Source organism: Ursus arctos, unplaced genomic scaffold, assembly GCF_023065955.2.
Source record: "Ursus arctos isolate Adak ecotype North America unplaced genomic scaffold, UrsArc2.0 scaffold_21, whole genome shotgun sequence".
Lineage (NCBI taxonomy): Eukaryota > Metazoa > Chordata > Mammalia > Carnivora > Ursidae > Ursus > Ursus arctos.
In genome coordinates, this window is record NW_026622886.1 from 10,040,388 (window position 1) to 10,112,476 (window position 72,089).

Here is a 72,089-nt window from a genome sequence, read left to right on the forward strand (position 1 = left end):
ATTTTATTATATTCCTATTTTCTATATTTCACTGGTTTTGAGCAATTTCATTATGATGTGTCTTGATCTATTCTTTTTATTATTTCTTATATTTAATGGAACTTGGGTCTGTGGGTTTATAATTTTCATCAAATTTAGAGCTTTTAGGATCTTTTTTTTTTCAAATATGAATGTATTTTTGTCCTAACTTCCCTCCACCCAGCCTCCTTCAGGTCTTCAGTCATATGTATATTAGAACACTTGAAGTTATTGGTTTGTTTGTTTGTTTTTAAAGATTTTATTTATTTATTTGACAGAGAGAGAGACAGCCAGCGAGAGAGGGAACACAAGTGGGGGAGTGGGAGAGGAAGAAGCAGGCTCCCAGTGGAGCAGGGAGTCTGATGCGGGGCTCGATCCCAGAACCCTGGGATCATGCCCTGAGCCGAAGGCAGATGCTTAATGGTTGAGCCACCCAGGAGCCCCTTGAAGTTATTTGTTAACTCTAGGACCAATGTCAGTTTCAAGTTGGCATCAATTGATTGATCATTCTCCTCATTATACATCAAATTTTTCTGCCTCTTCATGCCTACTAATCTTTGATTGAATGCCAGACATTGTTACTTTTACCTTCTTGATTGCTGGATATTTTTGTATTCTTATGAATATTCTTGAGCTTTTGTCTGGGACACAGTTAAGTTACTTGAAAATAGTCTTGTCCTTTCAGATGCTCCTTTTAAGCTTATTAGGTGGGAGCAGGATGACGTTTAGTCTAGGGCTAACTATGTTATCTCCTCCCCCTGAGGCAAGACCCTTCTAAACACTCCACCTAATTCCCTGTGATTTATGAAGTTTTCCAGTTTGACTCTTGGGAATAGACACTCTTCCCTGCTTTGTGTGAATGCTTTATGCTGTTCCCTCTAATCCTTTCGGGTGGTTCTTTTCCTGGCCTCATATAGTTTTCCCACATGCCTATACTGATCAGGTGTCTGCTGAATACTTAGGAGAGCCGTCTGCAGAACTCCGGAGTTCTCTTTCCTCTCCAGGACTCTGTCCCTGTTCTGGTCTCCTCGGTCTCCCTGGATTCTTAGCCCCGTGTCTTCGACTCAGGAAATTCACTGGGCACTGCCTGGGTTTCCCCTCCCTGCCCCAAGGCCTGGAAGTTCTTTTAAGACAATAAGCTAAGAAAATCATTGGCTCACCTTCTTTGTGTTCTATCTAGTCTTCCTTGCTTAATGCCCATTGTCTTGAAAAGCATTATTTGATATATTTTGTCTGGTGGTCTTGGTTGTTTCTGATAGAGGGATGAGTCAGTTCCTGTTACTCCATCTTGACTGGAACTGAAAGTCCTCCATCATGGAGTTGTAAAGCCAGAAAAAAGTTAGATCATTTAGGACAATTCTTTTTATGGATGCGCACGAGGCTGAACAGATTCCTGTGGTTGAGATTAGAAAGAGCTCTGAACTTGGTGGATGCTGTGTTATAGTCTTGGTTCTGTTATTAACTTGTTGTGTGCTCTTGAGTAATTTGCTCAAGAAAGAAAGGGTTTGTTTCTGCCACTTCTCCTGTTTGTCCTCCATCCCCTTCTCAGAAGTAACTGAAAACAGTTTTACCGAAGACTATTGACTTTAGTGCATCAGCAGTTAGTTCCTTCTAGGTCAGAGCTCAAAACTGATTAGACACAGGAGGCTGGCTCTACAAAGCTACTTCACTAAGGAATGAAAGTTGACATGGGGCGCCTGGATGGCTCAGTGGGTTAAGTGTCTGACTCTTGATTTCAGCTCAGGTCATGGTCGTAGGGCCATGAGATCAAGCCCCACATAGGGCTCTGCGCTGGGCATGAAGCCTGCTTAAGATCCTCTCTCTCTCTCTTTCCCTTTGCCTCTCCCCATCCCCGCATGTGCATTCTTTCTCTCTCTAAAAAAGAAGAAGAGGAAAGAAAGAAAAGAAATTTGACAGAAGGAAATAAATCATCATTCAGTGTGACTACAGAATGCAGAGCTGATAGCCCCCTAGACCTCACTTGATGGCTTAACAAAGCAGTGAAATACACAATATTGATTAAAATTTTCTACCCAAATGGTTAGTAATCTAAGCTCTCTGAAAGTATGCTTAAATTGAAACTCACAGATATCAGAAAAGTTGGTTCATAGGGCATCGCTGTTTGCGTATGTGGAGCCATGATACTCGATAGCAGCCCCTCAGGGGTGTCCCCTAAATAACCCCCCACACACCTTTGCTTAGTTACTCCCTGACACATCGCGCTGTTTGCTTTCTTGAGAGCATTTGTCACAATCTGAAATTACTCGTTTACCTCTTTCTTCTTGCAGTCTATCCCCAGCCCTTACCCCCACCACTGGGGGGCGAGCTCTGTGAGGGCCAGAGGCTCCCTCACTGCTGGATTTAGTGCTTCACACAGGACCTGTCACAAAGTAGGGCCTCACTGAGGATTCTTTGAATCATTGGATAGAAGGACAAAGCTCCTGTAGGAATTCAGTACAGCTAGGATGGAGCAGGACAGCAGGAAACTGAACTTGGGTTCAGAAACTTTCAACCCAAGATCAGTGCGGACATGAGCTATGTTCATTCATGTAAAAAGTATTTACAGCGGACTGACTCTGTTGGAAGCTCTGGGCCGTATGCCAGGCCTTGGACAAGTCGCTTAAACTGCCTGGGCCTTATTTTCTCCCCCTGCAAATGGACACATTGAGCTCTACCTCACAAGAGAGTAATGTAGGTAAAATGACTCCGCACACTGCAGTGGTCTACATAAATGTATGATATTCTTGACTATTTTGATATAGCTTTATTTTGAATTTCTAATCCATCTAGAAGGGTCTTCATGATCTCAGTCTGGGAAGACTTCAATGGTTTCTATATTTATTATAAAAGTCTCTTTCCTGATATAAGCAACTATAGTGATTTTCCTTTATCTTATTTTCTTTTCTTTGGTGGGAGCACCCTAAACCTTTTGGATTTTCTCAGGGAGTGATGAGTTGTCTTCATCCTCTCTTGACACCTCTCTCCGAGATATATGTGTGTAGGAGGCTTGCTTGGAAGTTGGCCACAGGGGAGGAGAAGAGGAAAAAGGAAAATTTGGTGTTTGCACGTTGCCTTGGTTACAGGTATCACCTCCCTTCTGATGAGGGCCTGCCCTCCCAGAAAGCCTGGTTTTAATTTCCCCTTTGAAATGGGGACTGGACCTTGTTGCCAATTTAGATTTCACTGGTCAGCTGTTTGGCAGATTCTGGCCCCCTGAGGCTATTTCTTTTGCTCAGGCTACCCACTGGCCTTTTTGCAGCCATGTCTCGTTGGTCCAACAGTTCTGATTTGGGTTGGATGAATGGCCTTAATACTGCTGCTCCCTAATTACCTTAAAAGAACCACTCTAGCCACGATTGTGGGGTGGGGCAGGGTGTCACCCCAGGGGAAAAAAAGGTGATGAAAACATAGAATGAAACACTCTATGTTTTGATAAATGCATTGCATGGTTGGGATGTCCCTAATGTTCTTACAAGTGGAAGGTGAGCTGGTGTGGGGAAAAGAGTGAGGGTATAGGTGTGGGAGTTGCTGAGAGCTGGGGTGACATTAGGGTGACACAGTTTGGTTGGTTGTATGCATCTGCCAGATGGAGTTTGCTGCCCAGGTTCCATCCTTGGAAGTGCTGGGGAGATACTTATGGGGAAACACCAAGGGAAGGTGGTGAGGGTCAGGTTGAGTTGGCAGAGAGGGACCTGGAAGGATGTAAATATGCAATCATCAAACTAAAGAGGAGAGATAAAAGCAGAAGCCAGGAGGTAGGCCAAGACACCAACACCAGGGAAAAAGTGAAACACATGGTGAACTGGTGGGACTTACGAATATAGCTGCGGGGAGGGAATGAGGGGTTGGTGACGAAAAGGGGGAGAAAGGGATTTCAAAAAAGATTTAAGGGTAAGATGTAGGAGGGAAGAGCGTGCTGTTCAAGTATCTGAATTCTCAGATGCTGGATATCTGCTAGAGCGTTTCTTGGATGGAATCCCAGGGGAATTTTTCCTAGGTGTACCGGGAGTGGGGACCTGGCTTCCTCATTCTGAGAAGTCAGGCCAAACCATGCTGTTGTGAAGGTGATGTTAACACATGTGACAACGCCTTGCTAACTGTAAAGCAGTTTGAATGTTAGTGATTATTGATGTTTACTCTATGATAATAACAAACATGTGTATTGTTTCCCCTTCCCAGGCCCCTGGGAGGACCCTCTCTTGCCAGCTGACCTCAGTCAAGTCCATCTCCACCCATCAGAGAGGTTCTCGTGGTGGAACCTACAAGGAGAAAGAGTCAGCCCCTTCAGCCCTCTCCCAGTGGTCCTCCTTGCCCTCACGCAGAATTGGAAGAGACTGGGAAGGAGTGGCCTTTTTTAAGCCAAGAAACTGTCCTCTTGAGCCCTTCCTCCAGAGCAGTGGGGCTCTTCTCATCCTACATGCACATAACCAAAAAGGGGCCTTTGAAGGCGTCTTCCAAGAACAAAACGATTTCCTGGAAAATGACTTGTTATCTTCCCAATTAGAAATACAGGCATTTGGCAACTCAATAGCAGCCTCCCTTGCTAAAATGAAAATCATAAAGTTCTCCACCCTGATCCACATGCAACGTGCCAGGCACTATTATCAGTGATAATTAGGTGAATACATTCAGTCCCAGAGCAGTTGAGTAACTTGTCCAAGGTCCTACAGCTCGTACAAGGCAGAGCTAGGTTTGGAAGTCAAGCTCTGGACTGCAGACCCCACGTGGTTTCTTTGCCTCTAGAATGTCATACTACCTTTGGGATATTGTCTGCATGACCCCCAAATACTCATCCTATTTCTGGAAGAAAAGTATGTCTTTTGTGAACCATGCTCTTTAGTATTGAAAGCATTTTAAGTCTGGGGCATATTGTGAACAGTGTTTAACATTCTCAAGCTTGAGAACTGGCCATCTTGGCCTGCTCCCTTTGATGGTGAGTTAAACATCAAGGCTATGATAATAGACTCTGCATGTCTTAATAGAGAATAAAAGCTGGGCATTTTGCACGTGCACAGGAAATTCTTTTAAAATAACCAAATTTCAGGAGTTTATTTTTTATTCTTAAAATATGAGGTTGATTTATCTTCAGAAGTTCCTCCCCAGAACTCTTCTTAAACAGTGTATTTTTCAGATGGCTGTAATGTGAATGTCTGTTCAGCTAACATGAGTAAGACACAAAACCCATCCTCTTCTTTCCCCTGCATCATTGGAGAAGTCTCTTATATGGAAGACCAGTTCTTCTGCCCTGTCCATTCTGTGCTTGTCTCCCCACCTTCTACTGGTCTTTTCTTTACTCCTTACCTATTCATTCAGAATGAATGTCAGAACAGTTCACTCCTTCCCTGTTTTAGTTTGTCTTCATTCATCAAATGTTCGCGGAGCCCTTACGGAATGCCAGGAGCTGTTCTAGGTGCTGGGAATACATCAGTGAATAAGGCAAAAATTCCAGCCTTAGCGGGTAAGACAGAAAATGATAAATTAAGCATAACAAATAAAGGGAAAGAAACAAAGACCGTAAGGAAATAAAGCAGAGGGAAGCAGGATCAGAGTGCAAGGGCTGAGGATGGGGTAGGGAAGAGCCTTTCCAATTTTAAAATAGGGTGGTCACATTAGACCACATTAAGTCTCATTTGAGCTCAAAACCCTCCCGTGGCATCCCATCGCACCTAGAGGAAAAGCCAGAGGCCTTACAATTGCCTGTAAGATTCTACAGGTCTAGACTTCCCCCAATTTCCCTGGCCTCCTCTCCTTTACTGTCCCCTTAGATCAGTGGTCCTCAAACTTTAGTGGACATCATCTTGAGGGCTTGTTAAACCACAGATTGCAAACACTAGTGAAATCCAAATAAAGTTTGTGTGTTAGCAGTGTTGTATCAATGAGAGTCTTGTTATATAAGGTGTTAACATTAGGGGAGGCTGAGTATCAGGAAAATCTCTTTACTAGCTTTACAGTTCTTCTGTAAATATTAAATTATTTCAAAATAAAAAGTTAACACCCTCCCCTTCCCCCAACCCCACACACACACCTACAACACACTGCTGGCTCCACCCCAGAGTTTCTATTTCTATAAGTGTGGAATGGGGCCTGAGAATTTACACTTCTCTAACCAGTCCCCAGATGGTGCCAATGCTGCTGGTCCAAGAGCAGACCTTGGAGAACTAGTGCCCCAGATCACTCAGCTCTAGCCATGATGATCTCTGTGGTCCTCCTAGAACAGCCCCACAAGCTCCACCCCAGGGCATTTGCACCTGCTGTTCTCTCTGCCTGAAATGCAACTCCTTTCAGAATAGGGCTTACAAAGTACCCTCCTCGCCTGCCCCAGGTGTCCATTCCATAGGGAAGACTGGTTACCCAAATTAAAATGGTCAGCCTGTTCATGTCTTCTGCCATTTCCTGACAGGATTATTTGTCTCTTAGGTGTTAGTTTGATAAGGTTTTTATAGATCTTGGATACCAGCCTTTTATCTGATATGTCATTTGCAAATATCTTCTCCCATTCCGTAGGTCGCCTTTTAGTTTTGTTGACTGTTTCCTTTGCTGTGCAGAAGCCTTTTATCTCGATGAAGTCCCAGTAGTTCATTTTTGCTTTTGTTTCCCTTGCCTTCAGAGATGTTTCTTGCAAGACGTTGCTGCAGCCAGGGTCGAAGAGGTTGCTGCCTGTGTTCTCTTCCAGGATTTTGATGGATTCCTCTCTCACATTTAGGTCTTTCATCCATTTTGAGTTTATCTTTGTGTACGGTGTTAAGAGAATGGTCCGATTTTATTCTTTTGCATGTGGCTGTCCAATTTTCACAGTACCATTTATTGAAGAGACTGTCTTTTTTCATTGGATGTTCTTTCCTGCTTTGTCAAAGATTGGTTGACCATAGAGTTGAGGGTCCATTTCTTGGTTCTCTATTCTATTCCATTGATCTATGTGTCTGTTTTTGTGCCAGTACCATGCTGTCTTGATGATCAAAGCTTTGTAATATAGCTTGAAGTCAGGCATTGTGATGCCCCCAGCTTTGGTTTTCTTTTTCAACATTCCTCTGGTTATTCTAGATCTTTTCTGTTCCGTGCAAATTTTAGGATTGTTTGCTGGAGCTCTGTAAAAAATGTTGATGGTATTTTGATCAGGATTGCACTGAATGTGTAGATTGCTCTCGGCAGCATAGACATTTTAACAATGTTTATTCTTCCAATCCATGAGCATGGAATGTTTTTCCATCTCTTTGTGTCTTCCTCAATTTCCTTCATAAGCGTTCTGTAGATTTTAGTGTACAGATCCTTTGCCTCTTTGGTTAGGTTTATTCCTAGGTATCTTATGGGTTTTGGAGCAATCGTAAATGGGATTGACTCCTTAATTTCTTTTTCTTCTGTTTTGTTGTTGGTGTATAGAAATGCCACTGATTTCTGAGCATTGATTTTGTATTCTGCTGCGTTACTGAATTCCTGTATGAGTTCTAGTAATTTGGGGGTGGAGTCTTTTGGGTTTTCCACATAAAGCATCATGTCATCTGTGAAGAGTCAGAGTTTGACTTCTTCTTTGCCAGTTTGAATGCCTTTTATTTCTTTTTGTTGTCTGATTGCTGAGGCTAGGACTTCTAGTACCATGTTGAACAACAGTGGGCATCCTTGTCGTGTTCCTGACCTTAAGGGAAAAGCTCTCAGCTTTTCCCCATTGAGAACGATATTCTCTGTAGGCTTTTCATAGTTAGGTTTTATGATATTGAGGTATGTTCCCTCTATCCCTACACTCTGAAGGGTTTTAATCAAGAAAGGATGCTGCCTTTTGTCAAATGCTTTTTCTGCATCAATTGAGAGGACCATATGGTTCTTGTCTTCTCTTTTATTAATGTGCTCTATCACACTGATTGATTTGCGAATGTTGAACCACCGTCGCAGCCCAGGAGTAACTCCCACTTCGTTGTGGTGAAGAATCCCTTTAATGTACTGTTGGATCCTATTGGCTAGTGTCTTGGTGAGTATTTTGGGGGGAAAAAAATGGTCAGCCTACTCCTCCCCCCCAGCATCTCCTCTCCATCTTGGCTGCTTCCTTTTTTCCCCCACAGCCACTCACCACCATGTGACACATTATATATTCTGTTATTTGTATATTTTTCTCTCTCCACCACCTCTGCCCAGAAACGTAAGCTCCTTGAGGGTGGCTTCTCTGTCTCATTCATTTTAGCACTTAGAACAGCGCCCCATCACAGAGGGAGCGCAAAGACTATACACGTACTAGAGGAGGGAAGGGATGAATAGAGTAAAACAGCCCATGAAAAGGCATAGCAGCATCCATGGGGGCTCAGATTCAAGAGTCTGAAAGATCTGGGCTCAAATATCTACCCAGCCCTGTACAATTTGTTTCATCTTGGGCAAAGTACTTTCCTCAACAAAAATTGAAGGGCATCCCAGTGACACTATCTCATAGGCAAATGTAAAAATTCAATGCCACAGTATAGATAAAGCATTTAGCACAGGGCTGGGCATAGAGTAATCTCTCAATAAATGTCAGCTAATAGTGGTTTCGCTCTACAAGTTTGGTCTTTGTGATCATTCAAGCAGGGCCTTGGTTACAATTCAGTTTTGCCTGGGAAGCCAGTTCCTTAAGAGTTGGTGAAAAGTAAGTAATGCTCCTATAGACTATTTGTGTGCCCCCCCGCCCCGCCATTTCCCACCAATTCATATGTTGAGACTCAGTCTCCAAGGTGATGGTATTAGGAAGTGCAGCCTTGGGGAGGTGGTTAGGTCATGAGGGTGGGGTACTTGTGAATGGGATTAGGGCCTTTATAAAGGGCTGAGTGACCAGAGTTCTTCCTTCCACCATGTGAGGACACAGAGAAAAGAAGCCCAGTGAACCAGGGAGGGGGCTCTCACTCGACCCAAATCTTCCAGCGCTGTAATCTTGGGCTTCCAGCCTCTAAAACTGTGAGAAATACAAGCCAGTCTACACTATCCTGTTATAGCCGCCTGGACGAACTAATACAAACCTTATGGGTAATATTTAAGCTACTAAGAGAGGAAACGATTTTCAAATACTCTCAAGCACTTTCAAAGTATCTAGTTGGTGTTCAGATTATATCTATACGTATTGAAAATCATTCTATGTAACCAAGAAAGTAAGACCCCCTAGGGATTACTCTGAACCACGATTGGAAATGACTCAAATGAACTTTGTTGACCTAGCTTATGTTAAAAATTACAAAAATATATTTCTTTATACTATATTTGTAAATATATAAGCTTATATATTAACAGACTTAATATTAATATTTAATTAATGTGTTATATTAACCGTGTTAATATTAATATTAGACCCCATCAATATTATAATATGCAAATATTATAATGCACTTTAATAAGATTCTTATATACCACTTTAAATCAATATAAATGTTAATATTTAATACAGTTAATCTATATATCTTCATAAATATTTGAATTTATTTATGCCTCTCTTTTCCCTTTGCTCATTTCTTTTATTTCTTAAATTCAATATACGAGTGAAATCATATGGTATTTGTCTTTCCCTGACGGACTTATTTTGCTTAGTATTATACCCTCTAACTCCATCCATGTCATTGCAAATGGCAAGATTTCATTCTTTTTTGGGGAATATTCCATTATATATATTCCATTTATATTATTTTTATGGAATATTCCATTATATATATATCTCACATCTTCCTTACCCATTCATCAGTTGATGGACACTGGACACTTGGGCTGTTTGCATAATTTGGCTATCGTAAATAATACTGCTATAAACATAGGGGTATCCCTTTGACTTAGTATTTTTGCGTTCTCAGGGTAAACACCTGGTAGTGCAATTGCTGGATCATGTGGTAGTTCTCTTTTAGACTTTGAAAAAAAAAATAGACATTTTTCCAAAGAGGACATCCAGATGGCCAACAGACACATGAAAAGATGCTCAACCTCACTCACCATCAGGGAAATCAAAACCTCAATGAGCTGTCACCTCACACCTGTCAGAACGCCTACAAGCAGCAACATAAATACCAGGTAATGTGAGGATGTGGAGAACGGGGAGCCCTCTTGCGCTGTTGGCGGGAATGCACACTGGTGCAGACACTCTGAATGTATTTGTGAATGAGTAAATCATGTTCCACGATTTGAAGTTCAGGTGAGGTTATCTTTATTCTTAGTTAACGTAGCGTTTGTGTAGCCCCTTGCAATCTAACCAACGAGCATGTCCACATTACTTAACAGGTGCACCAGATGACCCATTTCATCTGGGTGCAGATGTATCAACTTGGATCTTACCTTTCCCCCCATGCTCCTTTCAACACTCATATCCTGGCCATCCACTCTTTAATAGGAGCTCCATGCGTGGGTGGCATCGTGGTCAGCAACCTCAGAACAGGAAACCGTAACCAACTGACAACCATCGGCTTAATAACTGTCCAGGGAAGACTTAGAGACCTAAGTTTAGTGAAGAAAAGAGGTTGACTTGCAACAAAGGAAGGGAGTCAGGCTTCACTAGAGCTGGCTTTCCAAATACGAAACACAAAGGTATTTAAAGAACAAAACCACAAGATCGTCAAGGTCGCCAAGTATGCCTCAGTGTGTTCATGGCGGGGGAGCAGCATTCTTGCAAGATTATCATATGCAGAAAGGTTGTGCCATAGCTTCAGCTATCAACATTGCAAAAATCAGGAACACAGTTATTTTTGCTAGGGGTCTCTGCGAATGCGAAAAGGCTAAGTTCCATTCATTTGGGGGACCAGAACCAGACACAATTTTTTATTACTTTCAGGGTGCAAAGTTTGTGTGTCTGCTCTCCCCCCAACTGTAAAATACGTGGTGCATGTGTATTAATAATTTTGTTGGGGCAAGATGTCAGCATTGCTTCCAGAACATTGCCTTAGTTGCAAAGTTCAACTTCTGCTCAGGATCCAGCCCTCGTTCCTGCTGTTTTTAATGGGTTTCCTGTTCTCCTCAACTGACCACCCATTTAATTAACAGTAGCTGCCATTTACTGAGTGCCCATGAAATGCCAGGGACCAAGCTCACCCCTTCTGTGATAGTAGCTAAGATTTATCGAGCTTTACCTTGTTCCGTGCTCGTCTGGTCTAGGTGCTTTGCACGTACCGTCTCATTCAATGTTACAACAACCCCAAAGCCAGGTGCTATTATAATCTCCATTTTACAGACTAGGACACTGAGGCACAAGAAAATAAGCAACTTATCTGCCGTCACACAGCAGCTAAGCAGAAAAGCTGAGATTTGAGCCTGACCTCTGAGCCCCAGCTATGCTCTGCGGCTCCTCCTGCCTTGCGTATTATTTTATCAAATTCCCACACAACCCTGTGCGTGGGCATTATTACCCTCGGGTCATAAATGAGCAACAGAGTTTCATTCATTGGCTAAAATTATACAGAAAATGGCAGCAGGGATTTAAGTCTGGAATTTTTGTCTCCAAAATTTTCCAGTATGTTCTCATGATGCCTGTGAGACACTCAGATTCCAGCTGGCCACTCTGTGGCCTTTGGACAGTCCGCATGGGCTGGCCGGGTGATGTATGACTCACTTGGGCCCTCACTCCAGTGCTCAGACCCGTGAGATGGGTGGTTTCCTTGAGCATGTTGGGAATAAGGATGAAGGAGTTCTCTTTTATTAAAAGAAATCCTTATCGTCTCATGATCAGTTTTATTATTTGGAGTCAGTTCAGTCTTCACTAAGAGACTTCTGTGTGCCCGGTCCGGTGTAAAGGTGTGTTTTGGGGGGTCAGGGAGAGAAGAGAGGATTTTTGTAAGATATAGCTGTCTCCTTCATAGAACTCACGGTCGGACTGAGCAAATAAAAATGACACTGAGACACAGGTGTGCACTGAACGTGTATTACTGATGGAAGGGGATAGGGATTCACAAAAGGGGTGCTAGAGCTCCTGGCAGGTTTGGGGCACGAGGACCTTAAAGGTCATGTGGAATGTGGATGCAAATGTAGCAGGTTGGGACAGAAAGGTTGGAAAGGAGGCCGGTGCAGAGATGTTCTTGTCCAAGGGAGAGGGAACTTGGCATTTCCTAAGCACCTCTACACGTGCCAGATGCTGAGCTGGGCGGTCAGTATATAATATTTCAGTGACTCCTCAGATTGGCCCTTGCAAGATGGGTGGGGTTGCTTCCATTTAACAGATGAGAAAACAGAGGCTCAGAGAGGTTAAATAATTTGGTTTTGGTCACACAGCTCCTAAGTGGTAGAGTGCGGTTCGAATTCACTCTTGACTGGGTGCCAAAATGCATGCTCTTCCTGTACTGTTAGGATTTTATAGTATTTCCAACCTTCCTGGGAGCAAAGATCGACGCAGGCAGCTTAATTCTTATGATGGTTAATTTTATGTGTCAATGTGACTGGACCGCGAGATGCTCAGATATTTGGTTAGCTATCACTCAGAGAGTGCCTCCGAGGGTGTTTCTGGATGAGATTAACATGTGAACAGGTAGATCAGTTGAGCAGATAGCCCTCCCAATGTGGATGCCTCATCCATTCTGTTGGAGGCTTGAATAGCACAAAAAGGCTGAGAATTCATTCTCGCTGCCTGTGTTTGAGCTGGGACATCAGCCTTCTGTCTCTGGACTCGGGTTGGAATTTACACCATCAGCTCTCTGGCTCTCAGGCTTTTGACCTTGGACTGGAAGTACACCCACAGCTCTCCTGGGTGTCCAGCTTGCACACTGCAGGTCTTGGGACCCCTTGGCCTCCATAATGACATGAGCCAGATCTTTATTCTCTCTCTCCACCCCTTCCCTTCTCTCTCTCCCCATTGGTTCTATCTCTAGACTACTACATTCCTTTCTGATTTAATGGCAAATACAGTCTGATTCTGGTAGGGCACAAACCCTGGCCATGGCATGGTTTGACCAGCTGCATCCCGCAGAGAACAGAGGAAGGGTCTGGAAGCAGAGTCCTAAGCCTAAGGACGGCTCTAGGAAAGGATGAAACTGGCTGCCCAGAGAATGCAGCCAACCTCTTGAAGCCTCTGATGGGTACCATTAGTTTGATTCCACCAACTGCAGCACAGGCAGGCCCTGCGCTGGGGGAATAGAGATTCCGAAGTGAATGAGACACAAAGCTGGCCCTCCGTTTGGTTTGCATGGATGGGCAAAGAGATCATTTCAATAGCACTTTGCGTGGGCTACCATTCCTCCAGCCGGCCCGCCTCTGCCCTCAGCCTCCATAGGTGTGGCTTTGCCTAGAGAAAATCACCAATCGCTGAGTACCTGGCATCCCGTTGCATCTGTGTGATCTACGCTCTTGTGACCCTGCAGGTTAGAGCGTGTCTCCCCAGGGGAATAGTCAGTCTCATGAACAAGCGTGTCACTTGGAATAATCGTTCAGTCCTGAATATGTATTTTCAAATAGAGGGGCACAAGCTAAGTATAGCCCGACGTGAAGATTCTTTGGTGCTTCATACACTGAAATTCCATCAGTTTGCGAGAGCAACTCGGGTACTTATGGCAAACTACGGTTGTAATGAATGACGGCAATTAAAGCTACTAATTTTAAATATAAAACAGTTATCAGACCTTTCGAGTAGTAGAGAGATGGCAAGATGATCATCTGGATATTTTAAAGGGAATGGTCGGCTAGATAAGTTTAAAAATAAGTTAATAGCCTTTTTGAGCCAACAAATGTTTATAAAGTTTGAATACCAATACACGACGGAATAATCACGATAACAGGTTAGGTTAGAATGCAGATGCTTGCAGCATTACTTGGCATCCTAGTCTTTGTCACACTCCTTAAATAGCCTTTAAGACTCAGATTTCATTCTTTTGAGATTTATTTCCTGTTTAGGCCATGGGTCTTCTGAGAAAAAGTTTTATTTAGAATGCTTCACTTCTTGGGGCGTCCGGGTGGCACAGCGGTTAAGCGTCTGCCTTCGGCTCAGGGCGTGATCCCGGAGTTCTGGGATCGAGCCCTGCATCGGGCTCCTCTGCTGGGAGCCTGCTTCTTCCTCTCCCACTCCCCCCGCTTGTGTTCCCTCTCTCGCTGGCTGTCTCTATCTCTGTCAAATAAATAAATAAAATCTTTAAAAAAAAAAAAAGAATGCTTCACTTCTTGCGAGGATGAGTTAAAAAAAAAAACATGCCAATGCCAATTTTGCCTCCTGGGGGGGATATCTCCAGAAGCATGTGAAGCACCATCTATGATAAATCCTCTTCAGCCCAGACATGAAGAATACACAAAAGAGGAAGAAAAGAGTGCGCAGGAGGACAGCGTGATACACTGTATTTTGTTCTGGTGGGGGCTTTAGTGGGGTCTGCCGTAGCTTCGAGGCAGGAGAGGCTTCGTTTTGGTTAGTCCCTGGCAGAAGAGAAGGACAGCGCCCAAGTGTGACAGCCACATCCGTGTCAGGAGCCTCTCCACTGCCACCACCAGCCAAGAGGAGCCGTGTTCCTCTGCCATCGAAAAGGTCTCAAGTGGTCACCGCAGTGACAGCTGGAGAGCACAGTGCTGAGAATTTCCTGGGCCGCACTGTCATGCCAAACATTTGAAATTCAATGGCAAATATTTTTAATAATAAAATGTCATAGCCAGTCAGTGGTTGATGGAACTTCAGACTTATGTTACAGACTGCTATGTTCCGCTTCAGATCCTTCTGGCCTCACTTATCTTGTCCCAGTGCCGCGTGGCCATCAGCTCCGTGAGGTTCTGACCAGTAGGTCCTGACCTCCTTCCTGTAGAAGCAGCCCGATGGTGCCCGGCCTCAGTCCCCTGCACGGGCCTCTCACCTCCAGCCTGGGCTTCCCTGCTGACACCAAGGCACCCCCGCTAGATGCCTTGCTTAAGCAACCTGGAGCCCAGGCAGATAATGCCCCCCGGGGAGGGGCACTAACCCACTGACAGTGGAAGCTGGTGAATCGATTCTCCTTTTCTCTTGCCACAGGTGGTCCTGAGACAATGTGTATGTCCTCAGGGGATGGTCCCACAGCAGCCAAGAGCCAGTGACACTTAGTTTGTGCTGAGTCAATAGTGCATCCAGCCCTTGGCTCTCCCTCTGTTGATTCTTAAAGATAGGTCAACAAATTCTCTAGTATTCCTTTCCTCAACTGACAGCATTTCATTCTCCTCTGTTTGAGTGTGAATTGGACTCCATACCTGCTTCTAGAAAACAGAATTCAGCAGAAGTCATGGGACGTCACTCTCAAGAGTAGGTTATTAAAAAAAACATCAGCAACAACTATGGCTTCCTTCTTGGAAGGAATACTGGTGGAATTGTGTCCCTGCCCTCCCCCTGCAAATTCACATGTTAAAGCCTTGGCCCCCTGGTATAAGGTCTTCGAAGAAACAATTAAATGAAAAATGAGGCCATTAGGGTGGGCTCTGATCCAATAGGACCGGTGTCCTTGTAAGAGGAGGAAGAGACACCAAGGTTGTGTGTGCAGAGGAAACCATGTGAAGACACAGCTAGAAGATGGCCATCTGCAAGTGGAGAAGAGGGACCTCAGGAGAAACCAACCCCACAGATACCTTCGTCTTGGACTTCCAGCCTCCAGAACTATGAGAAATGAATTTGTGAAGCCACCCGGTCTGTGGCCTGCGGTTATGGCAGCCCGAGCCGACTACGACACTTTCCCTTTCTCTTTCAGATCACTGACCTGGGGGAAGCTGGCTGCCATGACATGTGAGCAGCCCCACGGAGACGTCCCTGTGACCAGAAACTGAGGTCTCCTGACAGCAGACCCGTGGGTGAGCCTGGAAATCTTGGAGCCCCAGCTGACGGTGTGAAGAAAGCTCTGAGAACTCCTGTGCCAGACCCACCTGCCTAAGCCGCCCCTGGATCCCCGACTCACAGAAACTGTGTGAGACGATAGCGTTTATTGTTTTAAGCTACTGAGTTTGGGGTAACATGTAACACAGCAACAGCAAATTAATGCCCCTCCTTCCCTGCCTCATTGACCTTCCCTTCACCCCTATGGCCGGAGGTGGCCCCAGTGCAATGGCAACTTTGCATGGACCCTCCGCCTCAGGTCCTGCTTGCTGAGGGAACAGACTAAGAAACTCCAAATTGTCATTCTGTGGTGGTCATAGTCTGCCCTGACCCTTGGCTTTGGCTGAATATTGCCTTTTAACATCTGACCATTTGGGATCAGGACAAAACGAGTATTTAGGGTACCTCTAAATCACTTCATGATCCAAAATGTATCAGTCAAACACCTACTCTGGTCAGGGACAGTCTTAAACCTGAGATATGATAGTCCGCAAAAGCAGACAGGTGTGTTTCCTCATGGGGAGCCCAGGAGTTGGGGGCAGCCTTCAGTCAAATATGTCTGACCTGGTCACGGCAGCCCCTGAGGCTCCAGCCTCCCCTAAGCCCGTGGAGTATGTGCCCAACAGAGTCAACCCTAGAACCTATGGTCCCTTCCTTCCAGCTCTTTTCAATGAAAGGACCACTCACACATGACACTGAAGACTTTAGGCCCTGAATGTGCAGCTCTGAGTGCCACTGTCTGCCTCTTCCACCTTTCCGTGGGTGTTTGTCAAGAGCTGCTGTTTGGGAGGCCAGGTGGGACAGTGGTTATGAGCAGGACTCAGGAGTCAGGCTGCCCACCACGGCCCTTACTCACTAGCTGTGTGACTCGGGCAGGGTAAGAAACCTCTCAGCTTCCCCAGCTGTGGTAAGATAATAGTACGTAGTCGTAGAGTTGTTGATGGCATTAGTGTTTGATATTTTTATGGTGCTCAAGATGGAGCCTGGCCTATAATAAAAGTCAGTAATTGTTATGGGCTGGGCCCTGGGGAGGGAGCCAAATACCTCATAATTTGTACTCCCAAGAAGCTAATGACCATGGGGGCACTCGAGTAAACCGGTTCAGCTGTTCCCGAGCTGTGGAAGCAGTGCCTGGGCCTGCCTGGAGCGCAGCGCGGCACAAGCTTGCTGAACGAGTGAGTGGGGAAGGCCCAGGAGCCCAGCTGCGGTGGCTGAATAACGGCCCCCAGCAAGGTCCACATTCTAGTACTCAGAACCTGTGGATGTTACCTTGCATGGTAAAAGGGACTTCGCGACGCGATAAAGTTAAGGATCTTGAGATGGAGACATTATTCCAGATTATCAGTGCAGGTCTAACGTAATCACAAGTATCCTTGGAAGAGGCAGGCAGGAGGGTCGGTCAGAGGGGACGTGATGATGGAGGCAGACCAGAGTGATGTGGCCACGAGCCAAGGCAGGCAGGCAGCCGCTACAAGCTGGGAGAGGCCAGAAATGGACTCCCCAGCATCTCTAGAGGGGTCAGTCCTGCGCCGTGAGATTGCTGTTGAACTTCTGGCCTCCAGACTGTTAAGCACGATGTGGGTGGTTTGAAGTCACTAAGTCTGTGGCCGTTCTGTTAGAGCAGCCACGCGAGAACTCATACAGCAGCTTCACACTCTCGGGGGACTGAGTGAGAAGCAGCGGAAGCCGGTCCCCTCACAAAGGGATTCTCAGAGGAAGGGCCACTGTGCCTCTCTGGGGGACCCAGCTCAATGGGCTTAGAAAGGGAGATAGCCCCAGTTTCAGGGGTGGAGGGACCCCTGTTCCCTTGCATCTCCAAGCAGAGGGCCTCCGGGGGAGGACACGTAGAGTCTCCTACCACAGACAGCCTGAGCGTGGCCTGGAGAACAGGAACTGGGACGTGCTGGTGCCCAGAGCAGGGCCACCTGTTTCCAGAGATCAGACGGGATGGGGCGCCATGGGCCAACTCCATGCGGGAGGCAGACGGGAACAGTGTCAGGGTGGCAGAACTGCCCAGCCAAGGTGCCAAGAGCAGCTGCCGCACAGGCCCACAGACTCTTTCTGGGGAAGTGAGGTCCTCACACCACACCGTTTGTACAGAGCAGGCCTTTTCTAGACTGGCAGAGGAGACCTCAGTCTCTAGAGATAGGAAGGCCTAGCTTTTGATGTTGGCAGTTTTTCACTGCCCCTGTGTCCTCAGGCTCATCCCGTAATCTCTCAAAGCCTCCGTTTGCTCATCTGTAAAATGGGGGTAGTGAAAGTAGTAATAATTATAAGTAGGTCACACTTATTGAGCACTTACTACATGCTAGGTCTATCTGAAGCACATTCTAGGAACTATTTTACTGAGATTCCATGGAAGGCCAATCCTCGGGGTGAGTCCTAGTATTGTCCCTATTTTAAAGATAATAGGACTTAACTCAGGGTGTTGAGTTGGGAGAATTCAATGAGTTAAATTTGTAAAGCTCTTACAGGCGTGTGGTCGGGTACGCATTAAAAGACATCTCTCCCTCCACCCCACCCCCCACTTCCCCACTAACAGCTGGCTTCCCTCAGATTCTTCTAGTCTTCTTGTGAGGAGTTTGAAACCCTCCGAAGTTGCGACATAAGGACTATGAGTTGCCCAATGTCTTACAGCCTTGGTCCGCTTCTCCGTGTCCAGCTCAGTACTGGGCTGCACTTTTGGTAAAGTGTACGTGGCTCATGAAACTCTTTCTCAGATGTGCCTTTTTACCCCTCAACTGACCCATGAAACCCAAGGGCTCTCCTGAATGACAAAGGCAGTGATCAGATTTGTTTTTCCTTCTGAGCCTAGCGAATGGCTTTTCAGTGTGTCTGTCCCAAGCGGCCGGGACGTACCAACCGCGGGGCTGTGACGGAGCTAGAGCCGGATGGAAGGTGGCTGGCGTTCCAACGACAAACACGGCCCTCCCCTGGGAGCCCAGCCCAGCCACCTCTCAGGAATGCCTGCCTTCCCAGCGATGCTTGGCTTTGAGTCAACAGTAGCAGAGCCCTGCCTTGGAGGTAACACTGGGTGCACCGTTGACTGGAGTAAATGTAATGGGCTGGTAACTGTCTGAGTGTCGAAGAATGTTGGCTTCTTACAAGAATCCCTGCATTCGCCAGTCTCTTCTGAATGGGCCCCAGATGGAGCCCCACTGGCTCCGTCCCCCAGAATCAGCAGGGCAGGCTTCGCCCTCTCAGACTGGGCTACACTCGAGCATCTGTCTCCCCAGGGTTCTGGGCGAAATGCTTTCCAACCTGAATTCTCATCGGTTGACAAGCCATGCACTGTCGTCCTTGATGGAGGATTGTGAGAAAAGCCACCGCCTCATTAAGGGCCCAGGTTAACTGAGGGTGATTGATTTTCCATAGCTCTGAGAAAGCTTACAATCCTTTGTATAAACACTCGTTTGACAGTGAAAACAGTTTCTCCTTCTTCTGTTGAGGGCAGCAGACAGAGTAAATATTGACAAATGGACAGGTTTACTTTCCTAAGAAGCCTGAGGCAGGTAAATGGGGCAGGAGAGAAATGCTTTGGTTGAGTCATTACCAACAGAGGGAAAACCATTCATTGGACACCATCTTTGATGTGGTCTTTGGTGTGACCAGAGTTTTCTGAGGCTGAGGCTGTAAGTGGGAACTCTGTAAGGCAGGGGGACGGGGCAGCCAGATCATCTGGGCCTGGACACCCCCCCCCCCCCGGGGATTCTGACGTGGGAGGCCTGGGGTGGAGCCCTGTCATCCCTCCGCGTATTTACAAAGCTCCCCAGAGGCTTTGATGTCAGCCAGAGCAGTGAGCCTCTCTTAAGAGAAAAATGTTTGTGCTTAGCATGACCCTTGATCCCCAGCCAGCCCCCAAGTGTAGGCAATGCAAAGATACTACCTTTTAAAATGTGAAGTTTGCACATTACCGGGAAGAAAGCCCTATCAGGTACGAAGACCGAGGCCCAAGTTGACTTCCATAGACCCTCAGAATAAAATCCAAATCCTGCCAGGCCCTCCTGCCCCTTGAATGATCCCGCCTTGCTTTGCTCTCTGGCTGGGGCACTTCAGGCTCACTGTCCTGACAGCTCCCTTCTCTGTGTCCCTCCACACACATAGTTCTCTCCCCCCTCAACTCTCTCCATCCTGCTCCCCACCAGGCCTTCTCCGAACCCCACGCCGAGGGGCGCCCTGTCACTCTCTCTGCTCACACTCTGTTCCTTGCCTTATTGATCTGCATGCCTGGCTTTCTGTGTATCGTTTGTCTTCCCCGTCACACAGTAGGTTCACGGGAGCGGGCACGCTGTTTGATTCCAGCACCGAGGGATCCTCAGAGCCCTGCTGAGTTCCTGGCCCACGGTCCCCAGTCCCCGCTGAATGTGGGTTTATCTGGTGACTGAAAAAACCCATGCAGAGCTGTATGAACATGCCATGTGATCTCAGAGGAGCCCTGGGAACTACAGCTGATGTTTCACGCTGGAAACTGCTTTTCTAAGAAAGACCCATGGAAGGTCTGAAGACTGAGGCAGCATTCTTTCCTCCCTTCCTCCCTTCCCTTCCTTCCCTATCTTCCCTAACTTCCCTTCCTTCCCTAAATTTACTTCCTTCCCTTCCTTCCTTAATAAATGGCCCTTGAAGGCTCCTGCTATCTCCTTCTCCCATTCCTTGGGGCCTGCTCTTTCCTGCTTCTCTCTAGGCTCCACTCACCTCCCCTTGCTCATGCTGAGCTCCCTGTGCCTTTTTCAGGGGAAATCAGGCTGTGGGGAAAACGTCCCTCAGACCTCTTTCCTTTCTCTCCTTCATTCTGCCTATTCCTTCTCTATGCTATAGTCCTTCAGAGGGTAGGATGTTTTATGCTCAGGATACGTCCTGGAAGGAGTTGAAACCAAAGGCAGGTTCCCATTTCCCCAACCACCAGCCTTCTGGATAATCTCCCCAGGGGACTAGGGAGTCCAGGCCAGCAGGAGCCACTGTGGACGATGTCCCCTCCACACACCCTCACCACTGAGTCCCACAGAAGAAAGATGAAATCAGGTTCACCTTCAAGGTCATCTGAGTCAGATTTTGGCCTCTCTTCTCAACGCAACACCCCCCCACACATACACACACACAAGTGCATTTGCTCACACACACTCTTCATCGGACAAAAAACAATTCATGGGAAAAAAAGGAGAGAGTTTATTCTATTGTTAGATTGAAAATATAAGCCGAGCGGCATTAACACTTTAAGGAAATGGCTTTTAATCGCTGAATTAGGTTAGCACAGCAGCGTGGGGTGGCAGGAAAGACAGGAAGACAAGGGGTTTGGCATCAAACTTATTTTATGTCCTGCCTCTGTTTGCTAGACTTTGGTAAATCACTTAAGCTTTGATGTTCAGTGAGATACTCTCAAAACTTGGAATAATTCCTATTTTTTCAGGAATTAATGATATTCTCAAAGTGAACGTTTCTGGTACAGAATAAGAAATTGGGATAGGTAACAGTGATGAGTGCGTGCTATGTTCCAGGAATGTTCCTAAAAGCTTTGCCTTTATTAACATTTAATTCTCACAACAGCCCTGTGGGCGTTAGTCCCACTTTACAGAGGTGGAAATGGACGTGCAGAGAGGTGGAGGAACGTGCCAGCAAGCAGGGATCCAGGACTCTTGCACAGAGGCTGGACCTTAGCTGGGTTTCCATGCGGCCACTCTGTCAGGGAAGACCGCACTCTGTACGCACTCCGCCCTGTTCTTTCCTTGCATGGACATGAGGGAAGAGATGGAAGCAGTATCACTTTAAATCTTTCAGCAGGAAACTGGCAGGTGAAAGTGGAAAGGTCTGTCCCAGGATTGCAAAAATAAGTTGAGCCTGTGATGTCTTTTAAAGTATTTTGCCACGAGAGAAGTAGAAAATGTTTGAATTATAAGGGATGTCCTTGGATGCGTAAGTTACCGTTGCCCCTCTGCCAAAGGCCAACAGAAATGCCCTCTGTTGGCATTTGGCCTGTGATGGGAGCTCCTACCCGTGTGGGGCAGCCCAGTGTATTTGTGCTTCCTTATCCTTTAGACAGGACGCTGCTGTTGGTCACTGGCGCCCTCTGCACCTGTGGGCTTCACCTGAAAGGTGCCTTTCTCATCAGCAAATGCCGGAAGTTCAGACTTACACGAGTCAGCATTTCCAAACATTTATAGCTCTAGATATTTCCGTTTGTGCTCACTTTACTAGGTATTTGCTGCCAGTGCCTAGGTCCAGAGATGACATTTTGATTGGGCAAAACAGCTGGCCTCAGCCCATGTTTCCTGTCTTAGCCTAGTGTTTCCATTGCTCAGTTGCTAACTGTGGCAGTGTGGAGTGTTTGGGCATCCAGATGACACCTCAAAGGAAGAATGTCTGCTTTCCCTTCCTGCCCCCAGGCTCTGAAGTCACTGACACCTCTGACACTATGCCTCATCCTTTATAACTCTAACCTAAGTCCTTTGGACTCCAAAAGGTTGGTGTTTGATTATTTCATTCATTGCCCCATCCATCATCCATCCATCCACCCATCCATCATCCACCCATCTTTCCTTCCATCCATCCATCCATCATCCACCCACCCAACCATCCATCCACCCATCATCCACCCATCCATCATCCACCCATCTTTCCTTCCATCCGTCCATCCGTCATCCACCCACCCAACCATCCATCCACCCATCATCCACCCATCCATCATCCACCCATCTTTCCTTCCATCCATCCATCCATCCACCCATCATCCAGCCATCCATCATCCACCCATCTTTCCTTCCATCCATCCACCCATCCTTCCATCCATCCATCCATTCTTCCATCCATCCATCATCCATTCATCATACACCCATCATAAGCACTTATTGAGCACCTATTGTGAGCCAATCCAATCCTGGTGAGTCAGCAGTGACTCAGACACTCAGCTCAGGTCTCTGAGAGGTCACCATGTAATATTGGCCATCTCTGAATTGAACTTGCTCGTACATCATGTCCATACCTCCCAGATTTCACATACTCCCCATCTGCACAGATTCCGCCACATTCACATAAAACTTGTAGGATCATTTGCTTAATATTTCTCTTTAACCTAATCTAAAGAAACTTATTTAAATATAAATAAGGAAATAAATTTAAATAATTTATTTTGAATAAATGTATTTTGAAAGAAGCTTGATATCACTGGTAACATATGCATTTGATCTTTGCGTATTTTCATAAAGACTAGAGTAAGTACCCAGAATGTACACTGTGCACTACCTAAAACCATCCCAGGAGCCACCAGTGGTCACTACAGCACCCCGAGGAACTGAATGATTTCATGTTTCTCCTGCAAAGCCACTCTGAAAGAATTATGACACCAATTTGCAGAGGCAAACCCTCAAGTAAGGTGATTCTAAGAACAAACACTGGTAAGAGTTAGATCGCAGCCTGAAACACAGATCTCCTGGCTCCAGGTCCAGCAATCCAGGAGTTGAGGCCCATCAGAAGACTGCGAAATTAATTGTATCGGTTGCAGCCAACATTTAAAAAAATTAAATAGAAAATTAAAAGAGAGTAGAGACTATCTTAAAGTATATCACCCTAAGTGAGGTTTAGCATGGCTTTGTGAAGCTTGATCGTGGTATGAAATGTGTATCTTTACTGTGGGGGTTGCGGTCAGATATACCGCTCTGCTGCGTCATGCTATTTAAAAATGAGACTACCTTGTTGGTACTACTGTGGGTAAAGACCGCTGCATTACCAAACCCCAGGGGCTGCCATTCGCATCATCATCAAAGCTGCCCCACTGCCTGCTTTTATAAAGAAAGTTTCATTGGAGCACAGCAATGCCCATTCATTTCCGTTTTGTCTATGGCTGCTTTCCCATTACATAAAAATGCATGATGTCCTGTATTTTATCAAACTACCCTAGCTGTAACAGCAAAGCTGAGTAGTTGTGACAGAGGTCAAATGGCTCAGCAAGCCAAATTATTTATTATTTGGGCAGAAAATGTCTGCCCTTCCCTGGTCTGTGTGAATGGCACTCTCTGGAATTATGCAGTGCCCAGACTGTGCAGCTGTATGTGGCGGTACTACAGCCAGCCAGTGGCCTCTTGGCAGCTGTACTTCCTTCCAACTTCTGATTCTTCCATTGCATTTCGGTGTTTGCTTCTCTTCAGGGCTCTGAACCAAGGTTGTGTGAACAGAGAGAGCTGAGCTTTCCCTCGTAGGAGCTTTCCTGCTAATCTCTCCCAGAACTGCCCTTTATCCCTGCTCCTGGCTGCCCCCATCACCACTGCTACTCTTCCCAAGCCTCGGGCCCCCTAGGATATATGAATGGAGGCCTTTGGACTCTTTCTGTAATAAACCCTGAGTGACACCCTTAAAAAGAGGAGTGGGGTTTGGGAATAATGTGAAAAACTGTGAAATTCTCCCAGTGTGAGGGGCCCAGCCCAGTTTTGGACAGTGAATCATGGCCTTGGCCAAGATGTTCTCATTACAATCTCCGCTGACCTCCTTGGAGGAGTGAAAGCTGTTGCCTGCAAAAATAGGCAGCTTCTCAGCCCCCTCTGCCTCCATGGCCCTGCCCCCCTCCCTGGTGGTCTGATTCTGCACACTCCCTCTATCGCTCTGTCCGTCTTCTTCCTGAGCCACTGTTCCTGTCAATTACCGGAGACATGGGCCCAATCTGAAGCTTACCTATATACAAGAACTAGAATGATGGAAATTTAAAAAGTGGCTACATGGTCCACCGAGAACTCTGATGTGATGGCAGTTAGTCCCTCCACGTTACCATGGGATGAAATTAATCAGCTTTCGTTGTTTTCCTCTTCTGGCTTTATCATCATTGTCCTTGACATCATCGTCACCCTCAACATGGTGTGGTCTTCATAACTAACACTTATGGAGCGCTCACTGTGGACCAGCCACTGGGGTAAGCTCTCTGCACATCTTACCTTATTTAAATATCAGAACCCTGTGGGGTAGATATTATCCTTATTTTAGAGAGGTGGAAACTGAGGCATTGAAAAGTTGAGTCACATAGTAATATCAGACCAGCCCTTGACCACAAATCTGTTTGACTTTTATGCCTTGCTTTTTTTTTTTTTTTTTTTTTTTTTTTTGGTCTACTGCTGTTTTTTCTTGTGCCTAGAATGTGTCTGACACATAGTACGTACTCGATAAACATTTGTGGCATGAATGAACGTATGGAACCAAAGTTGGCGCTCTTGACCATTTGCTGGTGGGTCTCAAATTTGGCTCACCATTAGAATTGTTTCCAGAGCTTTTCTGAACACAAAGGCTACAGGCCCCTCTGGAGATTCTGAGATGAGGCCCAGGAATCTGATTTTTAATACATTTCTCACCAGATTCTGAGGAAGCCAGCTCAGCCCCAAGCTGCAGACAAAATTTGGCATCTGCCGCTGCCACGCTATATTGCCTCATGACAAATCCGCAATTTTTTAATACTTCTGCAGAACAAATAAAACCACAGTTTATGTTTCACAATTCATGTGGCTGATCTCATGTCCTTCTGACAGACCTTTCACATTTCAGAATGTTCCAAATTGCTTTCTTTTCTGGGCTATCAGGACATAACATTGAATCTTGCGAGACCATTAGTCCTTCCCAATGGAGCCCCGCAAAGTCATACCTACTTCTTATTCTCAGCCCAGGGAACTTTCTACTAAAGAAAGCAGCCTCCCTTATTCATTCTAGAGGAGAAAAGATCAGGGGGTAATTCAAGTGTTCTTAAATACGAGTGACTCTTAAGGAAGGGGAACTTGAATTATTCTAGTTACCCCTAGGGTAAACCTAAGACAGGGGCAGTCTTAAGTCTTGTTTTGTCAAGAGAGTTCCAATTTACTTCTATTGTCCTGGTATAATTATTAATAGCGCCCCTATTTAGTCTCAAACATAAATCTGGGTTTGGACAGTAAATAATACGCTCATTCTACCTAAGACCAGAAAGAAAAGAACTATAAGAAGATAAGTTTCTGTTCATTACAAGGAAAGAATCTCAGAGACGTGAAAAATAAAACCCCCAAGTCCCCCAAAATATGCAATCAGGCTGCCAATTTAAGGAGTGAGCTTCCTGTTACTGGAGGTGTTCAAACAGAAGGCTCATGGCCGTTTGCTGAGCATGACGGAAAGGAAGTCAAGCATCAGTGGAGGACCTTGAAGGTCCCTTCTGACTAAATGTCAGAGGACAGCAGGATGTGTGCTGTCTGAGCTGTTACAGGAGCACGTGTCACGCCCACATCCACATGGAAAGAAGCTGGCAACAGCAGAGGCTGTCCCTCTTGGGTAGAAGGCCATCCCATGGTCAGCAAACACAAGATGTTTTCCCAGTACTAGAATTGGAGAAGGCTCAAGGTATTTAGGATTTGGCTCTTAACATCACACCCAAGTTCCAATGGCCTCTGCTGAACAAGCTGGGCCAATCCTCAGGATGTGAGGACACTAGAGGGGGTTTCTTTTCTAGGAGCCAGAGCCACATCTGCTCCCATCCATCTCTGTGGAAAGTGTGGAAAGGTTAGGCCACCACTCTACTCCCCACCCCTTCCACCCCCAGGTCACTGGGCAAATGTCCAGTTGACTGACCTTTGGTGGAGTCTGACCCCGGCTCACGCTGAGTATCTCAGAGTTGTGCAGAGTGTTAGGGAGTCCCCGGCATTCTTCAGGGGAATTATCACTTTCAGCCCTGCCTTACTTCCTGTTCCCTTACACAGCCAGAAACTAAGGCACTGGCCTCTGTGAGTTTCCCCAAGATCACGCAGAGCATTGGCCGTGGGCCGGGGATTCAAACTCAAGATACCTGGGGGCAATGGGGTGGGGGGAAGGCTGACCTAATTGCGACACATCTTTCCAGGTGGATCCAGAGAGGCAGAAGCAAACTGCAAATCCCCAGGCTGGGACACTGATTCTCTTCCTTCTCCTTTCCAAAGTCAGTTTATCTTTAATTAGATTGGGAGAAAAATGAAGAACCCGCTGGTAGCAGGAAGAAGCGAGAGTCTTCTAGGGCCGGGCATCGCACGAGATTGATATTCAGTTAGGGCACATTTCCATTACTTTTCCATGGCTGAACATATGGCAGATCCTTGGGAATCCGCATGCCTGAAGTCAAGGTTCTCTCATGTTCCATAACGCTGTTGCTGGCAGGGCTGTTGTCACAGTGGTTGGCTGTGCCCCAGATCTCATATGAGGTGCATCTGTCCCACAAATCTTCATCCCAGTCTTGCTCGCAAGGAGGGCACTGCCATGTGCTCTTAGAGTAATCTTGTCCAAAGTTCCTGGTTTGGTTGACAACATGCTGCTCAATACAACTTATGTCATGGCTTAAGATAGGATGGCTGGTTTCTGCCAAGGAACCTGGTGGCGACAACTGAAGGAACAAGTCTGCGACATCAGGATGATGCATAAGTTTCAGCCATGTTTAGAACACCGGAGCTGAGCATAAGCACTCCCCACAGCCATCTTGGCCCCGCATCGGCCCCTCAGCAGGGCTCACTTCCGGCCCCCAATGTAGGGATGGGGCTCCTACTTCCGGTGACAGATGGTTTCCTCCCCGGCTTCCTGGGCCCTCCATCCTCGGGGTGGGACATTTTTTGCTGTTGTAGAATAGAAACTTCTAGTCCCCTTGGCTGCACCACGTTGGGAAAGAAAGTGACACGGCGTCAGAATGCAGGTTCAGTTTTCGGACCAGAGTTGAAATGATGATCTGATTCTGCCTGTTCATCACACACACCACTGTTCTCACTCCTCAGAGTGGAATTTGAGTGGCAGAAGAGAGAACAAACCACAGACTTGGAGTCTCAGGTACCTCCGAGTGTAGGGAAGTCTTTTACTATTGTCTTAGCAGGTGACAGAATTAGGTTATTTTCTTCCACTGTAGATGACACTTTGTATTTTCAATATTTTATTGCTTTCTACTGATTAAAGGATTTTACGCTCATTGTAGGAAATTGGAAACTACAAAACATTATAAAGAAGCAAAAACAAAACCAAAAACAACCTTGCATATAATCCCGCGATTCAGAGTCGATCACGACTAATAACTTCACAAATAAATTTTCCCTTTCCAATGACATTTTTTCTTCACGCAAATTGTGCTCTTAATGACTAAAAACTTGTTCATCTATATGCCACCTTTCTTCTGAACAGCGCAAAGAACTTACCTTTCTAACTCCATTTACTTCTTTTCAACCTATACGCTACTGTTCTGTATTTTAATTATCTCTAAAAATAGATGTTAAGCCTCATGAGATGTTATTATTTTTCCTTTAGATTCACTTAGTCATGAATGTAAATATTCACTTAGATTTACTCACATTTTTATTACTTTTGTGGCTTTTCAATTTTCCTGCATCTTTAACTTTCCTTATGGGATCATTCCTCTGTCTGAATAATACACTTCAGAGTATTTTTAGTAGTGCAAGTCTGTTGGTCCAAACGCTTAGTTTAGGTGTGAAATGGTTTTATGGATGATCTCCCAATGTTGAGAATTCTTGGCTGACCATTATTTTCTTTCAGTTCCAGTTGAGATTGTCCAGTTCCTTCCAGGTTATCATCACCCACCGTGCTCTGGTTTTCATCATTGCTATCAAGGAGTTGGCTGCTCGTCTAACTGTTGATTATTTGGAGGTAATCTTTTTTTTTTTTTCCAATTGTATTTCTGACCTTTTGTTATGATGTCTCTAGATTTCTTTTTTAAAATCATATATTGAGTTTGTTTGAGCTTCTTGAATCTGTGTGTTAGTATTTCATCATTTTGGAAAGTTCTCAGCCATAAGTTCTCCAAATATTGCGTCCGTCTTGTTCCATTCTTTTTCCCCTTGTGGGACTTCAATTAAGCATGTGTTTGGCCTTCTAACTATGTTTTCTCTCTCATAGCCTCTTATCTGTGCTTTTCACCTTTTTTTCTTTGTAATCAGTTCTGTATTGCAACCCTTACCACCGCTCCTCTCATGTCTGCCCTACCTGCTTTGCTTGTGGTTTATATGGTTTCCAAGAGGCAAGTGCCATGCCAGTCCCTCTCATGCTCTTTGCCTACTTGTTTGGTGAGAGTTTGGGTCTATGATTGGGTTAAAAAACTGGTTCTCCTTTAGAGACAGGGAAGAAGAGCAAAGTCACAGTGACTAGGTATCTCTTAAAAGCACGCAACAGGAGGAGGGATCCTGGCTTATTTTCTGGTTAGAATGACTATAGATGACAGGCAGATTTTAGCTTACATGCCAATCAGTTGATTAGTTGTGGCAACTGAAACATGGCTGACAAAGACTCAGAGACTATATCCAGACTCAGTGGGAAGGAATGCTCTAATAGATTCGTGGTACCTGCCAGGGGCTTGGATGGGAGATGTAATGGCGCTCATGCCATATATTTGCGATCTGTGACTCAGCCCTTGCATCTCTTAGCAATACAAAAGTTTGGGGTGGAGACATGGTCTTCACGTATGCTTTCAGGTAGACGTGGTATTTGTGATGGTACTAATTTGTTGTTGACGTTCAAAATGTTGTCCACACCGATGTCTCCATTTCATTATCTCTTATTCATACTTTTATCCACCTCATCTTGACTTTTTCTCTCAGAATTTGCCCAAAACATTTTTCCTAAGACCTCCAGCACACTTCACATTGCTCAATCCAATGGACATGTCTCAGTCCTCATTTGATTTGACCTCCTACCAATAATCACAGTCTTCAGTACTTGTTCTTCTTGCCCTTGGGTGACCATTGAACCTTTCTAAGCCTTGATTCACTAATCTGTAAAATGGGGGTAAAAATAATCTATCTCCTACGATCACTGTGAGCATTAGATAAAATCATACTTATAAAACATTTAGCAGAGTACCTGGCACGTGGGTAAGCGCTCAGCAACTGTTAGCTAGTGTTAGTAATATAAATTCTGACTCCTTTTTTGAAATACTCTGGATCTTTCCAGGCAAATATTAAAAAACTCAATCCATAGTGGTTAAAATAATGAAGGGACTTATCAGTGCATTGAACTGAGAAGCTTATAGATGGTAGGCTGGGATTTAGACAATGTTTGCAGCCCTGGCATTAAACGTCATTACCTGTCATTTCTTCTCTACCTTCTGTGGGGTCTTCTCCGTTACAAGTCTACAGTTCCTCATGAATAATAAGTTCCCAGAGACTATAGCCATCTAACAGGGCTGGCATCCACAGACATTCTCTTAAAAAAGCAGTTGGACCTCTCTCCCAGAAGCCCTCAGTACTTCCTCCTGAATGACATCCACTTAAAATGGATTTTATGCCCTGAACCAGATTCTGGTCAGAGAGACATGGGATGGGGGGTTGCCCATAGCTAATCAGGGTCCACTCCTGGGCTGGGGGTACAGCTAGTGGGTGTGAGTGAGATGAATACTCAGATACAAATTTATTTTTAATGTTATCAGAAGGAAGGGAAAATGGATATTTGGTGGCCCAAAGCAGCAAACATTATGGTTTACAGATGACGACACCTTCAGTGTCCTTCCAAATCCTGATGTACATTTCTTTGGTCACACTGACTCTTCTGTATATAAATATCCCCTTATCCATCTTTCTCTTCCCATTAGTGAGTGAGTTCCTTGAAAGTAGGGTCCATGCCTTATGGATCTTTAGGTCCCCCGCCCCTAATACCGACATCGGCATTCAGCAAATGAGCATCGAATACATCAATAAACACATAATTGAATGAGGAATGTTTCCTTCTTGCTTCATGGAAAAATCTATTCCCCTAGCAGCGGGAACAGAATCCCAGCTAGAGACTAGAAGTCAATCTGTCTCTATAAATTCCAATCCCAATGCCCAGGATTTCCACCCAACAGATGCTTTTTGCATTGTGAAACACCCAGGCATGTGGACTGCCTGAATTCACGTGTTTGCTCCATCCTTCATCACTCCATTTCCTGGGAAGAAGCAAGAGTCAGTGGGGGCCCTGAGCTAGCTGCACATGTTTTCCGTTTCATGTTTCAGCCAATAAATGAGAGGCTCTCTCACGGGCCACTTAACATGTATTACAGACGTTTCCTCGGACAAATGGTCTCTTCTCCTTCCTCTGGGAACCCAAACCCTGACTGATCTGCAGACCTGATAGGGACGGGGAGCTGGGCTTAGAACACCCAGTGGCTGAACCTAGAGCATCTTGTATCTAACTATGTGACTGGGAGGTGAGCAGCCCAACCTCACATAATCACATCCCCATACAGAGCACCGGTGGGTCTGCCGTGGGCCGGATAAGGCTGCACGGAGCTAACAGCTGGATGACCGCACCCATGGAAGGATGCTGGTACTAGCTGGGGCTGGGGCATTGGGACGTTGCTTTTCTTACTCTTCCTTTCATTTTACTTTAAAGGTTTTAGCTCTTTCTGAAAATGAACAGGGGCCATTTGAGCCATGATGGAAGGGAGAATTGTCTCTGGGGCTGTTTCATCTTCCAGACTCATCGTTACCAGTCAAAGTAATATGAAATTAAAACAGAGGCTTGGCTGTCTGCAGCAAGGAGCAGAAATCTAAGACTATAATACATAAAACACAACCTTTTACAGAAATAAAAATCTGCACGAAGCCACAGAGCTCAGAAATAGCATTCGGTTCTTCTGCGAAGCTACCACTTTTTTTTTTTTTCCTGCCAGATCAAACCCCAGAGAGAACTGACCGCACGCTTGCTACTGTCCCTCCAAATGGAAAAAGAAGGGAGCGTAAAATGAGGAAAGTGAGCCCAATATTCTAAGACTGGAAAATAGCAAGGTGTAGAAAATGTGGGGGGTTGGCCTAGAAAGGGAGAACTCAGAGGAAGAACAAGGTCAAAATGACAGTGGCATCAGGCTCGCCTGGCAGCGTGGCTTATTTCAGGAGGGGCTCGCTTCCAGCCTTCGCAACTGGCCACATTTTGCCCTGGAAATCTCTTCACTTCATTCTAAAAGAGAACCGGTTCTCCCCATTCACCTGTAAGTGAAGATTATGCTGAAGAAATACATGATGTCGTTCGTGTGCATTAAAGAGATAGATAAATAAATAAATAAATAAAATCGAATCTGTAAAAGAGAAGTTTGCAGTAACTTCTACATGGCTGTTTTCTAAAAATCTCTTCTCTCCCACCGACCAATCTCCAACACTTTGCTGTAAGCAGCAAAGTTGCAAATGTTATGGGATGCTTCTGCATACCGCCCAAGCCCCCAGTGTTTACAAAAGCGAACTGGGAGTGTCCAAGAACAGTGTGTCTGTCTGGTAGAATCGCAGCATTTCCATTTTCGCCTAACTCTGGAGCCACAGGTTAGGGATGTTGCAGGATCCCTAAGGCTGCGTCACGTTGGAGCTCACGTCTCATGACTTACGAACCGTTTTGGAAAGAAAGATTGAGTTTCTAGCGCTTATGAAACTTGGGGTGGGGTTGGGCTTTGGAGATCTTGTCTAGAAATGGTTCGGTGCTTATTGAACGAACTGATCAATCAGAGCATATGTTAAGGGTTTGATGGACCAACAAATGTAAATCCCTCAGCAGAGCGCTTGGCAGACTATAGGAATTCAGTAACTATTAGCTCCTATTTTTATAATACAATTATGACTCCATTGACTAAAAATGCATGTGGTCCTTAAGCAATCTCATTTAACAGATGCTATTCTTTTTTTTTTTTTTTTCTGTTTTGTAGCTTGTCTTTGGTCTCTGACTTGTCTAATAGTCGAGTCTTTCATCTGATTGCCCAGATTGGCAATAGTGATAATACTAGTTGCAATTTTTATGATTATTATTCTAGGTAGAGAGATAAATATTATGAGCGCTAGAGGGTGAAATTAGGCGTGGTCATTCATAAAAGAAAAATTAAAATATGTGAAAAAAATCATCTTCTCTGGTAATCAATGAAATGCAGATTAAAACGTGAGGACTCCAAATGGTAATTTTTCATGTTCTCAAGCGCTACCAGGAGGAGCAGAATTTGGCATAATTGATTTTGGGAAAGCAATGTGACAATATAAATGAGAGCCATAAATATGCATCTATTCACTGATCCACATTTAAGAATTTATCTGGAACCTCCAGGAAGAAAATGGAATGTAGGCAAAGAGTTAGATACAAAATGTCAATTACCATGTGTCTCTGTCAGGAAACAGCATGCTCAACCTGAGTCATTGGAAGACGGTTTAATACAAAGAGTGAAACAAACAAAAAGACGACAACTTACAAAGTTTGGACAGCGTGTGGAGAGATGACAAGGCACAGAGCAGGACTGTGGGGCCAGCCACGAAAATTCGTGGATGCCCGCTGGTGGCCAAGAAAAAAAGCAGGGAGTGAGGAGCTTCCAGAACCTGGAGGGAGATGCTGCTTGGAGGGGGCCTCCGTGTGACCAACCAGGGGAACAAATGGCCCATCCTCACTCTCCTCCCAGCTGTTGGTCTCTAGCTGGCACCTCCCATTCTAAGTCCGAGCGAAGCCAAAGTCAAAAGAGCTCTTTGACAAAGTCCATATGGGCCCGGGGTGAACAGTGGCTCTGCAGAGACAAAAGAAAAATATCCAGCACACTTTGTTATTTTTAAGAGCAAAAATGGAAGCTGGTACAAATGCCCAGCAATTAGGAAATGAGTCAATAAAGTGGTACATTTTGCAGCGGGATGTTACACAAGCCATTCAAATAATGCTTTTGAAGAAGCAACAACATAAGGAAATGTTTTCAATATAAAGTCAACAGAAGAAAAGTAGGGTAGAAAATTATATTTGACTCCAAATGTGAGAAAAAAAATATATACGACCCATTGGAAAAAAGCTAGAGAGAACAAGCCCAAACTTAAACTATGGCTATTTCTGATTTGGAGCGTGATGGATTTTCTTCTTCCTTTTTTCCCCCCCAGTTATCTGAATTTCCCAAATTTTACATAAGTATATACTACTTATAATCAGAAAAAACATTATTCAAAATAACTGGCCTTTTGCTGTCTGCAGCTCCCACTCTAGTGGGAGAGAAAGATTCGTTTCTAATGAATTACAGCAGAACGCAGGGAAGGAACAGAGGAATAGCACATTGATTTCAGCTGACAGGCAGAATCCAGAAAACTTCCTGGAGTAGGTGGCATTGAAACTGAGCCTCGAGAAATGAGAAATAGTTCGATTGGTTGAGAACTGACAGCGCAGAAGCCAGGTGAGAGGACAATGAAAAACAAAGATCGAGAACTCTGGACGGTGTAAATACCCAGAGCACAACGGGAGATGGATGATTCTAGAGCAATATGCTGGCAAATCAGAGGAACTTTTACGGTGTACAGATTTCTGTGTCCCTCTCCAGACATACAGTATTGGCTTCTCTGCTGGGGAGCCCAAGACAGAGATTTTGAAAATGCTTCCAAGGTCATCGTAAGGCATGACCAGGGTTTAGGAACATCAGTGGGCAACGTGTATAAGAGAGTCTAGTGTGCCTGTGAAGTGGCTGCCAGCACCGGTCTCTAGCTGTGTCCCTCTCCTGGGGAGAAAGGGACCCAGGCCATTTTTGAAATGTGACCCTGCCCCGTGACTGCAGTGAGTGGGCTAGGGCGGGCCTGAATCCTTGGGGCCGAGGTGAAGCTCTAAACTGGGCCGTTGGCAGCTTCCGTCTGCTCCATGAGCTGGAAGAGCAAAGGGAACAGAAGCACAGAAACAGAAGGAAGCTGATATAAAAAGTAGAGAAGGAAAGGGAAACAGAGGATCCTGCCACCTTCCCGTCCCTGCTTCCAGTACTTTCTGAGGTCCCACTGGATCCCTGCTCCGGAGTTTCCTGAGACCTCCTTTGTCCTTATAAGAGAGCCGAGTTTTCAGGGCTGGCCTGGCTGGAACTGGCCTCCATTATCTGCAGAGATAGGCAGGGCAAGCTTTATCTTCAGACACAGCAACATTGCCTGTTGCCAAGCCCCAGCTGGCGTCTAGGGAACGCGGCTCTGCCGCTCTCAAACCAGCTAGTACAGCCTTTCTCGAACTGGTTTTCGCAGGACAGTAGGCTCTGTGAAATTAATGGGTGTCGCAGCACAGACCCACACACACATGAAAGAGCCATCCTTGGTCAAGTAAGTTGGGACATCTCTGGACTAGCAAAGTGAAACTGGCTTCTCAAAACAGAAAACACCTCGAACTTTAAGTTCATGTTATATGTCAGTTATACCTTGATAAAACTATACGGAAAAAAACCAAAAACCTTTCAGACTTACATGATAAGCACATCACCAGCAAAGGAAGAAAAAGGTTTCTCTCCTCGGGACTTCTCAGAGCCTTTAGAAGCCCTGTGTATCGTGACTCTCTGGCGGGGATGAGAGAATGCAGCGTTGCTCATAGTTATTTAACCCTTTTTTTGCTTTTTTTTTTCTTCCAAAAACACGTTTCAGAGCTGGTTCGCGGCCTGTAAGAGCTAACTCATTCATTCATCTGTTTCGTCTTTCCATAAACACTTATTCGAGTGGCAAAAATAAGAACTATTTCTGGAAATGGCATATTGTCTCATAAGGAGGACACACTAGCTTCCTGCGAATGATGTGTGTCCATGTACATTTGTGTCCGTGTCTGCGCGTGTGCGCACGTGTGTGCATGTGTCCGTGTGTGTGCACATGCTTATGTGTGCGGGGCTGCATGTGAGGAAGGGAATCAAGAGAGGAGAGCAAGGCAGAAAGGAGGAGCGATCCTTGGCTCCAGTGCCGAGGCTCCCACTTCCAGACGCCCAGTGACAAAGCCATCATCTCCATCTCCAGATAGAATGACATTATGTTGCGTAGGCTCAGGCTGTCGCTCTGATTAATCGGACTGCCGTTAAAAGAAACCTCCAGATCGTCGATCCCCCCAGTCCGTCAGATGATATGTGTGCCACAGCAGAATGTGCTTACACCCCAACCAATTCTTATTTTGTGAAACCAGCCTCTTTCTGTAATCATCTTCCATTTTTTCTCTTAACAGGCCTCCATCAAAAGACATTTCCCATATTAATGAGGATAATGCTTTTGTGGGGAAAAGAAAGTGGAGTGAACATTTGAGGGCATCCCTTCCCAGCCGCGGTGGCCGGAGCATTACAAACACTCACTCTTACTTGAATCTCCCGGCGACCCGGTAAGGCAGGCGACCCCTTTCTTCTTTTTCAGATGAGAAAGTTCTATGAAAGTGAGAACTCGAGGTCTTGTGCAGTCCTTTGGTGCCTGGCCTATCATTGGGCCTCTGTAGCATATTTTTGGAGTAAATGAATAAACGGAGGAGGAAACTGAACCTAGGAGTTGGCTCAGGATCGCCCAGCTGGTCAGTGTCTAAAGCCACGTTTGAGCTCAGGTCTGTCTGATTCCAAGGCCCAACAGGCTTCTGCCTCATCTTCGACCTGAACAGCATGCCTTCATGCACATCATTTGATTGAATTCTACCACCTGTGGGGGGGGGGGGGGGAGCCATGCACTACCGTTCTCATTTCCTAAATGAGGGCACTGGGGCTCAGGAGAATCAAGAGACGTGTCTAGAATCACCCTATCCTAGGGCTCCTGATTCCCATCCCAGTGCTCTTCCAGCTGCATCAGACGTATTTTGAAAGCAGCTGGAGATTTCCCTCAAAGTGAGTGGGCCTGAGCTGATGTCCCCACGGCAGACACCTCGCCACCCTCCCCTTCGATTCTATTCGTCAGCCCCTATTGTCTCACGTAATGTTCACACTAGTGGGGTGTCTCCCTGCACCCTCCGTCTGGAGCAGCCCGCCCCGGACTGGCACTGGGGAAGTCTCCTCAAGGGAGATAGATTGCTCGGCCCCGGCCTCGGCTCCTCCGTTTCACCCTTGTTCTCCATCAGGACCCTTTGCCCCCTGCTGTCTCCAAGTTACAAAGCCCCTTGCTCCCGAAACGCAGGCAGTTCTGTCGAGAACACACTCTGTTTTCTCACAAAAAATGTCCTTTAGAAGAGGATTGCTCCCTCGGTCTCCACCACGAACACAGATGCACACATTTCTCCAGAATCTTCTTCGCTGCAATTTGCCACCCCGCTTGAGGGGGGCCTGAGGTCCCCCTTCCTTGGGATGGGGAGGGCCAGGCCCAGGCTGGAAGTTCTCGAGCCCATTGGCTGCTTCGTGGGGCAGAGATGGGCTACTTTTTACTTTTATCCTTTTCTGTTTTCATTTTTCAACTTTGCTCCAAACTCATAATGTTTCTTTCGGCTTCCGTCCTCATGATGCCAACACTACCAGTGAAAAATGGATAATGACCTCAGAAAATCCCAGGGTCGTGCATTTCTAGACACAAAGCCAAAGAACTGGTCTGACTCAGATTTTGTTTCCCTCCATCAAGTGGAATAGTTTAGGCATTTTGGGAAGACAGGTTCTGGGGGCTGCTAGAAGTGGTTAGAAAAAGATTCTGTGTATATTAATTAATCTCTCCCCCCACTCTCTTGCTTTAGGCTCTGGACATCTCTCCCCTGGACAATTGTGATAGGAGGTACTTAGGGACTGAACTGTGTCTCCCCTGAATTCACATGTTGATGTTCCGACCACAGAATGTGACGTATTTAGAGATAAGGCCTTTAAAGAGGTCATTAAAATGAGGTGACATGGGTGGCCCTAATCCAATAAGGTGACCTTATAAGGAGAGGAGATTAGGACACAGACAAAGAGGAAAGACCGTGTAAGGACACCGGGAGAAGTCAGCCGTCCACAAGCCCAGGGGAGAGGCTTCAGGGGAAACTAACCCGCTGACACCTCGATCTCGGACTTCTAGCTTCAGACCTGTGAGAAAATCGCTGTTATCCGAGCCCCCAGGCTGGTGCTTTGTCCTGGCAGCCCCAGCACACCGACGTGGGTCTTGGGAGTGAGAAGGACGCGCTGCTGTGATTAACACGGACTTCGGAAGTGGCTTTGGAACCGGGGATGGGTAGAGGCTGGAAGAGTTTCGAGGTTCATGTTAGAAATAGCCTAGATTGCCTCGAGGGGACAGCGGACAATCTACCAAATGGATACAGAGGTTAATGATGATAAGAATAAATTCCAGGGCGTGGGGAAGAAGTAACTTGGGGATCACTCTAAAGTTCCAGGCCTTGTGCTAGGTACCTTACATATAATAGCTCATTTGTGCTTCATAATAATCCTACAAAGTGGTGATATGTATGTATTACACATCTATATAAACACTGATGTTTATAGGAATATGTACGTATGGGGCACTTGGGTGGCTCAGTCGGTTGAGCATCTGACTCTTGGTTTCAGCTCAGGTCATGATCTCACGGGTCATGAGATCGAGCCCCACATCTGGCTCCCTGCTCAGCAGGGAGTCTGCTTAAAGATTCTCTCCCTCTGTCCCTCCCCCACTCTCTCTCTCTCAAATAAATAAAATAAATCTTCTAGAAAATGAATAAATATTTATATAAAGTTTGATTTATATAAAAGTATATTAATTAATATCCCCATATTATAGCCAACAACAAGAAGCAACAAAACCAGTAAACATGTTATGAAGCTCTCTCTATACCAGACACTGTTTAAGAGTTTGGTATTCTTTGCCTTGATTTCTACATACCACTGAATGGTAGAAGATAAGGCCACATCGTAGTTAAGAGCACAAGTCCTGGAGCCAGATACCTGGGTTCATATCACAGTTCTGATACTTCGTTGCTGTGTGGCCTTGGGTGAGTTCCTTACCCTCTCTGAGTATCCGGTTCCTCATCTATAAAATAAGGATAATGGCAATGATATTAACACTTCCTACTCCATAGGGTTATTGAGATGGTTAAAATAGTTAATACAGAGGAAGTAGAGGTACCCAGGCTAGAGCCTGGCCAAATATGTGTTGACGATTATGATCCCTACTTTAAATATGAGAAAATTGAGGCTCAGAGAAATGAATTTGTTCTCTCTGAGCTTGTTCTATGAAAGCTATTTTTAAAATTGTATTTCGTATGCTCTTTACATAAAATCTTTGTTAATTCATCATTTTCTACAAAATAAAGTCCAGATTCCTTAGAATCTTTCCAGCCTCAGACCCTGCTGCTCTCCCGGTGCCCCTGTGCTGTAAGCGCCCTAACACGGGTCCCTCGTAACATGGCACGTGCTTTCCTAACTCTGGCTTCGTACCAAGTCTTCTGCCACCTGAAGTGCTCTCCTCTCAGCCCCATGGCCAGTGCCTGGTCCTTCTGGTTCTGAATCAATTGTCATTCATTCGTTCATTCATTCATACAGTTACATGAGTGTCTGCTTTGGATAAGGCACTTTTCTAGGCCCTTGGGTACAGCAGTGAATAGAAACATTCAGTGTCTTCCAAACACACACACCCATGGGGAGACAGCCAAGTAAGCAGGCCTCAGGGGTCAGTGTGATACAGACAGTGACAGAGTGAGCACAGGAGGGGCATCTCACAGGGCTGGGCTGTGAGAGAAATTTGTGAGAGTGCCCTTCCCTCCCCTAGTTCTTTCTCTACACCCATGAGATAGATGGCCACCCCACCAAAGAATATTTACTTGACCGTGTCAGGTTGCCGTAGTTCCTTTCTACAAACGGTGGATCCCCAAGAAGAAAAACATTTCACTTTTGTAAATATAAAAACACTTGTTCTGTGTTTCATTCTAAAGGTAATGACCTATCTCTCGTCTGAGAGCCTTAGACATATCTTTACACACTGTGGCTTCGTGGGGAAGGGAGGCAGATGATGAAGAGACTAGATCAGCCTTGAGTATCACATTTGCCCCAAGAGAGCAACTCACTCAAGGAATGAAGTTATAAAACTGAGTCAGTAGCATGGAGCCTATACTAGACTGATTGCAAAGACGGCCCTGTTCTCTGTCTTTCCTCTAGCCACGCCCCTTGTTTGCAAGGTGACTTTGCAGCTTCTCCCTTTGGGAGGCGGAACCTTGTATCTAGGATGCCCATGGAACTCTCTTTGGCCAATAGAATGCATGAGGGTAACAGTTCCACTTCCAAGCCCAAGTCTCAAGAGGGCTTAAACACTTGCTCGCTCTCTCGAACCATCCATTGGCATGTGAACAAGTCTGGGTTCGCCTGGTGGAGAAAATTGAGAAACACCTGGAGGAGAGCCCGTTCCTCCTGGCCAAGTCCATCACAGACCAGCCAGTCAACCTCCAAACGTGAGAGAGCCCTGCCAAGACCAGCAGAACTGACCCACAGCTGACTGTAAACGCATGAGCGGTTCCAGCCGAGACCAGAACCACCACCCAGCTGAGGCCCAGACTCACAAGCAATAATAAAACCACTGTGTTTTGGAGAAAAGTGTTACACAGCATTACTGTGACGATAGATAACTGATACAGGTGGAAAAGGGGATCAAATTTTCAGTGGAGACATCCTACAAACTATTAAAGTATAATAGAAAAAATATGTCTTGTGCCTGAATTTAGGGACAGTGTTTTGCTCAGTTATAATGAAGACAGTTCGCTTGTCAGGCATGCCTTGGAATGAAATTTGAAGTTGTACTTCTCAAAAGATATTTAAAATCCATATTTTGAAACACGGAGCAGTGAGATTTTCCGATTTCCTCTCGCTAACGTAGTTTCAGAACACACACTGTTTGCAATGGACCAATGTTCTCCTCGGTTCTGTCTTCCCAAGCGTGTGAGCTATGGTCACCTGCACAATCCATGAAAGAGTGGGTTGAGAATTCTAGAAAGTAGGTGGCAAGATGGGGACTGGAAACCTGGTTTTCTTATTCCGAGGTCAGTGTTCTACCCACCATTAGATTATTCTGTGACTTCTTTCTCTTCCCTGGCCTATGAAATTCCTGGTCCATGAAATTTAGTCAGCTATACATCTTATTTATTAAAATTTTATGGCAGTACATAGATTACTTCATTAAAAATTTCAAACACTATAGAATAGCATGGCTCACATTTATGGAGCACTCACCATGTCACGGTCACTGTTACTAGTACTTTCTGTGTATTAACTATACACATAATACAATCCTTACTACCCTATTACCATCCCAATGGAGACACAGAGAGGTTAGGTGACTTTCTCTAAGTGACACACTCAGTATAGAGCTGGGCTCTGAGCCGAGACAGTCTGCCTCCAGAGTCGGACTCTGAACCACTTACACACTGTTTTGTTATACCCAGTAAGAAACCACTTATATTGTGTCTATTCATAAAGACCAACTAATACGTGAAGCTCTAAAGGTACAACATTTACATGATTATTACGCATTTCAGAATAAGTGAGATGAATTAAATGCCTAGCACTTCTTAGGCATCTGATGAATGTTAGTTCCCCACCTCCCCATCCTATGTAGGTGACGGACATCGTTCCTTCATCTATGCCAAGCACATTGGTGAGAACTCTCTGGGCCAACGAGGCACTGGGTCTGGTAATCAATCAAGGCAAAGTCATTGTCCTTCAGACGCTCCCGGTTTAGAGGAAGAGGGAGGTGGCTTAAGACGGCACGGCTTTCTAGGGGCACCTTGGGGGGCACAGAGAAAAGATGAATGAATGCTGCTCCTGAGTTTTGGGGCACTTTGCAGAATGGGTCTTGAAGGCTGATTCGGAGATCTATGATGTAAAGAACCAGGACTTAGGAAAGGAGAGGTTTTAAGTCTAGGTGGGAATGGTGGTTCGTAGAAGTTTACAGGACATATTAGGTGCCAGACACTGCTCTAGGTGAGGTAAACCTGTATCTATCACCTATTTTAATCCATTAGATTCATCCACAGAGAGGTTAAGTAACCTATCCAGAGTCGCAAAGCTAGTAGGTGGCAGGGCCGGGATTTGAACCCAGTGTGGTGTGGCACTAGAGTCTGTGCTGTCTTATTACCTCTGAAGAGCTAGAAGGGTTAGGAGACGTGGATCACTTGGAACCAAGCAGGTCCAGGCCCTTCTAGTCCATATACGTTCACCATCCAAAGGAGCTCAGGATCGACCTTGGGAATCCGTGCCTCCTTGTGACTGAGCGGGGCAGAGGAGCAGCAGGCAGGAGGCTCACGCTCACTGTCCTGCTGAGAACAGCAGGAGCTCCACTTAGGTGCGGAGCTCCGGCCTTCTCCAGGAAGATCACCCGGAAGCGGAGACGCGGCAGAAAGCCTCACTGGGCTAACGGGCCCTTTGCCATCGGGATTCCTTGGAAAACTTTCCCATGACATTAGGCCTCAGCTATCCCAGCAGTGCCTGCACTTGAGATTCTTACCGTGATCTCCATAAATCACACATAATTCATGCAGAGCTGTGTTGAATGGTTCACGTTAAGCCAGACGTCTAAAGTCGTGAGTCTAAAGAGATTTGAGTAAACTGGAGATAGATCAAAGATGCCAGAGAAAGGACAAACATTAATGTGTTTGGCTCTCTTTTTCCCCCACCACCCTTGGTTCAGTGACTCCTGGTTTCCATTTGACTCGTAATGTGTGTTCAAAGGACAACCAGGTAGGGAGCCGTCAAAGCTGGCCCTGCGTGAAAGAGAGAAATTCTCCCAAAATGAAGTAGAGTCACAGGAGGGCAGAGGTAGCCGCTCAAAGTGCCTTCTGGCCTGCATTCCACCTTGTCCCTCCCCTCCGCCGAGAAAGTCGCTCTGTTTCTTCTTTAGCGGGTGGCCATAGGGTAGCACTAAGCTAGGAATGGGTGTTCATACCTGGACACGGACACAGTTCTCCTCTTGGGGAGGGGTTGGGTCAGCCTAGTGGGGAGTTGAAGTGGGTTTGGGTTTTCTTGCTGCTGTGGTGACGCTCCCTGCCACAGGCCTGGATTCGTCCTGCAGGGCTGCTACCTATGGCTGGCCATGGGCCCAGCATGGAGGGGTTTCCTCTGGTCCCTGGTCTACCTTGGTTCCCAGCAGGCCTGTACCCCCGTGTCCAGAGGGGCTTGCTGTCAGTCAGCTCTGGCCACCATAACAAAGTACCATAGACAGGGGGGCTTCAATATCAGACAGCGATTTTCTCACCGTTCTGGCAACTGGAAGTTCAAGGTCAAGGTGCTGGCAGGGTAGGCATCTGGTGAGACCTTTTCTCTGTGTGTTTATGTGGCCTTTCCTCAGTGAATTCACTGGAAAGAGAGAGAGGAAGAGAGAGCGCAACAGTGATCTCATGTATCTTCTTGTAAGGTCACCAACCAGTCCTATCAGATCAGGGCCCCACCCTTATGACCTCACTTAAGCTGAATTACTTCCTTAAAGGCCCCAGCTCCAAATACAGCCACCCTCGGGGTTAGGGCTTTGACATTTTGGGGAGACACAAACATTCAGTCCATGACACCCTGGGCCCTCCCAGTGCTGCTCCTCCTTCTGTATTGGGCTGCTGATAGAGGTTGGGCTGTCTCTGCCGCCCTGGCCCAGCCTCTGCGGTTCTCAGGCCACACGTGCCTGGGCTGTGGGAGGGGGGGCCTATCGGCATCCCTGTCCCTCCGTTCTGCGGCAGCCAAACTCTGCCTTGGGTCTGCGCTCGATCTTGGGCAGGAAGACTTTCTTATCTTCTGTACTGGGTTGAATAACATCCCCCACAATTCATGTCTACCTGGAACCTCCAGATGGGACCTTATTGGGATATAGAATCTTTGCAGATGTAATTAGTTAAGATGGGGCTATACTGGATTCAGGTGGGTCCTAAAAGCAATGACTAGTGTCTTTATAAGAGAAAGGAGAAGGAGATACAGAGACATAGAGACGCACAGAGGGAAGAAAGCCCTGTGACGGAGGAGGCAGAGACTGGAGGGATGCATCTAAAAGCCAAGGAACCCTAAGGATTTCTGGCAACCACCAGAAGCTGAGACAGAGGCATGGGCCAGATTCTCCCTCCCAACCTCCCGTAGGAAGCAACCTTACAGGCACCTCGATTTCAGACTTCTGGCTTCCAGAACTGTGAGAGAATACATTTCTGTTGCTGAAGATTATGGCACGTTGTTACCGCAGCCCAAAGAGTCAAATTCGCTCTCCTCTGGTTGTAGCCGATTTCAGCTTGGGGCCAGCTCCCCATCCTGGACCTGGCGGGCTTCCTGTTCTTCCCCCAAGTGCAAAGGGTGCTTCTGCCCCTGTCCCAGAGCAATGGATTTATCTCTGGGCCGTGTGGACAACGGGTTTGCTGCTCTTCCTTGGCAGCTTAAGGCTTTATGTTCTGAGGAGAAGGATCTGGGAAAGCAACAAGGCTTTGTGCCTGTCCCCTCCTGCACTTCTGGGCTCTCCAGCCTCCGGCCTGTCACTCGTGTTTCTCGTGAGCACACAGTGGGGTAAAGCTTGAGAGCAAGCGCCATCGCCCTCTGCGTCTGGGCTCCTTGCTTTCCCAAACTCACATGCTAGCCCACGCTGGCCTTCGAGAAGTCTCTAACATCTCAGCTGATGAAGTCCCACCCTCTCGAACAGCAGCTACCACTTTCTCCCATGTTCCCCCAAAGGTGAGGTGGCCGTGTGTCCTGTCTCTCCTCAGAAGGGCTTGCCTCTCGTTGGAATGCAGTTCACTAAATAACTTTACAATCTCAGAAAAGTGATGGTTTTATAAGTTATCCAGCATTTTCTTCCCCGTTATGGTAAGATCAATGTTCTCTTGGGGTTTTCATCATTCTAAGTAGAAATGGAATTCCTTAACTAATATTTGTCCTAAATATAAGTTAGTGCAATTTCTCAAGGGCCTAGATTTGACTCTTGGCTCTGAAACTCACTAGCTCTCGGACTTTGGGCAAGTTGTCTACTTTTGCTGAGACTTGGTTTCCTCAAGGTTAAAATGAAAGCTTGACACAAGTCTCATTCAGTTCTCATAGCCATTATTTTAAAAGAAGGTTCTGGAGCAATCTCACAGACTGAACTATTCTTAGTTTTGCCTTATTTTAATGTCAGATTTTCAGAGTACCTTGTCTTGATTGGATAAAATGTGTTTGTTTCTTTTGTTTGTTTGTTTGTTTGTTTCCAAGATGGGGTGGGAAGGTGGTTGGGTAAGAAGATTCTCCCTCTTCAGATGGCTGCCTTTGATGGGCTTCTAGTCATAGGCGAGGTGTAGCCCTGGAAGCAGATAGACCATAAGGCTTGCAGACTTCTTGAACCTACCATAGTAATTAAAGAACTTATTTTATTTTATTTTAAAGATTTTATTTATTTGACAGAGAGAGACACAGCGAGAGAGGGAACACAAGCAGGGGGAGTGGGAGAGGGAGAAGCAGGCTTCCCGCTGAGCAGGGAGCCCAATGCAGGGCTCCCTCCCAGGACCCTGGGATCGTGACCTGAGCCAAAGGCAGACGCTTAACGACTGAGCCACACAGGCGCCCCAAAGAACTTATTTTAAACTTATTTTTAGTGTATTTCTAGCATGTATGAAAAGGTGTATTGGTGCCAGGTAAGGTGAAATCTATCAAAAGGGACTTTATCATTTTCTGTTACTCCTGAGAGACTCAGGCACTTGACGTGGCACCTGCAATGCCAGGGCCCTGGTGTGAATACTGGAAACAAGGAGACAGTTTCCCCAAGCAGATGTCACAGCCCCCCTCATCTGGCTTGAACAGTTTTTAATGGGTTTCTGTCTTGGGGACATGCCAAACCCGGGCTCCTCCCTAAAATAAAGCAGCCCATGTGAGCGGGGGCTGTTTACAGAGTGTCTGCAGCCTTTTGGCCTACCAGGATTCACTGTGGTCGCTGTTAGTTGGAGGAGAACAGTTCTTCTAAGAGTCCTTGTGAGGTTTCATGAAGGATTGCAGGAGGAAGACTCAGAAATAAGAAAAACCGGGGCGCCTGGGTGGCACAGAGGTTAAGCGTCTGCCTTCGGCTCAGGGCGTGATGCCGGCGTTATGGGATCGAGCCCCACATCAGGCTCCTCTGCTATGAGCTTGCTTCTTCCTCTCCCACTCCCCCCTGCTTGTGTTCCCTCTCTCGCTGGCTGTCTCTATCCTGTCGAATAAATAAGTAAAATCTTTAAAAAAAAAAAAAGAAAGAAGAAAAACCACATAAGAAGGTGCAACAGGACTTTTTTTTTTTTTTTTTTTTGGTTATGCTACTAAAAGAAGTATGTAAGTTGGGGAAATCATTTTATTTATGTGTTCATTTGTTTATTCAACACATATTTACTGGCTAGCCATTACAGGCCAGGTACTATGACAGATGCTTGAGGCACTATGGTTAACAGGAAAGATTAGGGCTTTGCACCCATGAAGCTTGGAGCCTAGTTGGGAAGGGATTAACTAGATATTCACATAAAATAATATTTTAAATTATATTTGGGAATAAATTCTGGTAATAAGAAGTATGGGTCTAGAGGATTAGAAAAGTCTTCCCTGATGAAGTAACACTTTGACTTAGATTTGAAGTATTCATAAGCACTGAATAGATTTTTCAGAGGGAAGAAGAGGATATTTCAATTAAAGAAAAGCATGTGCAAGGGCCCTGAGGCAGGAAGGAATTTGGAAGAAACAACTTATATAAGAAAAATGACCAACATATAGTGACGTTTGGAGAGTCCTCTCTCTCAAAGGCACAAATTGGCTCTAAATATTGTAAAGCCTACAGGGAGGCAAATCCTGTTCATTCATGCAAGGTTTCCAATCAGTAGTATATTCTTCAGTCTTTTTTTCTTTTTTTAAAAAAGATTTTATTTATTTATTTGAGAGAGAGAGCAGAGCGAGAGAGAGAAAGAGATAGCAAGCATGAGCAAGGATGAGGGGCAGAGGGAGAGGGACAAGCAGACTCCCCACTGAGCAGAGAGCCCAATGTGGGGTTTGATCCCAGAGCCCCGGGATCATGACCCCAGCCAAAGGCAGACGCTTAACCAACCGAGCTACTCAGAGGCCCCTATTCTTCATTCATTCTTAAATAAAAACAGGCACATAAGGATATCCAAACCTTTGAGAAAGCCCTTTAATATGAGATTCAGAAATGCAAGAAAAAAATCAAGAGGAACTTGGTAGAACAATCTCATTTTCAGGGAGCAGAAAGAAATTCTAAAATGAAACAACACTCTACTAAAATATTCAGAGAAATAAGAAATTTTTGCATCCATGACAAAAGAACAAGTTAGTATAGAAAATAACATGTAGGGGCGCCTGGGTAGCGCAGTCGCTGAGCGTCTGCCTTCAGCCCAGGGCGTGATCCCATTGTTGCGGGATCGAGTCCCACATTGGGCTCCTCAGCTGGGAGCCTGCTTCTTCCTCTCCCTCTCCCCTGCTGTGTTCCCTCTCTCGCTGGCTGTCTCTCTCTGTCAAATAAATAAATAAAATCTTAAAAAAAAAAAAGAAAAGAACATGTAGAGAAATAAGAGAGAAAGAGCTCTTGGAAATTAAAATTATGATAGTTGGAATGAAAAAATTGTAGAAGGGTTGGAAATTAAAGTTGGGGATATCTTTTCAAATATATAAAAAGTCAAAAAGAAAGAAAATAGGAAAGAAAAGAGAAGGAACTAATTCTATCAGTCCTGGAGGTTCAATGGTCTACTAAAAGGAGGTCCAAAAAGATATAAAAGAGGAGAGAGAAAGGAAATTATTAAGGAAATAACATAGAAAAAGGTCTTATGGACATGCAGAAATAATCATAATACTCCTATCAAAAGGTGGAATCTATTTCTCTACCCCCTGAGTCTAATCTGGGTTTGTGACTTGCTTTATCCAATAGAATGAGGCAGAAGTTCTGAGCCTAGGCCTCGAGAAGCTCTGTATTTCCATGCTTGCTCTTGGAAGCACTGCTAACTCCTGCTAACCATATGAGCAAGACTGGCCACGCTGAGGGAGGATGAGAGGTAATATGAGGCACAGAGAGGTGAATCCAGCTAGTCCAGCCGATGTCAGCTGAGCCCGACCAGATCATTAGAACTGCGCAGCAGAACCCAGACCAAATCACTGTCAATAACTAAATTTGGGGGTGATATCCATTCAACAAAACCTGGCACAATGAATTTCTAGACTGTAGCGTTGTACCGAGGGCCCATCCCAATAAGTGAATCAAAGGCTCACACAAAGACACATCACTATGAAATTTCAGATCATTATGAGATAAGGAGAAAATCCTAAAGGAAAAACAGATCACATTAAAAAGGAACAACTGAGGGCTTCAGAGGGGAGGGGGGTGGGGGAATGGGATAGGCTGGTGATGGGTGGTAAGGAGGGCACGTATTGCATGGAGCACTGGGTATTATACGCAACTAATGAATCATCGAACTTTACGTCAAAAGCCAGGGATGTACTGTATGGGGACTAACATAATATAATAAAAAATTATTATAAAAAAATAAAATAAAAAATAAAAAGGAACAGAAATGAGAATGGCATTAAAATCCTTAATAGCAACAGTAGATGCTGGAAGATACTAGAGCAATAATACCTCTGAAGTTCGAAGGGAAAAATACTTCCAATCTAGACGTTTTCTATCTAAACAAGACATATTAGTTCTCTTACTGCCGTAACAAATCATCACAACTTAGCAGCTGAGAACGATACACATTTATTATCTCAGAAGGTCAGAAGTATGGCAGTCTTGACTGATTATTCAGGCTTGGGTCTTGCAAGGCTCAAATCACAGTGTTGGCCAGGTTGTGTTCATTTCTGAAAGCTCTAGATTGAGAACTCTCTTCCAGTCTCATTCAGATTGTTGACAGAATTAAGTTCCTGTCAGTTTTAGGACAGAGATCACTGCTTTTTCACTGGCTGTTGACCGGTGGGGTCATTGTCAGCTTGAAGAAGTTGCCAGCATTCCTTGGTTCATGGCTTCCTTGCTTGGTCTTCAGAGCCAACGTTGCTTCACCAAGTCCTTCTCACCTCAACTCTCTCTGATATTCACCTCTGCCTCATCTCCCTTCTTTTCAGCTGAAGAAAGGTCCCTGATTTTATGGACTCATGTAGTTATATGACACCCATCTGGATAGTTTAAAATATTTTCCCCATCTCAAGATCCATAATCTTCATGACATCTGTAAATTCCCTCTTGTTGTGTTATGTAACATATTCACAGATTCTGGAGATTACGGTGTGGATTATGGTTTGGGGGGATTATTATTCTGCCTCCCAAGCTATGAAACAAGTGTCAGCCTAGAATAAAGACATTGTATTAAAATGTAGCTTCCTGTCTTCTGCTTCTCAGAAAACTATTTCAAGATGACCTTCACAAACAAGGTAGTAAAAAAAATGAGTGATACTGGGGACAAGAAGTAAGATGGCAGTGATGGAAGCATCCAGACAAGAACTCTGTGGCAGGCGTAGGTAAGAAATGTATGAAAAGCCTCACTGAAGAGGGTAGAGGAAAGGTGCTGAGATAAGAAACTGGAAATGAGTGGGTCTGTACGATTAAAGGCAAAGGGAACAGTACACAAGAACTGGACTCTAGTTGATAAAGTTGAGTCCCATACTGGTAGAGTTAATACTGAAACCACCATACACATATGCTGGAAGTGAACAATTAAGTAAGTGGATGACAGATGCCAGGAACCAGGTTTCTCACTGTTAGAGTAAGAGATTATAGACAGGTGAGGGATTAGATCCATCCACGTAGTACTGGTGAGAGCTGGATCTGTCAGTAAGAACTCATCTTTAGCATTGTATAGATACAGGTGTTTGCATATAGAAACATCTACAGATAAATATCTACACACTGGTGAGTAAACACACACGTATCTCCTTGCTCTATCAGCTGAGAGGGTCTAGAAACAACAACATTCTGGTGACAATGAGCACACCTCATGACCAGATCTTAGTTTCTAAGACCATTCTTCAGTAAAAGGAATCAGGGCTCCCTGGAGAAAAGGTTGATTCTAAGACCGTGGTAGGAAATGTATAAGATGATCATGGAACATCTTGTAGTGCCAGAAAATAACGTGCGCAAAGACAAACAAACAGAGCCCACGATGATAGATAATAAAGATATGTCAAAGGTGTACAGGAGAACTGAAGTTCACCCACAGTTGTTTGGAGCCACGAAATAATTAAGGAAGTGGTATTGCATTATAACCCAAAGTATAAGAAGATTCCATGAGTCAATACTGATAGAAATAAATGATTGAATAAATAAGTAAGTGGAGGAAAATAGACAAATCTCCTATGCAAAGAATTCTAAATAATTTATGTAGATACTCCATCCTCGAAGTGATAAAGCATAACTTCCCACTCCTTAAGTGTGGGCTGCACTTAGTGGCTTTCCTCCAAAGAACGTGGTATGGAAAAGGGAAAGAAAATAATAATTTTACTGTGGAGAAAGCGGGCAAGCAAGGTCATAAAGGTTAAGTTCAACATTGCTGAGTCATATTGATAGTACATACCCTTGATAAGATGTGATGAAAATAGCACGTTGTCTTTCTGGTCTTTCTTGCCCCAAACCCAGAGCACTTGTCATATGATGAGAAAATAACAGACAAATCCTGATTGAGGGACATTCTATGAATATCTGACCAATACTCTTCAAAACCGTGAAGGTCACGAGAAACAAGGAAAGTCTGAGAAACCATCGCAGCCCAGAGGAACCTAAGGAGACATGGTCATTAAACATAACGTGGTGTCCTACGTGGGGTCCTGGCTCAGAAAATAAAAGCATTAGATAAAAACCAGAGGAATCTGAATGAAGTATGGACTTTAGTTAAGAATGTATTAATATTGGTTCATTAGTCATGAAAAAGCGATCCTACTGATATAAGATGTTAATGATAGCAGCAACTGGGTGAGAGGTAAATGGAAATTTTCTGTCATATCTTCACAACCGTTTTGTAAACTTAAAACTTCTAAGTGAAAAAAGTTGATTCAAAAAGGATAGATCAGGGGCACCTGGGTGGCACAGCGGTTAAGCGTCTGCCTTCGGCTCAGGGCGTGATCCTGGCGTTCTGGGATCGAGCCCCACATCAGGCTCCTCCGCTATGAGCCTGCTTCTTCCTCTCCCACTCCCCCTGCTTGTGTTCCCTCTCTCGCTGGCTGTCTCTATCTCTGTCGAATAAATAAAATAAAATCTTTTTTTAAAAAAAAGGATAAATCAGAACATATTGTGACGCGCTGCAGTAGTAAGGATAATTATTATTTAATGAAATTTTTGTTCTCGCCGACTATAAATAGACATGTAGACACACACGAGGTCTTGATGTAAATTCTTGCTGGAGATGACAAAACGTTTGGAAAACACTGGATCAGAGGATGGCACTTGGCTCTAACACTTCTTAAAGTTATTCATTTGGAGTTGTTGAGAGGCTTCATTTGGCCAGTCAACAATCACTCAGCAATTAATCACCACGTCCGGAGTAGGGATGCCACCGACGAACAAGACACAGGGCTTCATCTGTTAGAGACAGAAGCAGAAAAACAAATACAGTGTCAGACAAAAGCCTGTTGAATCAATGCTAGCCAGAGGTTTGTAAAAATGCCGTGAAAGCATAGAAGACAGAGGAGTAAGAGTTGACTCAGAGGGTCGGGAAAGGCTGGAGAGGAGCTGGCATTTCAGTTAGATTAAAATAATAATAATAATGAGAATCACCAATGCTTGCTCAGCACTTCCTATGCTGCCAGAGTCTTTGCGAGAACGTTACAGGGATCATCTTATTTTATCCTCACACATCCTTCCGGCTAGGTGCGAGTTGTACTCCCACTTTACAAAAGAACAAATCAAAGCTTTAAAAAGGTAAAGGAATTATGCAAGGTGCACAGCTTGGAAGTGGTGGCTGAGATCCTTGGCTTGGCTTCCCTCCCCTGTCCCAGCTCCAGCCCTTCCCTCCTGTTTGTTCTGCCCTCTCTATTTTCCTCCAGCTACAGAGTGTGGTTTAGGATTTCCATTCCCTTAAAATAGTGTCCTTTCTGTTGCCTTTGCTCCCACCTCCCCTCTCCCATCTCCCCTCTGAAACACTCCTACATAACCTTCATAGCCCAGCTCAACGGCTGGCCTCCTTTGTGAAGCGATCCTTCCTTCCGGTCTCTTCCAGCAGAATCTACTGCTCCCTTGCTTCTATTAAGCCTTTGTTGAACAAGTTATCTCCTCCGCCTCTTCCCCACTCAAATCAGGGCCGGTCATGTTTCTCTCTGTGTTTCTGCCTCCCAGTAAAGTGTATGGCACACTGTGGTCACCCGATAAATGAGGAGAGAAGGAGGAAAGCATTGTAGGATTTCCATGAGTAAATAGGAGAGACAGGCATCGCAAACTGAGACAAGTAAACCTGGAGAGGTGGGGGGTGGAGTGGTCTGGCGGTGATGTGGTGTCCTGTGCCCAGATGCGTGGCTGATTATGCCAGCCTGGGGCCAGATTGTGCAGAGCTGGGGTGCTTTGCCGGGAAGCCAGGGCTTTATTCTGTAGGTGATAGTGCCCCATGGAGGGGTTTCAGAGTTGGGGACAAGATTTGAATGGAGTGACACACTCTTTTTGATTCTATTTTCTCACCTTCGAAGAGGTTGGAGGACAAGAGGAAATATGAAAACTGATATTTTTTGTGTACCCGTTATATTTCAGGCACTGTTCTAAAATCTTGATATAAATCCTCTGATTAATTCTCACAGCAACACAATACCCCAGGTATTTTCCCTGGTTTTACGATTGGGAAGATGAAGCTCGACAGGTGAACACCATTGAGAAATGGCAGATCCTGGAGTTGAACTCAAGTTGGCCTGATTCCAAAGCTCGTGTTTCCTACCACAGAATCCCGCCTCCTTAAAAAACTCTTCAGAGCCCCTCCTCTTCCTCTCGAACCCTTTTCCTTGTCCCCTGACCTACTTGTCTCTGCCCTTTCCCTCCTGTTTCCCAGGACCCAAGTGGCAACTGGCTGGGGAGCAGGTGACTGGAGCCCTAGCGGTAGGATCACAGCAATGGTTTTATTTCACGCCCTTCATCGAGGAGAGAGAGCCCGAGCCAGAGCAGGCCAGCGGGGGCACTGGCCATGTGCACCGTCCCTGGATGCTGCAGATGACCTTGACTTCTGGGATCTTCAGACCAGCAGGGGCGTCTGGCCATGTGCACTGTTCCTGGATGCTGCAGGTGACCTTGACTTCTGGAAATCTTTCTGATTTTTCAAAGGAGACCTTCCTTCAAGCTAATGAGTCACACAAGATAAGAGGTTACCCATTTTAGCTGCGTGGGCATCTGCTGACTTGAAACCTCTTTTTGGGTGTACTTTTTGTAACTTTCTTTCTAAAACACTTTTCTTCCAAATCCCTCAGAATAACAGAAGGAGTTATGAACTGGAAAAAAAAAAGAAAAGCAGCCCTCCTTTTCCTGATAATGGTATTATGATTCTGGCTTTCAGCTCCGAGCTTCCCCAAAGTTTTTAAGCAATGTATGCTTTTTGTGTGCTTGTGATTAAAATATGATGTACCTTAAAAGCCATTCCAGCCTCTTGTGATGTGGTCATAAAAATTATTTCAGCATTAAATACCTCATTCCCATCATGTCAGCTTTGAGACCACTGCTAGATGAATCACTGAAGAAATGAAGCGCTTAGCAAAATATTTTTCTTTCTGATTGCAGGGCCGAGGCTTATTCGATTAAAGGATAAAGGTAAATTGATCAAATATGTGAACATTTGGAGTTTATTTGTATCGCTGTGGAGCAAATTTTGAAATGCAGCAATCTGATTAGATTGTCCTCTCTGCGGTTCCCTGGACAAGAGGGAACGCCGCCGAGAAAGGGCAGATGACCTGGCCGTGTGGGTGCATGACTGGCCACTGTCCATTTCCGGCTCTCCCGAAGCTGCTGTGGTCCGGGGCGCTCACGCCGGCATCAGGAGAACCCCCTCGAATGGAGCACGAGCGATTCCACTGATGAGCTGACCTGGAAGCTTTCATAGAGTGGGTAACAAGACACTTGGCTTTGCAGACTCAACCTGCATGGTCCATTTCCCTAATATGCCTCCTTTCAACTTGGGGTCCCTGCAATCTGTCCCTCTTTCCCACCTGTGCCTCCCGTGCCATCCTGTCACCCAGGTGGCTGAGGTTTCAAGAAAATGAGAAGAGAATGAGAAAAAGCTGGGGGGAATTGGGGACCCGAAAAGGCACCATTGGTTTTAATTTCAGCTGCATTCTCCATCCTATCCCCAGCTGGCTTCCAGAGGCTTCTATGGCCAGCAGAGTGGCCAGCTGACTCCCTGCTCTGAAATTCCAATATTCATTCAACTTTATTGTTTTGAAATCTTGCTAATACCAACAAGAATAAATAGTAAAAGCGATTGATTAGGTGTGTTCTTTGTGCCCAGAGCGCACAGAGTATCTTACACTCCTTGCCTGATCCCCACAACCACCTGCGAGTGAGTGCCGTTATTCTTACAGATACGGGGTCACCGAGGTTCAGCAAGTTTAGGTAACAGGCACAGGTACTAGAACTTGGATTTGGCCCATGCCTTTTGCCTCTGGGCCCTGGGTATCTAATCACTGCATTAAACTGCTGCCCACATCCTCCAAATGTAATATTTTGTCGGTAAAAGTCAGATGATACGAACGTGTGGAATGTGGGAAATTAGATGTGCATTCCCCCCCTCTGCCAATTCCTACCTTCCAGTACATTCCAGCCTGGATGGCCGGGCCCCATGTTCTCTTCTCCCAGCCCACCTGGACAATGATCCTGTGAAGGTGCCCAGATTTTACAAGGAGCCAAGCTATCGGGGGCAGGAGATCTCCCCCCGGCATACAGCATTCACCGTCCCGTCGGCCAGCTGACCTCTGAGGTTGTGTGAGTCCCTGGGGGCGAGTACGGGACCCTCAGCTACAACGTAGTAGTAAAGAGCATGGGCCTTGGGGTGAGTTCACTCATGTGTGAACCGGGCTCTGCCACTTATTAATTGTGTGGTCTTGGTCAGCTTTCCTACTCTCAGAGGCCCCGTTTGCTCATCTACAAAATGGGATTGATGGCCCATTCCTCAGGGATGTCTGGAGACGGGATCGCTCTGTGCTAAGCCTACAGTGCCTCGCTGGGGGCAGACGATCAGTAAGGACTGGAGTCAAGTGCAGGTGGGGGGGGCGAATAATTCAGGCCGGAAGGATGTGGAAAGGGCTTGGCGTGGTCAACTTTTTAAGCCTTGGGCCTGGGGCTTTCTTCTCCTTCCCTCATTCCAGGCACCCGGCAGAGCGCTCTGCCCTCGGAAGGGACACCTGAGACACTTGTGACTTGTAGTTGTGGCTTCAACTAAGCCATGAAGGGGTCTGGGACTAGTTCTGGGAAGTTGTCCTGAAAATATCTATCAGTGGAGTTGATAAACATAACCGGAGGAAATTCCTTGTCGGCACGAACAGCAAAATTCGGGGGAGGATGGCCTTTTCTGAGGACGCTTCTGCAAACGGTTTACAAACAAAAGAAGGGGTGGATGGGTGCGGTGGGGCCCTGGGCAGAAATGCCAGGCTGATGACGGAAGAGGCCAAAACCATTTACAAAAATAGCAATATTTCTTGCACAATCAACGTCTGAAAATGCATCAGCAAGCAGGAGGCAGCGTTCACGCACCGGAAGCTGCTCGTCCCACTGAGTGACCCAGTCCTACCCTGGCCCATGCCAGCAAAGAAGCTTGGGGCCTGCCTGCGAGTCAGCCGTGAGAGGCAGCCCAAAGTGAATGAACAGTCCTCCAGTTCCCCCATCCAAAGGATGCAGCGGGCCAAGAGCCAGAACGTATTATTAGACTGGAATGTTTCAGTCTCTAAATTTAAGCAGCTGGAGTTCTCTATAAAGTACCATCCTATTCACACTTTTGTACTGAAGAATTTGCCATTTAGTGGGATTTGATTAGGGACAGAACACCATGTCCTTGGCGTGGCTCCTTGTTCTGCACAGTTCGCCACCCACCCCCGCTGGGCCATCCGCGGCGCACATCAGCTCGAGGGCAGCAGTCACGCTGGCTTGCGGAGCAAGGATCACCACGGACTTGACTCCTCTTTGAGGTGACACTGCTAATGTCCTTGGGACGCTTAGCAGGCCAAGAGAGGAGAAAGGCCAGGAACGGGGGAGAGAAGGAAAAAAAATTGAAATAGGATGCGAGGAAAATAGTATTTGCAATGGAACCACATGTGGGGGGGGGGTGGTTAGAGTCCACACACCTACCTCTCTGTGTCCGAGGACAGATACTTACTGACACCAGCGTTAGGCAAGAACTCAAGTCACATAAACACCTCCATGCTTGACTTCACTTTAATATGAAAATTCTTTCCTCTTCTTTTCGATAAACAGAGATGGGATCCACTTTGATAGAATCCAAAGTGGAAATTGGAACGATTAAGGACAGCCTAGTATTACATTGTATAAACTTATTTTAGGCACATGCAATATACCCCCCCACACACACACTGCAAAAATCTTAAAGGATTTATATCAAAGTGCTAACAATGGGCACCTCTACATGGAAAAACTCGACATGTTTCAAGGGCCATTCTTTTATTTTCTATTTTTACTAAAAGACTTTTTGTAAGTGACATGAACTGCTCTTGTAATTGGAAAATATTTTTTTTAATTTATAAGCTTGAAAAACTGATCTATGAAACTGGTTGAACTATTTATTCCTGTGAAATGTGTGAAGGGCAGGGTGATTGATGCCCAGGGTGGAGGTTAAGGCAATGTACTCAGTCACTGAGGGCAATGAAAAGCCTCCTGGGAACGGTTCCTTGTAACTGTTCAGTGTGCTGATCCAATGTTTGACAATGTCACACACTCAGTAGTTTCTCCCCTGCAACATTTTTTTTTTGATGTATAAACTGAATTTGACATAGCCTTCCATTTAGATCGCCTGTAAAGAATCTTTAAAAAAAAATTGATCGCACAGTAGTCATTGTTATACCACGTGATCAAAGCCATAATATCAACTGTAGGTAAACTGTGCATAACATCTGTACCTGCACGAATGAGTGGATGAATGGATGAGGAAACCAAGACGATAAAGGACATAGTCCTTGCCCTGAAGGATTCACAATCAAGTTCATGAAACAACCGAAGGATAGAATAAAAAGGAGAGTTTCAGCAGGACAGATGGAGAAGCAGTTGGTATTTATTAAATGCTAAGTGCACATTGGGCTAAATGCTTCCTACGTGGGACCCCATTTCATCCCTCAACCTTGCTATGGAGGACGTCGTATTTTCTCCATTGACGATTGAAGAACCAGTGTTCAGAGAGGTGAATTAGTTCCTAGAGGTGACACAGCTGAGCCAGGAAAGAAACTTAGGGTCTCTGGACCCCAAATCAACGTTGGATCTGCTCTAACCCAATGCCCCCTCCACGCATGGTCTCGTGTAAGTGAAGAAATTGCAGCGAAGGTATGTGGCACCCAGCCAGACCTGAGAGGACAGAGCCCAAGGGGCGGGGCCTACCAGGGATGCTCCCCGTGCTGGTGGTGCTGCCTGGCCCTTGCCGTCTGTCCATCTAGCTTCCACGCGCACACTCAAGCCTTCTCAGTCCTCGTCCTGAACTCTTCAGTCCAGCTCAGGCCGTGCCTCACGTCCACACCTGCTCCAGCGCCTGTCAGTCCCTGATTCTTTGGTTGCACCTTCCTTTGGGGGCCCAAGAGTCCCCTTGTATCTGACATTCTGCTGCATTTCTCCCACATCCTCCTTTGGCTGCTTCCTACTCCACAATTCAGCAGCTCCCTCCTGTTGTGCTTCCTTGGAGGGTTAAAGAAGTAACTGACACCAAGCCGTGCGCACAATGCCCAGGATATGATAGGTTTTCGGTAAGCGTGAGGGCTTGTGATTGCAGGACATGATGTGACCCAGTGGTTAGGGACTTGAGCCCTAGAGTCACCTGCACTTGAACCCAACTATTTGCTCTATCCTTTGACTAGCCTCTCCACCCGTTGTCTGAGTAGCTTTTGACCTTGGGCAAGTCACCAAACCTGAGCCTCAGTTTCCTTATCTGGAAAATAGGGATAATGATAACACTTTTCTTAGAGAGTGGTGGGAAAATTAAATGAGAAAATGCATATGAAGCACTTAGCACAATGCCAGTCACAGAGTAAAGGATGGATAAACTATACCATCAAAAGGGCACCTGGGGGGCTCAGTCGGTTAAGCATCTGACTTTGGCTCAGGTCATGATCTCAGGGTCCTGGGACCGAAGGTCAGTGGGAGTCTGCTTGTCCCTCTGACCTTCCCCCTTGCTCCTGCTATCCCTCTCTTTCTCTCTCTCTAAAAAAAAAGAAACAAAAAACAAAAAAACAAAAACAAAATAAACCAACCAGTATCATCATTAATGGCATTAGTAACTGTGTAGTTGCCATGGTTACAGAACTGTCTGGAAAATTGCAGGTCCAGGGCCCTGTGACTCAGCAAAGACCCTTGTGAATAACCCTCTCAATCATAGGCTTACATGACATGACAAGCAGTAACTAGACTCGTAGAACTCAAGACCAAAACATCAAGTGGATTCAGCACATTGGAACACAGAGGAGGAAAGATAGAACAGCAGGAGAGGGCATGATGGTCTGTGGGGCAAACTATAGTCGGACATTGAAGGAGTTTCCAGCAGAAGTGTTCTAGAAAGAAAACAATGTTTTATTTCATTCATCCTTTTGCCCATTCAGTAAACATATACTATGAGTTGTTTGAAATCCAAAGATAAATTAGACAGTTCTTGGACCTTTCCACCTAACTAGGGACCTATTTTCCTAATGAGATCACCTAATACCATGTGTCCTGCTGCAGTCAGGGAACAGAGAAAGGGCCACCCCATAACGAAAGGCTAAAGCACACATTTGAAACATTCTGATGCACAGAGTCACCAAAAGTTTCTAGCGAATTGCAGGATAAGTTCCAGGCTTTAAGGAGATTCCACCAGCATTGCCTCCTGTTGACTGAATCCTCAGCTCCCCAGACGGCTCCCTCTCTCACTATCTATCGAACACTCTGTGTACTTCATGACTCCACCTTTGCTCATGACTGACCAGAAAACTCTCTTCTCCCCGATCGTTTTGGTCCTCAGTAAGTATTTACAGATCGTTAGACGGCGGCTCCTGGAATGGACAACAGATGGCTGGAAAGCCCACCAGAAGGATCAGTAGATGTGGGTCACCAGCTTTTTTCTACTCCTCGCATGCTTTTGAAAGTAAAGTTACCCCATTCTCTCTGTTTAACCAGCATGGCTGCCATCATGGTCCTGGGGAGAGGTCCTGGGGTCCGTGATGATAGCCTCCAGAAGATCTACACCCAAGTTCAAGTGTGTGGGCTGGCGACCCTGGCCCACCCTGCCTCAGCTTCTGGTCAGGGGCTGTCTGTGGTGAGCAGAACCCACACGTTCAAATGCGCTGAGTGTGCTGATCGATGTCCCAGCTTTGTCCATGCCAAACTCTGGCATTGTCAAACTTTGGGTTAGAGAGACATAGCGGATGATGGGGAGCCAACAAACAAAGCACGTCCAGCTCTGAATTTGGTTCAGGTCCAAAAAGGGCAAAGGGGGAGGTCAGAGAGACAGTGCTGCAGAATCCATGTTGGTGTCCCGCCCAGACCCCTACCTCCACTCCTCCCTTGCTGGAAGGGAGGCTGCCTTCCCCTCCAGAGAGTGGACCTCACTGAACAGGAGACACCAGGGCTGACAGGGGTGGGGCTGGGAGGAGAGCTGGGACCTAAGACTGCAGAGCACAGCAAGAAGTCATGCTCCAGGTCTCCCAGGGACCAGGCTGAATCCGTGCTCAGCTTCCCTCCCCTGCCCCACCCTGCTTCTTCCCTCATTCCCTCCTCCCCAGAGCCCTCCCTCAATAAGCCATTTGTCACAAGAATCCCCACCTTAGGCTGTGCTGTTGGAGGACCCACACTGGGACGGGCACCCGATCCAGGGGAAAAATAGAAGATACATTTTTAGGAAAATAATTTAGTTACGAGGTGACATGTGTGTCACGGAGCAAGAATTATCCGGGCTTGGAGGGCAGGGGGAGTTTGCTGGCACTCTCCCTGACCTTTACTGACCGCAGCACCACAAGCCACACTTCTCAGGCACACGCTCAAAGGGCCAATGGGAGGCCTGCATCCGCTGATAACATTTTTAAGCTGGACTTGAACAAAAAGATAGAAACAAACAAGGCGGCTGCTGTTGCAACATACAAAACAAAACAAACTGCCCTGTGCATTCTGGTGTATTTCTTTCCGGGTTTATCGCACCCAATTGTAATTACGTTGCATATATAATTTAGTGGTCTGACTTTTCACTTAATATTAAATGTCACCATTTTTACTCAGTTATTCATATACTTACCATTTCACCAACAACGTGTGTGTTTAGCACTCCTACTTCTCACCCTAAGTGTGATTTACAATTGCTTCTCTAGGGGCGCCTGGGTGGCACAGCGGTTAAGCGTCTGCCTTCGGCTCAGGGCGTGATCCCGGCGTTATGGGATCGAGCCCCACATCGGGCTCCTCTGCTGTGAGCCTGCTTCTTCCTCTCCCACTCCCCCTGCTTGTGTTCCCTCTCTTGCTGGCTGTCTCTATCTCTGTCGAATAAATAAATAAAATCTTTAAAAAAAAATTGCTTCTCTATTGTCATGATGAAACTAACATTTCCGTGTCACTTTAATTTATATTTCATCGTTTGCTTATAATGTTGGGCATTTCCCCACGTTATGCTTGCCAGTTATGTATCTCTCTTTGTCGGTGTTAATATGGGTCCTTTGGCCATCTACCTTGTAGGACCTCACAATCTTCTTCTTTTTTTTTTTTTTTTAAGATTTTATTTATTTATGTGACAGAAGACAGCCAGCGAGAGAGGGAACACAGCAGGGGGAGTGGGAGAGGAAGAAGCTGGCTCATAGCGGAGAAGCCCGATGCGGGACTCGATCCCGATAAGCCGGGATCACGCCCTGAGCTGAAGGCAGACGCTTTAACGACTGCGCTACCCAGGCGCCCCAGGACCTCACAATCTTCTTATCAGTGTATATGAACTCTTTATGTTCCCAAGGTATTGAGACTTTGCCATATGTCTTCCAAATATTTGCTCCCATTTCTCTTGCTCTAGGTTTTCTAGTATTTTCTTTAAATATGCAGGCATATTGTGTTTTTGTTCACTCAACTCTGTTCATATTTTCCTTTGTGATTTATTGCTATTATTTTTAAACTTCATAACTTAGTCACAAAACCATTTTGGCTTTCAGAAGACTATAAACACTAAAATGGTAACAGATGTTGATTTTCTCAGAATTAAAGGATGTTTGATTTTTCTTTTTTTCTCTCTTTTTCTTGTTTTCTAAGTGTTCTGTAATGAATTAATTTTCTGTAATGAATTAATTTTCTGTAATAAGGGAAATTTTTCATGTATTTCCTACATTTTTTTTAACGGCCACGTTATTTTAGGGAAAGATGAATCTTTTGAACCTTCCAGGGATTTGTTGTTGGCAGTGTTTAAATTAGCAATTGCTATATGACAAAGCAGCCTAAAACCCAGTGGCTTAAAACAACATCATTTCTTATTATAACTTCTGTGTCTGTGGTCATCTGGGGGCTGGAGGATATTAGCTGGGCTCCGGTCACCTGTGGTAGCCGGTGGGCTCAGGGGAGCAGAGTTTGCCTGGGGCTGTAAGCTGGGGCCCTTCTGGGGACCTACCTGCTGGCTCAGGCAAATTCTTCACCTGGCAGTGGTGGAAGCTGACGAGTGTGATTAAACACAAGGCCCCGTGAGACCCAGGCACACCCGGATTTCTCCCTCATTCTTTTAACCAAAGCAAGTGGCATGGAATAGGGAAATTTACCCTGCTTTTATGGGAAGAACTTCAAAGTCATCTGATGAAATAACAGAATTAGGTTTGATAATGCAAGCAGTCTACAACAGGCAAGCATAGATTTTTCTCTCTTTACTTATATTTGCAAAGTGATGTCTATTTATATCTGGTTTGGCTTCTCCATAAAAAGAATTGAGAGATTATTTTTTTATTACAAATGGTCCGATACACATTAATGTAGAATCCTCCCTAAATATTTCACCAAGGGCAACAGCCGGTTCCAGACCAATCAATTAAGGAAGTCGAATAATAAAGCAGTCTGTGGTTCAGACATCAGGCTCCAAGGAACTGGGAGAAGGCGTGAGGTGGAAGAACAAGCCGGGCGGGCAGGGGCGGGGGGATCTCAAAATGCCCCATTTATGGATAAGCAGCCACTGGGGCATCTTGGCATAGAGACAAATGGGCCCCAGGGAGAGGCTTTCTTTTGTGCCTTCGGACTGCGAACAGCCGTCAAGAGCCGCGGGCTCTGATCACAGCGAAGAAATGGGAGCAGGCAGGTGCAGCGACAAAAGCAATTCCTCAGAGAGGCTCGTTCGCACTGATGTCAGATGTCTGAGTTGGCAGGTGCGCGAGGACAAAAGGGAGCTATGCAGGAAGCTCCGGCCTGGGCCCCTCTGCCCGCCCCTGTCACCCGTGGCCTAGTTCGGGCCAGGTTTAATGGAGACATTGTCTCTCTCACCCCCACGGGGACCCGCTGGCTAGGAGACCGTCGGAAGAGTGGCAAAGACGGCAACGTTAACATGCCTGTACCTTCTCGAAGCATGGCGTAGTTGGTAAAGGCCTCGCAGACACTTCGTTCCACGTAATCCTCCCAGTAACCCTCAACTATGGAGTCATGTTTGTTCCCTTTTACAGAGAAACGTTTATCCCTTTTATGAAATGAAAGCTCAGGAAAGTCATTGTTAAACCGTTGTAAGCCAGATGGAGAACACAGTTTGGGTCCCCATAGTTGAAACTCTCCACAAGTCCTTTCTTTGGAGAAAAAAGGAGCGACGTGGTTGTGGTCCAAGAACCATAGTCAAGCAGGAGTAACTTCCTCGAGGTCCAGCCAGCAGTGGACACGGGGACGGGAAGGAGGATGACGCCAGAGAGCAGAAGGGGCTCCCAAGAGAGCCCTGAGCTCTTGACTCTCCTCTTCCGAAGGGAGCAGGTGGGGCCCCTGCGCCGGGTGGAGGGTTGAGAGCAACAAACTGACCTGATTTCAAGGCCTGGCCATTCTCCCCCCTCCTCTTCAAAGCGCTGCTCAGAGCTGGGGTCAAAGGTCTAATCGTATTTCTTGCTGATCCTTTCAGAGCACTAATGGGCTACTTGAAGAGCTCCCTGGCTAAAGGCCCTACTGCTTTTAGAAAGGGGAGCTTTTAAAGAAGAGCGGTTTGTTAAGTGGGCACTCTGGAATTCTCCAGTTCTACGAAAAGGGTGTTTGATACTCAAGAGGGTATTTGTCACTGGGGGGAAAGGTTAAGTCAATTATTTTGTCTGGAGATGAAAACGATGGAGAGTCAGCGTAATAACAGGCTTCGGGTCTACAAGGGGCTGTTCTGGGAAGACGGTGACCACCTGTCTGTCGTCTCCACAGCAGAAGAAGAATCGGGCTTTTGTTGGGGAAAGAAGATCTAAGTGAGGCAGATGGAAAGACCCCCAGACCGTGACACTGATGGCTCCCCTTCCTTAGACCAGCCGGGGCTCTCCCTCCCCGACGGCGGCTCACGGGGAACCGAGCTTGCGGCTGAAGACCCCAAGAGGCTTCTCCTGGGTTTCCTGACTGAGGTTTGCCGCCGTGAGTTCCAACTGGGAGAGTGAAAGCCAAGGGGTCCCGAGAGCCCCACGTGGGTCCTGACTGCGAGTGTAAGAGGCTTGGTGGCCCTGCCCCTGGCTCCCCGTCCGCGTGACCGGCTCGCCCACGCCCCCCGCTGCTCTCCGATCACAGAGGCAGGAGAGGGACCGCGGTGATGAGCCTGCAACCCGCACGCCGCTGAGCAAATGGAAGACATTATTTTTCCTGGAATCAATGCTGATGATTTTTCAAGTCTAGTGTGCACGAACATTCTTCTTCCTGCTTAGGAGCAAGTTGCCAGATGGCTTGGACCCCAACCTTGACACGAGGTGCCAATTATTTAGCGCTCAAGCCCTTCTCGGCATGCGGCTCCGTAGGCAAGTCCTGCTTTGCTCCTGCTGCCGGCGGTTCGCAGAACTGCGTCTTTGAGGAGGAAGGAGGCCTCCCAGAGCCTCTTCTAGACCGACTCTGTCGACTTCTAGTCCACACTGGTTTCCCGTTTACAGGTGGTGGTTCTGCTTCTCCCGGAATGCCTCTGGTGATGGGGAAGCTCACGCTTCCATTTTTAACGCTATTCCACTTTTTAAAATTTCAGATAGTTAACAATTCATTCTTCCTCCTATGAAGCCCCAGTCAGTCTCCCCGGAGGAGCGGGAAAGGGATAGACGCAGGTATGATGGCCAATGTGCGCCTGGAAGACACGGAGTCACGGAGGACGGTGGTTCCCTGGAGAAGACGCGCCTTTCCGAAGCAGATGACTGCTGTGCCACACTTACAGGTGACAGCCCCGTAGGAATGCGGGCCCGGACTTCCCGGACCCAGGGCTGTGCTTGGTGCCCGGGTAGCTTCACTCGTGTGGAGCGCGCACTGTCACCCTTGAAGGGAGGCTGTGCTTTGTTTTGTTAAATACCAAAACCAGAAATTGAAATTGAATCATTAAAAAAAAAAAAAGTTTAATAACCTTTTACTTTTCAGAAAGAGGAGGAACAGGTCGCCATCTCTCTCTACGGAGTGCCTCTCCCTCACCCCAAATGCGGACCTTGGGGAGGCGGCCCTGGTTTCTCTCCCAGAGGCTGGTGTTTTCCCATCCCTCCAATTTTTAAGAGACAATCGTACTCTGCATTTATATGCCAAATGTGAAGGTTTCGAAGTTTGTCCTGTATGTCAAGGATTTTATAAAGACTGCTTTAGCTACACAGAATATTCTCCGGGAGGTGAATGGGGCCCACAGAACACCAGCCTGCCATCTCTGCTGCCCCTGATCCGCCACCTCAGTCTTGGTTCTTCTCTTGAGGACCACATGGAAACAATCCGTTCTGCTCTGTGAGACGGGCCTCAGAAGTTTGGAGACATCTGCGTATCTTCTCTGGTATTTTTATCACCAGGTAACGATCGTTAGCAACATTTCGCTTCCGTGGTGTTCAGAACTTTCAGCCTTGTCGCCATGACCTCAGGCCTAGGATCCTTCGAAATAGATTCTTAGAGGAAAGGCGCTCATCTGCTCACATCCATATTGGCAAGGCATAGCGTCACATCTACGGAAGAGGTCCCTTGCTAAGGACCAGATCAAATGGCATGATTCAGTTTGTTGTCGTTGTTGTTAGCCTGAAATGACCCATTCTCGATACATTCTTTGGAGGTGAGGTAATCTTAAGACATAGACCTTCAGGGTTTAATTTGCTTACTCATATCACTGAAAACACAGCAGCAACATAAGTTGGGCAACTGATTTTTTTAAAAAACGACAATTTGGGGCTGTTAGAGCTGAAAGAGAACTTGCATATCATCTCGTTAGCACAAAGGTGGCAAATCAGTTTCACGTGAAAGGCCACCTCACACGGGGGCAATGTGTCGTAAAGAGTCTGGAGAAAGAAGACCAGGAAAAGGCAAGAGGAAAAGAGCCACATGGGTGTCACCTACTTGCCCTTCCTGATAGTTTACAGATAAGGACACCGAGGCCAAGAGCGATATTTTGACGATTCAACTGAAGCCAAATTCAGGCTGGGTCCTGTATCTCCTAACTTCTCAGATTTCTGCCTCCTGGTGCGATATTTCTAGACTGTGTTCATGAAGCCCTCTGAGTGCTCTCCAGAGAGGTGCCTCCGGGGTCTCCGGGAGAGTGCAGGCTGGTCCAGTGTGTATCTAAACTCTCTTCCACACTTCAACCCACAAAAAGTCCACCTCCTCTTCCTCTTCTTTTTTGGAGCTTTTGTTTAAGAATTTGTTGGAAGGGGGCGTCTGGGTGGCTCAGTTGGTTGAGCATCTGCCTTCGGCTCAGGTCGTGATCCCAGGGTCCTGGGATTGAGTCCCACATTGGGATCCCTGCTCAGCGGGGAGCCTGCTTCTCCCTCTGCCCCTCCCCCTGCTCCTGCGCGCTCTCTCTCTCTCAAATAAATAAAGTCTTTAAAAAAAAAAGAAAAAAGAAGGTTAATGGTCTTGCCCAAAGGAGAGCAAGCCCAGATCTTCTGTTTTCAAATCTCACCCTCTCTCTTCCTAGTGCTCTAATACGCTTTCCTTATTTTGCTATGTAAAAATATCCTCTTGTATGATGTTATCTCCCCTTATACATTTGTACTCTGTATCAATTTGCTCAGTTATTGACTGAAGCCTTGGCTCCTGTATTCATTTCCTAGGGCTTCCGGGTAGACCCTTCTTGCCTCTTGCCAGCTTCCGGATGGTGCTGACAATCTTTGGCACCTCATAGTTGGTAAATGCATCACTCCAACCTCTACCTCTGTCATCACGTGGCCTTCTATCTGGGAGTCTCTGAGTCTCTGTTTTTCTCTCCAAATTAGGATACCAATCATTGATTGGATTAGAGCCCATCCTAATTTATTACGTTCTCAACTAATTGCATCTGCAAAATACCTATTTCCAAGTAAGGTCCCATTCTGAGGTTCCAGGTGGACATGAATTTTGGGGGGACACTATTCATCCTAGTACAGTCTTTACTAAGGAATGTTCTGGCATCTATGAACATTTGGGAAGTTTCATTTGCTACACAGGGACCTGCCTGCTTCTATATGTAATTTCCCTGAAGAGATTATTAACTGATTCCTTCATCACAACAGATATTTACTGAGCATCTACTATGTGACTGGCACTTTTTTAAGCACTGACGACACAGCCGTGGGAAGACAAAGTCCACACTTCATGGCACTTATTTTTGCTTGCACTCAAAAGCATTCTTGATGTAATGGCAGAATACAGCATTTACTGCACGTACTCAGACAATACTTATGGTGCCCAAACTTCATACAGGGCACTGGACCTGGAATCAAGTGGCCTTCGTAATAGATGGAAGCCACTTTCCTTACTCTTTCATTAGGGAGATAAGAGTTATATAGGAACAAGTCATCTATAATTATCAGCAATATTTTAAGAAGTACATGGCATCTAGTGTGAGCTCAGTAACAATGTGGGAGTTGAGTGAGTTCAAAGGAAAGGGAATCTCAATATGAATAGTTCTCCAGAGAATGTTGCTTGGGCAGAGCCCGCTGGAAAAAGAAGGGCAATACCTTGCACTTTCCATGAGACTCTGCTGCTTTAAAACAAATGTATTCATCCTGTATAATTATTTACCCCATAAACACTATTATTCATTCCAAAAGCAAGCATGGTATGTATGGGTGGCAGTACTAAGATTATAGATACTAAATGAGTAAGATATAATCCCTGCTCTTGAAACACTCAAAGTGTATGATGAGAGTCACATAAACCAAGAGTTTCTCTGCTTGCCAAAACCATGGGAGCTTAGAGGAAGAAACAAGGGGTAGAGTGGAGGAAGGCATCAAAAAGGAGGGAACTTGGTAAGCAGGACCTTGGAGGAAGCGTAGGAAATTTTCAGTGATGGAAGAAGGGAAGGAATTTTGGGCAAAGCAAATGGCATTACCACAGGCACAGAGGTGCACAGATTCATGGCAAACTCAGAGCGTAGTGAGTAATCGGCATTGGATGAGTATGCGGGCAGGAGGGATGGTGGAAGACGGCATTTGAAAAGCAGGCTGGGTCATTTGATGAAAGATCGTGAATGTATTCAAGCTGCAAGTTTCAGCTACAGGTTAGAAAACACAGGAAGAAGGCTTTTGGGTAACTTGCACAAGAGGACTTGAGCAAGGCAACCTCAGAGCTGGTTCAGTAGCTCAGTGAGGGTCACCAGTGTGTTCACCTCGTTTTGGTGTTTGTTTGGGTTTTTTTTGCTCAGAATACCAGTGACATTTCTTAGGGTGACCAACTGTCCCAGTCATCCTGGCACTGAGGGGTTTCCCAGGATTTATGACTTTCAGTGCTAAAAGAAGGAAAATCTCAGGCAAACGGGAATGTTAGTGATCTTAACGCCTTCCCTTTCAGTCACAAGATGGCTGCCACAGTCTCAAGCACCACACAGAAAACAGGCCATCTTTTTTATATACTTCTGTCTTACCAGGAAGAAAGTCTTCTCCGGGGCACCTGGGTGGCTCAGTCATTAAGCGTCTGCCTTCGGCTCAGAGCGTGATCCCGGAGTCCTGGGATCGAGCCCCACATCAGGCTCCTCCGCTGGGAGCCTGCTTCTTCCTCTCCCACTCCCCCTGCTGTGTTTCCTCTCTCGCTGGCTGTCTCTCTCTCTCTCTGTCAAATAAATAAATAAAATCTTCAAAAAAAAAAAAAAAGTAGTCTTTTCCTAAAGCCCCTGTCGACTTTCCTTTATATCTCAAGAACTGGGTCATATGCCCACCGTTAGTCCGAAGAAGAATGGGATCACGGTAGATGGCTTAGCGCCCTCGTAGTCTGTCCCATAGTTTTGGCACACTGTGGCCAGACCTTAAATTGAATTCTGCTGGTATGGAAGAAAAATGGCTCGTGGTAGCTACCTCAGAGTACATGCCACAAATACCATGCCAGAGATTTTGGAATTTTTTCTGAAGGCAGTGGAATGTCATCGAAATTTGTAAGCAGAAAGCAATAGGCCATCAATTATGTTTTAAACTTGGAAGCGGTATCAGAAGTGAATTTGGAGCAAGCGTGAGAGAAGAGAGATTGGTTAGCAGGTTACACAACGTGATAAGATTTGAATTGGGACTGTGATCACAGGTATGTAAATGAGAGGGCGGATCTGAAGGAGGTGACAGGACATTCCTCTCACATGATGTGAATGAAAACCTTGTGCAATGCACTGGTCGGGCTGTGATTGTCCCCATTTGTGTTTGAGACAATCCCTGCACAGGTAGTAGAGGTAACATGGCCAAGTTGCTCTCCGAGGCCCAACATGCCCTGCTTGCCAAAGCTAACCTCCCGAGCTCCCGGAGCAGAGTTTCTCCCTTTGCCTGGATCACGGACATGATATGATCTACACCAGCTGGCTGGCTCTCCTGGGGCCCCCGCTTCTACCTGGAGCCAGGTGGGTGTCCGACTGGGCAGAAAGCCCTCATTCTTTGTAGTTGGACAGCTTTGTAGATGATAACTGCAGCGGGATGTGTTGATTAATCAAATCTGTCTCAGCAAACACGAGCAGTAATGTAGACTTGCGAGAAAGAATGTGAGGTTGGCAATGTAAGTTCAAGGATTTGCCTCCCACTCCCGGGAATAGTCTCGCATTATTGTTCGCATGGTTTGCAAATGAAATCAGCTAATCTCCCAAAGACCTCTGGTACTAGAAAATTAACCCAGTGGGAAATCTAGTCTGGGGTGATGCATTCTCCCTGGTGAGTCATGAAAAGGGCTATGAGGGAACTATTTGGTGAATGGTGGCTCTGGTGGCATTGCTGAATGAAAAGGGCTGTTGGGACAAGAATTAGCATGCATTATGTCTGTCTCACAGCACCCTGTTACTTTCCCTGTAGGTCTTAGCTCATATGACAAGTAGACATTCATAAATGTGATTTCTTTTTTTTTTTAAGATTTTATTTATTTATTTTGACAGAGAGACAGCCAGCAAGAGAGGGAACACAGCAGGGGGAGTGGGAGAGGAAGAAGCAGGCTCCCAGCGGAGGAGCCCGATGTGGGGCTCGATCCCAGAACGCCGGGATCACGCCCTGAGCCGAAGGCAGACGCTTAACAACAGCGCCACCCAGGCGCCCCCATAAATGTGATTTCTAAGTTTTTGTCCACCTACCCACAGAGGTCAGGGTGATGCCTCGTTGGCTTCCCACTCTATTTCCAGAGGCTAGGCGAGTAGTTGGCACATAGTATATGCTCCACAAGTATTTGTTGAATTAATTTTTTATTAAATGACTACTCCGTATCATTACTACATCAGCTCTTCGAAACCTTCCCAAATCCCTATAACATAGACAACGAAAGTGAAATTATTTCACCATTTTATAGACAATAAAACTGAGAATCCGAGCTGTAGAATGAGTTAGCTGTGGTCATATGTGAGTGGGTCAGCGACGACTTGAACCTGAGGCTGTTCCCAGGTCCCATGCTCTTTTTCCTCTGAATGCTCTTTGGATTTTCATCTCATGTAATGATATTTCTCAATGCGGAGAAACCCAGTGTGGGTTTAGCTCCGCCCCACACTTTATAGATGAGAGGCTCTAAGCCCAGAGAGGTCAAGCGTCTTGTCCAAGTCAAATTAGTGCTCAAGTTAAATGTAGCCCAGCATTGTTTTCAATCAGACCTTGAAGTTCCTTTAAGATAAGGCAGGCCCTAATTCAGAAAAAGCCAGAACTTGTGGGTTGGATCTGACCTAGCTCTACAGCATTGCTGGATGTCTGCACTGCAGAAAGGCATGAAAAATCTCATCCAATCAAGTTTCAAAATCTACATGGTTGTTTTCTGGTACTCGGCTTTCACTGCACAGCCTGACTTTTGAATGGAGGGAAGGCAAGCCTGAGGCTTTTGGAAAGCCACTGCAAGTCTGCCGCTGAAAACTTCCAGGTTTGGATGCGATCTAGACTCTGGTAAAGTACTTAAGCTAATAAAGGTCTAACGCTTCTTCCAGACCCCTTACAAGTGCCTCACTGGCTCAGCGTGCACGAACCCACAGGAGAACGCTGTGTCCGTGGCTTGGACAGCCCCACACACGTGATTCGGGAGGGCGCACTGCTCCCAGGTCACAAGCCTTGGCCCTGCCCACCCCCGTCCTCTCCTGCCACTTTCTCCCCCAACATGTTACCCAACTCTCTTCTTCAAACATTCATCTGTATGTCCCTGACTTTCAGCCTGGGAAGTATATTACCTGCACGAGGTTAAACTTGCCATTCAGCTGAAAAGCACTGAGAAAACCTTGGGTTCAATGTGCTGTTTGCTCATTTTCTGCTTCCTGAACTGGGCTCCTTCTCGGTGCCAGGGGCCGTGCCAGGCCCACGGTGCCAGACACATGCGAGGAACACTCAGCTCCTGCCTGTGGGGCCCTTGCCATCAAGTGGGGGAAGGAGTCACACCGTAGACCCGGCGTGGTCTTGTGTCATTTCTCTGTAACTCACTGGGCTTCTCTATGGTGCTATGCTGGTGTTGTCCTTTGGCTAAAAGAAAGATGACTGCCCCAGTCCACACATGACAGCCCCCAGGGGACAAGAAAGCATCTTTCTCAGTAGCTCTCCCTTATAAACAACAATTTCCTCTTCCAGAAGTCTGAACAAAATATTCCCTTGGTCTCAGGGGCCTGACTTGGGACACATGTCTGTTTCTGAGCCAATCCCAGAAGCTGAGAGAAAGCATAGGATGATTGATACAGACCTAATTTCCTTAAAAAAAAAAAAAAAAAGAGGGATATCGTTTCCTTGCAACCCAAAAAGCCAGCACTTGCTAGTAAAAGCGATTTCATTTTTCATTTTAAGATTTCTGCCAGAGCACTGTTGCTTTATTCAGTTGATTCCCCCCAGTCTCCATTTACATGTCACCATCATCGTCATCATCGTCATCTGGGAGGTGGATGTTTTAAATAAATGAATCACAAAGGGGAAAATCTATGACAATCGCGTGATAGATTTCTTGCTAATAGATAATTCACAATTCCTCATTTCCATTCCTTTTGGACTTTATCCTAAAGGCAATGGGATGTCAGCAAACGTTTCTAAGCAAAAGGTGATAGATTGGCTCTCGTTTATATTCCAGTGACTCCCGTGGGTCAAATCTGATGGGAAGCCAAAGTAATTACGACGCCCTCATGGGACAGCAGTTTAAATCTGTGTGAGGTGGGCTGTCTTGCACAGGCCTGCCTTCCAGACGTGTGACCAATGCAGGCTTGCAAAGATGGCCTGAATGTGCTGCCCTCGTGGGCAGTATCCGTCCTCCAGGCCCAGCAGCCTCTGATGCTGACATTGGCGACTCCCGCAGTGCAAGACCAGCGATGGCCACAGGTCACATCTCTGCACCGACAGGAAAGGGAACACCTCTCTCATGTTCTTCAGGGTGTTGGGGTCGGGATTTTTGAGTAGCCAAGTAGGGTTCAACAGTGCTCATCTCGGCTAGGACAGGGCAGAGGCTGTGAAGGGGACTCACACCCTTGAGAAACACTTCTCCTGCATGGACCTATCCCACCCCTCAGCTGGCTCCCCACACACCCACATCTATAAGAGTGAGCCTCTGAGTGCTGTACCTACGGGGGCCAAAGTTCCTGAAGTGAGGACTTGCCCAATTCTATTTTAGTGGTTAGACCCACTGTTCGGATAAATTAAATTTAACTAAGCAATTGTTTCGAAATGTTCCATTCTCTAGAGATCAACATGAGATCCGTGAAAGCTTGTGGACCGACTACTTTCCAGGACCCGTCTGACCCAAAGAAGAGTGCGGAGTGTCGGGAAAGGCCTTGAGTTCAAGTAGGTGTTCCCAACTTCCTAACTTTGTGACTTTTGAAGTAAGTCACGTCTACTTTCTAGTTTCCTTAGCTGTGGAATGGAAGCAAGACTTCTTCTCACTTCAAGAATTCAATGAGATAAAAAATCTGAAACTCATAGGAGTCACGATTTTTATTCATCGGAAAGGCCCCCTTTTCTCCTCGGCAGGTCTCTGTTTTCTTACTTGTGAAACGGAGATAATATAATCTGACTGACTTGCTATAGGGTCAACAAGCCAAGAAATGCAGAAGCCTTTCGCGAACCGTAAAGCCCAATGCACTCCCGAGCACTCGGTGGCCAGGTTGATGCTCTGAGGGGACCGATCCAAGGGACACCCGTAGCCCGGGAGTTGGGAGTTGGCAGGGGAGAGGGAAGCTCTTG

At 46.0% G+C, this 72,089-nt stretch overlaps 1 long non-coding RNA gene across 1 annotated transcript; it reads left to right on the forward strand.

The window, feature by feature from the left end:
- Window positions 1–24,182: 24,182 nt before the first annotated feature.
- LOC130544475 (uncharacterized) lies at window positions 24,183–38,001 on the forward strand. Its single transcript, XR_008960762.1, has 4 exons — window positions 24,183–24,626; window positions 28,226–28,336; window positions 35,603–35,752; window positions 37,070–38,001. It is a non-coding gene; the product is annotated as an uncharacterized LOC130544475 (long non-coding RNA).
- The last annotated feature ends 34,088 nt before the right edge of the window (window positions 38,002–72,089 follow it).